This window comes from Lepisosteus oculatus, chromosome 15, assembly GCF_040954835.1.
Source record: "Lepisosteus oculatus isolate fLepOcu1 chromosome 15, fLepOcu1.hap2, whole genome shotgun sequence".
NCBI lineage: Eukaryota > Metazoa > Chordata > Actinopteri > Semionotiformes > Lepisosteidae > Lepisosteus > Lepisosteus oculatus.
In genome coordinates, this window is record NC_090710.1 from 14,046,631 (window position 1) to 14,113,763 (window position 67,133).

Here is a 67,133-nt window from a genome sequence, read left to right on the forward strand (position 1 = left end):
CGTTGAGTCCTTTTGCAATAAGCCCCACTTCATTTTGATTGCCATAATTTATGCCCCCACTGACATCCACAAGATGGACAGAACAGCAAGGCCTTGCAGATATGAGCCTTGTTGAATATTTGGAATGTTAACTTATGCATTATTTTTTGCATTGTGAAACACAGAGCTCCAGAGTTCATGAGCTCCAGATTTATCTTGAATAGGCTTGGTTTCTTTATGAACTGGAAGGAAATCAGCAGCATGAGAAGATAAAGCCAGAGTGTCATTGATGCTAAAGGTCACTAAACAAAATACTGACATTCATTTAATTCTAACATCTCTCTGTCATACTGTAGCTCACATTTTACAGGCAAAGGATGAGACTATATAGTTGTGCATGACATTATGGCTTTTCCCATCAATTCCTAACAGTGATTACATCTGAATAATATATATGTTCGCGCCTACAAAATCAATGTCTAGTTTAGTATGTTTGTTTAAAATACTTAATGTTTTACAATTTTAATTTTAGTGCAATCATATTTTGTGTACACATATAGATTTATCTAAGCCTTTATAGCAAATGTGAGATTGACTAGATATTTTCATTATGCCTGGAAACCACAAATGAAATATTTTCAGAATGCTCAAGCTAGATTACTACAAGATAATAACAGTGCACTATATGTTTTGATCATATGAAATATGTTTCTATTATCTTGATACCTCTAAACCTCTGCTAAAGATTACAACATCTGCTATTACTGTTGGGATGCGAGATGAATGTAGAAATAATCAATATTTTGCTTTTGTGAAAGTCTTTAACTCAACACATTATTCATACTTTATTGCTTTGGTTTTTCAAAGCTCATCTCTGTAAATGTTTTCTCCTCTGTTCTGTTGAGTTGATATTAAACCTAATCTCTAGGTAAAAACTCACATTTGTGGACAAAATTGTACAAAAAAAGTCTCCTCTTAAAATTTGAAAATACATCTAAAACTAAGTGGTGAGCCTATTTTTTGAATTATGAAATTTTAAGTTACGTTTTTCATTGATTTATGGTGTGAATCAGAACATCTGGATAAATTAATGCATATATTTTCACACTGAGTTTAAATTAAGAATTTTTAGAATTATTTATTTATTTGATGTCTAAGAATTTAAAGACAAAAGTCTTGAGAATACAGTAGATACAATTGTCAAATAGTTCACAAAGGTTGTAAGATAATTTATTTGTATCTGTGTGTCTGTATAAAAACACTTATTATTTAAAATAATGATTGGCTTTTGTTTCATACCCTTTTTTCTTTTGGTCTTCTTTTTCTTTTTTTCGAGACTAAAATGTCCCTATCTACGGTTCAATATATTTTACAGTGCATTCATTTAAGAATGTACGTTTTCTTTAAATATGAGGTTTCTGTATTAATTATAGAAGTTCAAATTTTTGATATAAAATGTATTAAATTTATAATAGATATGACTTTATTAAAAGCTTTTAGTTCTCAAGTTGTTTATGATACATATTTTCAGCTTTTAACTTGTCTAGTCTTGGCCATGGAAGAAACCTTTTCCAGAAATGTTTACAGTACAGTATCAATGAGTGCTAAGAAGTTCTATTATATTTACAGAATATACAGTATCTACTGTAGGTCATATCAAGGCCTGTGGCCAACTCTGTGTGGTCTTGGGTATTGCATCCAATTTCTGACAAAGGTACCTTCTGTGTGGAGTCGGCAAATTCTCTCTATTCAGCCTCTCGGTGCTCTACTTTCCTGTGACCTTCAACAGATATGCTAGCTAGAATGTTTGGAATCTAAATTGTTCCTATTAATCTGCCCTGCAAAGGACTGGCATCCTATCCAGGATACTGCTTTATGCCATGTGCTTCTGGCACAGGCTCTGGATTACCATGATTCTTATCAGAAAGGCTTGGGTTTTTCATAAGGGACAGAGGGCTAGGAGTCATGGTTATCACCCTTTTCAAACCTGCACTTTATTTATAAAAATAAACTTATTCCTATCTCTATTATGACCTGACTATGGAATCTTTTAAATTTCTGTTTCATATTTACTTTTTGTAGCTAAATTTTCAGTAAAGAATTTTCCTCTTAAATATATAAGTTCCCAATTATACCATGTGATGGCGCTATATACTCACAATACAACGCACAAATCGAATGATTCTGATAGAAAAAATGGTTTACTATCTTACACCTTCAAGTAGAAATTACCAATGTAATTAATACTTTTCACCTTATGCCCCCCAAAATAAGGTTCCTTATCTAATTTAAAATATTTTTTCTTCAATGATTTTTTGGTCATAGTAAAAAAACATTTTACATGTTTCTATCAGGGGCTTTATTAGTTATTTTTAAAAGGCTTAAAAATGTAGAAGAAAGCTTTTTTCATGGTGCCTTCAATTAGTTATTTAAAATAAACTTACTAAAAGGTTTTTCATTTAGTGACCATGATTTCACATAATCAGATTTTAGTATTTTATTTGTCTCAAGACATAATTTTTTTCCAATATTTTTTTTAATGTATTTTTGTCAATATATCACCACCTCAACATGTCTATAAATAACTGTATAATCTTAAAACATGATTTTAGGCTAAATATTATATATGTTCTGTATATCATATACTGTATGTGTGTGTTGTGTTGCATCCTCTCAAATATGTGTCATCTGTGTCATGTTCTGAATGATGGTAGTGGTAGTCTTAGGCTTGGTCCAATATCACTAGCTGTGTCTGCAGCAGGTGCAGCACAGACGACCTTAAGTCACACAGTTCCTTTTGAAACCCCTCATCTCGCTTTTACTGTCCCATCAAAAAGTCTTGGAATAAAGATATCAGTTTTGTTTCCTCAGTCTGCTCCGATATTTCTGGTCACGTTTTAGGGCATGTGCCTGCCTCCTTACTTGGGTTATCCTCCAATACATGTGATTCAACTGTTTCCCAGGCTTCCATCTCTGGCTTTGTTGATCGGGCTTTCTGAGAGTACAGTCCAGGCCTCCCTCTTTAGGAACGTAGTACTCTCTGGCTTGCCATCCCACTCTCACACCAATAAACATCTCATCCTTCAAAAGTTTTAGAGGCGTAGATGGAATAGTGTTTATTGTGAGGCACAGTGTTCCCGAAGTCCACACCCAAAAACAAAGTGAAAAATACAAACCAACCACAGAGGAAAAAATAACAAATCTATAGTACAAGCACATATACATTAATTGATTTAAAAAATAGATTGTTGGAGCTCCTATTCTACACTATTACCAACTTCCTCCTATCTATTCTCCTATCTTGAGGAGCTCCTTTTCTAGGTTAAACTCCTCCCCTAGAATATTCCACTATAAAGCAAAAAAGAATTCTACAAAATAATAATCAGAATTATGATATACACCTTTCTCCAGTGAGTACACAATTAAACAATGAACATATCATTAATAAAAATAAAACATCATTACTCCTTTTATGTACATAAATATTTTTGAGAAAATACTACCTCCTCTTAATGGTTTCTTCTTACAAATCAATCCACGCATGCGCAACCCTGAAAGAGGCACTACTAAACCAACTGTCACGACCACCAGGCAGTCAAGACCAAATCGTAAGCGAGCTAATCAGCCCAAGCAGCGGGTGATTATTAACAAATGCCGCCGCACGAGTTAAACCACCTGTGCACACTCACTGTGCGGTGCGTACTGCTATTTATAATATCTTCACCTGCTTCCCACTGCTCGGTATTGAGTCTACTCCTTGAGAGCTCTACCTGGCATTTTTTCCCGTACCTCGTTTATTCTGGATTTTGGATTCCCCTTCTGCCTTTTCGACTTTGCACCTCGCCTCTCGCCTCGGACTGTTCAGAAATCCAGAAATTCCTGGATTACGATTTGCCTTTCGCCTTTTGACTACGACCTTGCCTCTCGTTTTGGTTTGTTCGCCTGCCTCATCTATTACCCGTGCCTGCGTCTGTACAGGATCCTTGTATCTTCCCACCAGGGATTCGTAACAGAATACCGAGCCACAAGATGGATCCCGAGGACGCACAAGCTTTTTGCTCACTTTTCAATCGCCATTCCCAAGCTCTCACCCAGCTTCAATCTTCGCTCCACATTCTCTCCAATCACGTCGCTAGCCTTCCGCCCTCCCCTGTCCCTTCGCCTCCAGCACAGACCACTGCTCCAACCCCTGTAACCCCGCCCACCTCTCCCGTAGCCTCACCGTTTGTTCTCCTGGAAAGATATGACGGCAACACCGCGGGCTGTAGGGGTTTTATTGCGCAATGCTCCTTGGCTTTCCAGTTGCATCCTGAGCATTTTTTTTCTCACCGGGAGCAGATCGGTTTCGCCCTTTCCTTGCTCACTGGCAAGGCTCTGGACTGGGCAGCTGTGTTGCTTGCTAGGGGAGATTTTCAGTTTGCTGATTTCCAGCTTTTTGCTGACCAGCTCCAGGCATGTTTTTCTCCAGTCAACCCGGACCTGACTCATCTCCGGCTCGCCTCGCTTCGTCAGGGTGATGGATCTCTGAATGATTATGTGGCTGTCTTCCAAGCCCTCGCCACGGAGTTTGACTGGAACCCTGAAGCCCTGATTTGCCTTTTTTATAAGGGTCTCTCTGAGGATCTAAAGGACCACCTGGTGCTCTCGCCACTTCACAACCGCTCTCTCGAATCGGCAATCGCTCAGGTGGTTGAACTGGACACCCGCATTCGGCATCATGCACCCCTTTCCTCGGAGGAAAAGGAAAGGCACCGTCGGGAGGGACTGTGTCTCTATTGCTCTGCACCTGATCACCTTCTCTCTGCTTTTCCCTTGAGACCCCCTTATCCCTCTCAAACCCTTCTGCAGCCTACTGCTAGAGTCAGTAGTACTGTTTTTTCTCAAACCTCGTCAGGCCCTTTATTCCCAGCTGAAATTTCTTGGACTGATGCACAACTTCCCCTTTTGGTTTTTGTTGACTCGGGTGCAGCGGGGAACTTTATAGACGTCACTTTTGCTAAGAAGTGGGATATTCCCCTGGCTCCGGTCTCACCCCCGATCTGTATTCAAGCTCTGGATGGATCCCCCATTGCACCTGGACGGATTACATGGCAGACCGTCCCTCTCTCTCTAACAGTTGGTGCTACTCATGTTGAGGAAATTTCACTCCTTCTCCTGGACTCACCTGCCTACCTGGTAATCCTGGGTCTTCCCTGGCTCAAGAAGCACGATCCCCACATCTCCTGGGACAAGAACGAGCTCATTGCCTGGAGCCACTCCTGTCATGTCAACTGTTGTCGTCAGCCGGTTAAGGTTGCTGCTGCAGTAACCTCTATGGAGGAGCACTCTACCATCCCGCCCCAATATAGGCATCTGAAACAAGACTTTGATAAGCAGAAGGCTCTTTCGCTTCCACCTCACCGTACCTGTGACTGTGCTATAGAGTTGCTCACTGGAACCCTTCCACCCAAAGGACGGATCTACCCTCTCACTCAGGCAGAAAATCAGGCTTTGCAAGATTATATTAAGGAGGCTCTGGAGTCAGGATTCATTCGTCCCTCCTCTTCTCCAGCCTGTGCGGGTTTTTTCTTTATTGGGAAGAAGGATGGCTCCTTGCGGCCATGTATTGATTACAGAGGACTGAACTCCATTACGGTTAAACATCGTTACCCCCTGCCTTTAATTCCAGCCGCTTTGGAGTCCGTACAGGGAGCCTCCATCTTCTCGAAATTAGATCTACGGGGGGCTTACAACCTAATCAGGATACGTGAAGGGGATGAGTGGAAGACGGCCTTTATGACCACCCATGGACATTATGAATATCAGGTGATGCCTTTTGGTCTTGTTAATGCCCCGGCTGTCTTCCAGTCATTCATGAATGACATCTTTAGGGACATTATTGGGAATTTTGTTTTGGTTTACCTGGATGATATCCTCATCTTTTCTGCCAACCCTAGGGATCATGTCCACCACGTCCAGGAGGTCCTGACTAGACTCATTAACAACAAACTCTACGCCAAGCTTGAGAAGTGCGTTTTCCACGCCTCTAAAATTCACTTTCTGGGTTACATCATTTCCTCATTTGGTGTAGAGATGGACTCTGCTAAGGTGGCGGCCATCAATGACTGACCAGCCCCTCGTAACTTAAAGCAAATTCAACGTTTTCTAGGGTTTGCCAACTTCTATAGACGTTTTATCCGGAACTTTAGCTCCGTCATGGCGCCTATCACCGCGCTAACCCGCAATCGACCAGGCTTGGGTAAATGGAACCCGGAGGCTAACCAGGCATTTTTACACTTAAAACAACTCTTCAGTTCGGCACCACTTCTATGACACCCGGATCCCTCTCAGCCATTCATTGTGGAGGTTGACGCCTCAGCCTATGGGGTTGGGGCAGTCCTCTCCCAGCGCCACGGGGATAAGCTCATTCCACATCCCTATGCCTTCTTTTCGAGGAAACTCTCCCCTGCCGAGGTTAATTATGATGTCGGTCATCCTGAACTCTTAGCTATCAAGCTGGCCCTGGAAGAATGGAGACACTGGTTGGAGGGGGCTCTTCACCCCTTTGTCATTATCACGGACCATAAGAACCTGGCCTACATTCAGTCGGCCAAACATCTCAATTCCCGTCAGGCCCGTTGGTCTCTTTTCTTTTCTCGATTTAATTTTGTGATCACCTATACGCCTGGCTCAAAGAATGGGAGGGCTGATACTCTCTCTCGGCTCCATGATCCCCCGGATCTGGACTACACACCGGAACCAATCATTTCATCTAACAGAATCCTCGGGGCGATCCACTGCTCTATTGAAGATCAGATCAGACGTGCCCTCAAGGGAGCTATAGTTCCTTTGTGCTGCCCCCCGGATAAGCTTTTTGTACCGGACAACTTGCGTTCTGCTGTCCTGCAATGGGGGCATGACTCTTGGTTTGCAGGCCATCCCGGGTGCAGACGCACTCTGGACCTACTCACCAGAGATTTCTGGTGGCCTTCCATGCGATCAGATGCTGCAGAGTACGTCCGAGCTCGCCCGGTCTGTGCCAGGATCAAGACTCCCCGTGCCAAGAAGACCGGTCTCCTTCACCCTCTTCCGATCCCACACCGCCCTTGGTCCCACATAGCTGTGGACTTCATTACAGACCTTCCTAGCAGTCAAGGACATACGGTAATCTTGGTGATATCTGATCGTTTTTCCAAGGCAGCCCATTTCGTCCCCCTCCCAGCATTGCCCACAGCCCAGGAAATGGCATCACTGTTTGTGCAACAGGTCGTTAGGATACATGGGTTGCCCAACGATGTGGTCTCAGACAGGGGAGCTCAATTTGTCTCAGCCTTTTGGAAGGCGTTCTGCCAAGCTTTAGGGACCCATGTATCTCTGACTTCGGGTTATCATCCTGAGGCCAATGGTCAGGTGGAACGGACCAACCAAAGCCTCCTTACCTTTTTGAGAGCCTTCACCTCCAACTCACAGGATGACTGGTCATCGCTACTTCCCTGGGCAGAGTATGCCCATAATTCTCTTACCTCCTCCTCCACAGGTCTCTCTCCCTTCCTCTGTTCACTAGGTTATCAACCCATTCTCATTCCTGCCACTCCTCCGGACACGGCTGTGCCGTCGGTGCGTCAATATATTTCCAAGCTGCGCAGGACCTGGAGAATGGCAAGGACAGCTCTCACCAAGTCAACCCAGCGCCAGGCCAAATTCGCAAACCGACACCGCAGACCAGCGCCCCGTTTTCGCAGAGGACAGTTTGTTTGGCTATCAACAAGGAACCTACCTCTACACCTGCCTTCCAAGAAGCTCGGGCCTAGGTATATTGGCCCCTTCAGGATACTCTCCCGGATCACCCCAGTTACCTTCCGTCTTGCACTTCCCCCCACCCTTAAAATCCACCCGTCTTTCCACGTCTCCCTCCTGAAACCCTTCTACCGCTCACCTCTTGCGGCTCCCCAACGTCGCCCCCGCCACCACCGCGTCGCATTCTGGGGCACCAGGCATATACAGTCCACAAGATCCTCGACTCTAGATGGAACCGCAGTACCCTTCAGTATCTGGTTGACTGGGAGGGTTATGGTCCTGAAGAAAGATCGTGGGTTCCGGAGAGGGATATTTTGGACCCTACGCTAATCGGAGACTTCCACAGGGACTAGAAACGGAGTCTCCAGTCACACTGCTCCTATGTAATTGGTCATCAATATTGCAATTAAAATCCCTAGCTAAAACTACTATATTCCAAGGTGGAATCAGTGTCACAATGTTATTCAGTCTCTGAATAAATGTAAGCCTTTCCATCCCATCATTTGGTGCTGACAGATCAATGCATACAATATCCCTCTTCTTTGCACGGATCTGTAGTTTCAAAAGGGGGTTCTTTATTATTTTGTCAACTATAAAAGAATTGGGTTTAAGAGATTTAACATAACACTGGCAGAAGAACACTAAAATTGATTCCATGACTGAATAAAACTTCCCCTTACATATTCTTCATCATATCCCTCCACCACTGAGTGATATTTAAGGTGTCTACAATAAAAGACTGCATTTTAATAATGAGGATGAAAAAACAAAAGACAAACGAGACTTTTAGACTACCTTAAACATAATCCATTGTTACTGTTTAAGACAAAGAAATGAAAGTTCTCTTTTAGTAACCCCCATTCATTTTCACTATGAATAACGCGCCGTATGGGATTATTAACAATTGTAAGTCGGGAAAGCGTTCTATATCACTTATCTCACGTGTTTTTAAAAATAATTTTCAGAACTGTGACTTTCTAATTCAGTTGTAACACCAAGTTTCACTGTGAAAGCTGTGTCATTTTTATATGAGTGTCTTTGTCATCTTGCTTTGTGCTTGATGTTTCAGTTTCAAGAATGAGACTGAGACTGAGAATATGAAAGTTTTTACTGGGGAAGTATGATATTAAATAGAGGGATCTCCAACTTTAAATGCTTGCTGTCTTTAACCACTGCCCATATCAATTAGACTGCAGGTTCATCCTGTTCAGTTCGCAATGACATGTTTCTAATATCTTTTGTAAAATCAGCAAGTGTTTCCTCAATGTCACAAAAAGGTGAAGAAGAACAGAACAACCAACTTTAGTTTCATGCATATTCTAATTTTTGGAGTTCCAGAATTTGTTTTTCAATCATTGTTAGATGCAGGGCCAGAATACTCTTTCACCACCCATATTGTTTGTATTACTAGCCGGGATGTCAAATACCTGTACCTGGCCTGCTGTCTTGAGCAGAAGAAAGTTCTCCATATCATTCTTACTATTTTCATCAGGCCTCATAGAATTTTTAGCAATATGTCCCACTCAGCCACAGATAAAAACATTTCATCACCTCCAAAGACCATGTAGTTACAACCTTAATTCTGAAAGGGATGTTCGATTAAAAAATAATATAAATGAGTAAAGTATACTTTGGAGACAAAATACTTCAACTCTGGAGCTACACAGAGAGGAAGCACAGAGACAACTGGCATAATTTGGTAGTGATTGCTCAATTCCTGTACAAGATATCCATTCTTTAAAAAAGGAGCCACATTTGGGATAGCAGCTTTTTTGTATTTCCTCACACCATCTTCAGAACACCACCTTGGCCTTATTCATTAATGAGCTGGAACTGACAGTTGCCCATTGACTGCATTTCTAATTCCATGCCTAATGTGTGATCCTCTACAAGAGAATCCCCCTAGTCTGGACAGCCTGGTGTAGTATCCAATTCAGTACCATTCACCTAGAAATCTGTTTTCTGTTCCAAAATGTGCATGCAGTTTGCAAATTTTTCCTCCTTCCACTTGATTTGTTTGTTAGTCATGAATGCCATGGTGGGGTTTTTTGTTTACATACAGTACAGTAGGTAACAAGAGACAGATGCACACATCCTTTAAGGGGCTTGCAATAAGCTTTAATTGACTAGATTGCAGTAACATATTTAACATTAGCCTAATCCTTAGCAAATGCATTAAATACTATATATTTGGAGAATGATCTTACAACGCACAATGTGCTCCTTTTTTATTCATTTATTTTCAGCAAAAGCAGAAACAAGCACATAGTCCATACCTATATGATCTGGTATCTCTATTATTGTTCAGTGAGAACAGATGTGTTAAACTGTCGTAGTATATAAATCATTTGATTTGCTAAGCTCATGCACATTTAGGAAGGAGATGCAGATTTCCATGAGGTACTGAATTGGTATGGCACCATCCAAAAGAAGCTGACTAACTCAGCTTAGGTAATAAAATTTCCTAGTTAGGTAAACTTAACTGAAAGTCTAAGGAGAAAGAAAAAGGGAAAATGCACTTACATGCACTTGCACACTACACACACACATTGCTGAAATTAACATTGACAGGCCATACTAACCGATAGATTTGCATGATAAATATGTATCCTTGTTATGTTTTGTGTGCAATTTTAACAAATGCAAATGCAGTGTAAGTTGATAATTGATGGTTTTTATAACACATGAAAAGCAATACAACCAACTTTCTGTGTTTTGTCATGCAAATCAACAGTGAATGCCAAATTAGAGACACCTGATGGCCTTACTTCTGGCATTTATTTATTAATATCATATTAGGAAACAAATGTTAATTAATATGAGACAATATTCTGGAATTACACATTAAGAAAACATTTAAGTGTGTGATAATAAACAACAGACTGCGAATCTTGGGATGATACTGTATAATGCCATGCCAAATCTAAAGGAAAGTTCTAATCTTTTGTAAAAATATTAAAAGAAAATTCATATAAATGTCTGTTGCAAAAAAACATGTACTGTAAAACACCTTCTGCAATTATAAAGAGAAAATAAACTTTCCACTATATTAAGGTGTGCCATGGAGATACATCTCTTACTATCACATTGAGTAAGGATTGATTTCATTGTCATTTTAAATACTTTGTGTTTACTTCTAAACATAAATTTGATTTTGATTTGTGAAAGTGGATTTCCCCGACTGCCGTGCACTGCCAACACAGCCATCTTCCAAGAGTACCTGCAGACCATCTGTGAAAACTGTATCATGGGTATATAAAATTAACCTAAGCATTTAAAGCAGAGATCACTAGACACCGTATCTGTAGCAAAAGATGAACTTTTATTTTTAGCTGCATCCCAGATGGCAGTGTAATATGCCTGGGGAGGGGTGGGAAGGCAACACTTTGGAATACTAATGAACTTTGTGAGGGGAACCACCAGGGAATAAGCACCTGTTCATTTCATTCAGCCTTTTTCAGATGTATCACAGCGGGAATTGAACTGACTTGTTGCATAGATTGTAATAGGAAGGCTGGTTCTTTAGTCTCTGTGGGATTTAGCTGTAGGCAGTGTAAACCAAAATGTCAAAAACTGTGACCGTGCTGTCAAAGGAGAAGAATCCGCAGGCATTACCTTGAACAAATGACGAAACAATTAGAAATCAGGGCTTGTTCAGAACTGTTGAGTCGAGACAGACTGCACAAAGAGAACTCTTAATATCCACAATTCCTTCAGAATTATTCATTGACCAGCAATGAATGTGAGCTACTTAATATTGTGCAAGTATACAGTATAAAGACGTATACTGCCTCATCTTTAGCTACTGTTACTAGTATTATAAGTAACAAACATTCCTTTGATGTATTTTTAATTATGTGTTTTGCACAAACTTTAAATAAGAGCATATGCCAAACTGGATACATATGAGTGGGACTGCTGATCATTCCTTGGTACTGAATCTGTACTTTAATATACATGATACAGAATAATAGGAACGGTTTTACAGTATTCAGTTAAGAATATTTCTCATGCGTTTTGTGGAATGCCCTGGCCTTATGTATTCCTTGCACCAAGTGATTGCTGTAAATGAGAGATTCAGAGACACCTTCTCTGTAGCTTTTATTTTACTACCTTTCATTTTTCATTCATTTATGTTTGTATTTACCGTATAAAAATATTGCAGGACCTTAAAGGTCTTATTTCAACATGTTTTCAGTATTCTAGTGACAAAGAGAAGTAAGTAACATCTGGAAACAGAAAAAGTAAATATTCTATCATTCGTAAACTAGAATTGCAAGCATGTATAATACTACTAATAACAGAAATGTAAATAAAGGGAGAAGTGGGGCATCATGGGCTTTGCTAAGAATCTCATAGTGCTTAATTCCACAATGATTGTGAAAAGAAAACAGAAAAAGAACACAAGGTTTTGGCTATGGTGTTTCTTTAGCAGTATTTATGTATGCGTTATGTAATTGTAGAATGGTCACTGAAACACTTTTCTAAAATTGAGACATTTGTTCCAAAACATTTAACTATATTGTTTATAGAATGGACATTTGTGTTGCGGCAGAAGTCCCACTACACAGCACAACAGGTGGAAATCTGCATCATCTGAATTAATAGGGAAAATTATCTTGCTTGCAGCAATGCAAGCTAAAAGTGTAATAGACCAAGATAAACACCCTTACTCTAAAAACCAGTGCCATGTGATCTTGAATTGCCAAGTCAGAAGCTTTGCTTGACCAGACCTTACCATCCTGAGACCTTCCTGTCCTGAGAGGTCGCATCCCACTACTGTTGACTCCAAGAAGAAAAAAAATATACAGGTATATTATTAAAACCTTCAGTTATCGTGGAGTCCATCTAGAAACCATATTGAGAGCACAATTTTCATCAGTCTCCATGAAGACAATCCAAAAACAGTTTTGACTTACTGACAACAGCAAATTACTATGACATTCAGTATTTATAAAATAGTTCATTATGTTTATTTTCTTCAATAAAGAAAAAAAGCATTCAGATTTTTACATTTTGAATAGACCTTTAACTAATTTTTCATACTTAATTCCTATTGCTATACAGGCTATTGGGTTCTTTTGGCTGGTATTTTATTTCACACCTGTTCACATTTCACATTTGCAAAAATCTGAAAAAGCTGGACACAAAATTTTAAAAACATTTCCCTTGTCTTTCCTTAAGAATTTACTCATGTATTTGTGGATGTCTAAGAACTCTAAAGTCCTGTTCCTGTGGCATACCATCCAAAAACAGTGATATAACTTTGTGGGACTTTAATTAAAACCAAAGCATAAAGTAATGTGACATCTGGATGGATATCTGGAGATTATTCTAGCAACACTCAAAGCAGTGACTAGTGAAATTACTTCTAATGCAAAGTGCCATCTGATTCCCGGCAGTATGTAACACCAGAAGGGATGAAGTTAATGAAGTGTGTTTTGTCTGATCAGTTGCTTAAGAGTCATATAATACTAAGGCCAATGTATCTTATTATGGATGCCATCATTTCCTGTTTTGTAATATATTAATTAAACGAAATAATATTCACATTAGATTTATAGTGTATAAGTTAGAGTGTTTAACAGGCTTCTGATTACTCAGGTCATTTTCTATGACTGCTCTGTTTTATGTGAAACAGTTTGTACAGTTTGAAAAAACAAAATCAGTCTTTACCAGGAACGCACAATACAAAAATGCATTACTAGAATATTAACTTACTATCTCACCTAACCTTTACTTTATTCTACTTTTATTCTATTCTTAAGTAACTGAACCTTGCAAATTCATCTACTATAATTAAAAACCTTCTAGTTGTATGCAAATGTCCACAGATCCTGTAGTGTGTGTAAACTAGCTATGTTGTACAGTTAGGGTTAAGGAAAGAGTTGGGGTTACAATTATGGTTTGGTTATTGTTACGTTTAGGCTAAATTTTGGCTTTTGATATGGGGGCATACTAATAAAAAACATGAATACTGATGGGAAGTGTTAAGTAAAAGAAACAATAGAAGGTAATACAAGATGTTTTAATCTTTATGCTAATCTACCACTGCCTATAAAGTGAGTGGAGAACTTTGGAAGATGTTTTATTTTTTGGAAAGTAAAACAACATTTCTGATTTTGTACTTAAAAAGTGATTTTATTATTTTTATAAAATGTCTTAATGTTGTGGTGTACAATAATGGAAAATGGCCCTTAATGAATAAATATACAACACCAAAACACCAATGCATGAAAAAATAAACAACACCAAAGCTTAATTAACATGTTACATGTTTCCCAAGCATACAATACATTATGGAAATCATTTAAGCTCTTGGTGTATTACATAGAAACATAACTTTGAAGCTAACACAGCAAATGTGCAGAAATACTGTCCCCTCCTTAAAATAATTATCTGTGGTATGTTGATTTTAATCTGTTCAAACACAAGTCACTGAGGAAAAGTAAGGTATGTATAAATGCCTCAAGCAACCCAGTAAGCTAAAAGGTGTGGCAAAATAACAGCTAGTTCACAAGCTCAGCTTCCTTTGCCCTTTTTTACTCACATTCAGGTATGCATTTCATTCAAGGCATACATATTAACTAGAGTAACAGTGTTTCAATATTTTAAGACACTGTTTTGTAGCTTTTTAAATATTTGAATTGCATTTATTATTGTCCACAAAGGATTTAATACACCTTGTATATAAATTTGCACAATTCACACCATTTTCATCAGCTATTTTAACTATAGTTGTAAACAGTATATACTGTGGGAAACAGTACCAATATAGGCTTGTTGCTGCAGGACAATAGTGATTCATGTCTTTTTGTGAATATTACTTTTCAAACTTTATTTTGAAATAAAGGATGATCAATGAGGTATTTGTTGGGAAGTTTGTCATCACTATTAATCTTGCAAAATCCCAGCACAATTAATTTCTAGTGGTTTGCAGAATTCGAACCTGACTCTGGCAGGATTTGTTAGACCTTCATGTACTGTATAGGTAGTTCCATATGTTTTTGAAAGCATTGATGTTCAAACTGACAGGTGTGAAGTGTATTTAAGAATACTGATAGCCAATGTAATTTTTAATCTCAAATTGCTACTAATCAAAGAGAGAGATCTTCAGAATACAAAAGAACTCTGAACTTCTGAGGCTCCCTTTATCTGGTCTTCAAATGGTGCCTGTGAGCCTCCCAGTGATTGTGATGTTCTCAGATCCCACTTATGGAATAGCCTCCATTAGCCCAAATATTGTTTACTATGGAGGTATAACTAGCAAAAAGCACAAAGATTTTCATTACCAACTTCAAATCATGCATTCAACAAAGTCTTAGGACAGTAATAACAAGTTGATAAACTAATAAATATTACAAATACAAATATGACTAAAATAAGTAACCTAATATAAAACTGTACTGTCATTGTTTACATTTCTCATTATTAGCTCATTTTAGACACTGAACTCTAATGCTCACTTTATCTGCCACAATTTATTCAATATTTATACTGTTACCAATATACTGCTAGCTGTGTTGTTCTGTAAGAATTTCAACTAGATGCAAAAGACAGAACTGACAAACGAGAATATTTTAAACTGAACTGGCTAGCTAGATCATATAAAGGTTTTATAGTAACTCTTGGCACTGTTAGCCTTGTGCAGAATGGTTTCATTCATAATGTCACTCTTCTTGTTTATGGTGCTCACATTACTGAAATGTTCAGTAACCAAGTGTCTATGTTAACCTTGCCTTACAAAAATCTGTGTTAATTTCTGTATTGTGTAGGCCTATATACAGTACATTCCCACAGTGATCTCTCAAATATGTGTAAGGTAAAAATGCATTTTCCTCGCACTGATACCTCATCTGATGAACAAAAAAAAATGTATCATCTTCAGTCTTCATAGATTTCTAAAGGATAGACATTTTGAGAGATGTGATCTTATCTAAATGTGATCTTATCTTATTTAAATGTGATCTTGTGAAAATTCTTTGAATGATCAACAGCAGTAATGGATAAAGACAGAGCATATACAGTAATGTGATATTTTAAGAGTTTTAGAAGGCTGTTTGTAATGTTCTTCATACAAGATTAATTCTGAAATTCAGGCAGTAGATAAAAATAAGGCAATATATATGAAAGGAAAGAGAACTGGTTAATGAAAAAAACATTACCAGAGGACATAAGCACAAACTAAAAGGACACAAAATATTGAAGGAATGTAGAACAAACTACCCACCCATCCTGTTGAAGCTGATACCCTTTCCTTCTTTAAAGTAAATGCTGGATCAGGTCATTGGATCAAATAGTTACTGAAAAGCCAAGTTAGCTAGAGGAGCTGAATGGCCCATTCTCATTTCTATTCTTAAAATGTGTAGGTGCTCGAGCTGGTGCCTATGAATATTTATTTGTAAACAGTATACTGCATATCAAATGAAGCCATAGCCAATAGAGCTTACGGTCACAGACCTAATGTAAAAACCCCACAGGGTGTATTTGTTTTCTTACAAAAAAGTGAGAAAAAATTATTTTACAGCAGAAAGCAACCAGACTTCCAAATGGAAGAGGGCCAGCTGTCTTTATCTGCAATGATAAAGATTTAGGTGATTCCATTGCAGAGAAAGCTTACAAACAGTTGCTGAAGGTTCATCAGTTCACCAGAGATCCTCTTCACTCACATCCTCCATCTCCCCAATGGATGCTACTTGACAGCTGCATGCCCACAGTTCCTGGGTAGTGATGTGCAGCACCAACACCCATCAGCACACGTGTCATTAAAGAAATATGTATTGCAATGTATTTAGACTTTTGCGTGGTTTGTATATTTTGTTGCTTTAAAACATGCAGTCATGACATTTTGAAGAAGCAATACATACCTATTATATACATAATCTAATTCACAAATTCAAAGGAAAAAAAGTAATAATTAGATAAATTAGATTATTAATATGAAATTAAAAACCATGATTAAGGAAGTATAAAAAAACATTTCCTGCATGGAGATGGCAAAAAAAGCATTAATATGTTACTGCAATATGCAGCAAAAGGTTTTGTGGTGAGAAGAGACCAATTTTGAACTTTCTGAATTAAATGAAGTACTGTATGTTTGGCGTGGTACATCACGTAGTCAACACCATCCCAACAATCAAGACAGTGGTGGCAGCATCATGTTATCAGGATGCTTCTCCTGAGCAGGGACTAAAACATTGAAAAGACTGAAGGAAAATGGACAGAGTAAAATATAGGCTAATACTGGAGGAAAACATGTTTCTGTCGGCTGAAAACTTAAAACTGGGATGAAAATTGGCCTTCAGCAGGACAATAAAAGCCAAAGCTATATTAAAGTAGAATATGAATAAGAAAGTTAATATCCTTGAGTGGTATATCAAAGCCTTGACTTGAATCCTAATGTGAATCTGTGGGAAGACTTTATAATTGCTGTCCTTATGTGATCCCAGAGCAACCTGAGACAGCTTGAGCAAATCTTCAAAGAAGAATGGACAAACAAAGAAGAATGGACAAAGCTGGTGTGCTAAATTGGTAAAGAATCCCTCAAAAATATTTGCAGATGTAATTAAGATGTAATTTCACAAAATGGAATACTATAGAAAGGGTCTGATACTTTTGCAAGCCACACTTACAGACAGGAACAAGAGTACAACAAGTAAAAACAATGCAACAGGCATGAAACAAATAGATAACTATGAAAGATTAAAAGTCCTTTTATGTCTACAGGGCTTCATTTTTGTGATAAATTACTCATGGAATTGCAAGTTATATCTTTCACTTTAGAGAAAATTAATTTACGGTGTCCACATTTTCTCCCTGGAGAAAGGAAAGTCCGATCTGCCTTGTTCAGCCTGTTACCACCACAATCCTCATGAGGAGTAAGTGGTAAGAAAATGGATGGATGGATGGACCAAACTGTATTTTAAACGTATATAAGTTGTGTACTCAAATAAAATTATAGCTGAAGGCATAAAACTGGCTGTGGTGAAGATCAACTACAGTTGAGACTTCAGTTCTGCATATTAAACAGAACTCTAACCAACCAAGAACAGTAACGAGACCCATTTGAGAAAACAGTGAGCCTTTGCATATGAAAGGCCTGGTATCTGTTATGATTTCTAAAGAAAGGCTTTAAGATGTGGACTAAATGTATTTACATTCCTTATTTCTTTCAAATTGCTGATATGGGCCAATGTTTTGAAGTTATCTTATGCTTGAAATGATTATTTTGAAATTGAACATACTTTTGTACAAGTAACAATGCAAAATGTTGACTCTGAAATGTATTTACTTTTCTGCTGTTGTTCGGGGGTTGATAAGATTTGAACCTGCATATGTTTCTCTTATAGTCTTAACTGATTACCTTTGTTATGCTTAGGAGCGCTAAATATATGAATTGTTGTCTTTATCTGTAAAGAATTATAACCAGATGATACATAGTGTAAGAATGTTGTTGTAAATACAGTACCTACCTTCTAGAGATATATACACTCAAAACAAAAATGGCAATTATTTGAATGCCTTTAAAAAATATAATAACATAGTACATATTTAAATGAAAATGCAGAAGGTATTGAGGGAATATCCTTTTAAGGATTAACAAAAATTATGTAAACCATTCTCCTTTAACTTTAAGAGTCAAGTTGCATTTACCATTGCTGGGTAAATTAATGTTTTCCAAACACAGGACTCTAGTGTGAAAAACATATATTGTATATATACATGTAAGCTATTAGTTTTAAAGATTAAGTATACATTAATGTTCCTTATTTCCTGTCTAAAAATAAAATATTTATTAGTACAACATTTGTTTTCCATCAAATTGAATTTCAGAGGAAGCTGTAATTCATTGTAGAATAAATAAAAATGCCTAAAGCGTTTAACTCTCAATATAGGGTCAACTTCACCTGGACCTGGTTATATACTGTTCTTTAAGGTCTTAGGTTATGTGAAGGACTTAATTCAATTAATAGGCAACAATTTAAAGATTTCTGAGTCTTCCCTTTATCCCATAAAAAGATTTAGACTTAAAACATAAGAATGGGTCCAAATGACATACTATTTGGCCACCCTAGCACTTTTGGTAGTTAGAAACATCTTTGACTAGACATCTTTGACGTGATTACCATCCACCCAGAGTCTTGATTCAGCTGTGGCAGTTTTTAACTCGAGAAAATTGAAGCTTAATAAATAAAATGGTGCAACAGAGTAGAAACCAAATCTCAGCAAGAATAGAAATAAAATTATAACACCCCTAAATAGTTTCTTTAGGCTAAGGAGAGTAACTGAAACAATGTGCCAACCAATTACTGTATGTACTCCAGCAGTGATTTTCCAGTCTTATATTCCCCACAGAATTGTAATGTTATCAAAAATCATAATTCTTTTAAACATATAGTATATTACGTGAATGTATTTGGTTTCCATTAACGTTACATAATCTTTAAATTATTTTTAAAAAAATAATTTAAACTCTGCCGTTCAAGTGATATTTCATTCTTTAGAAAAAAAAACTTGCCTCTGGTTAACTTCATTGAGGTAAATTATATGGTGCTATGATCTGTCACCTTCGTCAGTTTCACCTGCTCTTTTCTTAAATAGATTGAGTAGGGCAATAAAGGTTGCAGTTCTCCCACAGTAATGTCTAAGACAAATTCCCTTCTACTGCTTACCTTAGGACTGGATTCAATCAAACTAATTAACTCCTGTAGGTATTGCCTCTGTAGCACTGCAAACTTTAATTGTAGGGCTTGTATTTAGTGAACTTAAAATTATACTAAAATATTAAATCATATATACAGTAGTATCTGATAGCAAAATACATAATACAAATAAGTGCAACAGCCCTGTTATGTATTATGAATTATGTGTAATAGCTTTCTGAATTTAACATGATGTACCATAATTTGTATCCAATAATAATGAAACTCACAAATATTTAAGCTATGCCTTGATTTATTCATTATTAATTTGCTAATTCAAACGCATATTAGTTCAACTTATGATACAAAAGGCTTGATATTACATCAGAAAATTTTAAACTATTTAATTTGATTCAAGTTTGTTTCTACACTTGGTCACACAAGTACTGCCTGCTGTTTTCTATACTTTTTAGATTTGTTTTACAAACTTACATGCACAGCCCATTGGAAACTAAAAGCTATATAAAACTGATTACCGTGTCTACATGAGTGAGGCAGAAGACAATAAAAAACAATTAAAAATGCTAACAGGCAATATTTTTTACTCCTGCTAGAGAAGCAGCAGTAAATAGTTTATTAAAAGTGAATTAAATTATTAAATTATTAAAATGATTTAATATATTAAAAGCAAACATTTTCAAATATAATTAATAGGGGAAAGAATTCCATCTTCATCCTCATATTAAAGACATTGCTGATTATTGCAGCCTTCTGATTTTACAGTAGCCTTTGGCATTACACGGGAGCTTATTCATGTGGAGGTGCAGCCCTGGATTAAGTGCAACGCATTGACTTCGCAACCATAGCTGTTCTAGCTAATTAACGACAAGCTGCAGCTGTGGGGGCTCTTTAAGAGCACACTTAACATATCCTGCAGGGATGAGCAGACCCTCATAAGTAGAGGACCTTGAAGGAGAAAGTCAGATTCTAATCTTGCACTTCTGCTTCCCTATCTATATACGCTCACTGGTTGTACATGGGACTGCATATAACCTTTCTAGCATTCATTATTTAATATCATTTCAGATAGATAAGGTTCACACTCTTTGCTCGGAACCTACCTTGATTGTGTTTGTCCCCTCCGTCCTCTAGCATTTTTTTTATGCTCAGAGTAAATTGTTTTCCACTTGCATGCGTGAGTGAAGCATAAACCCCATAGAGATCCATTCAAATCACACAAAATTCACACTTTCTATACCCTGTGAACTATATAAGCACAAGGACATATACAGGACACAATAACATACAGGGGAAAAAACTTGAGCAGTGCCAAAGGAAATAAAATAGAACCAAATAGATCTAGCTAATACGGTGAGGTCTGACATACTGTAACTAACCCAAACAAAAATCAAAAGGTCTTCGGCGTCCTCACGCACCCTAACTTCCCTACACTGACTAACAGAACCAAAATACACAAGTGGCACATGCCCCTAACCTAGTGGGTCAATTGCAACGAACTTCCCGAGTTAGTATTCAGCTGCGTAAAAAGTTGCGGTTTAGTTAGTGCGGTACTTTCTGGAGATCATCTCCAGCTCTGAGTTTAATTGCAGCGAAAACATGCGGAACAAAGTTGGAGTTCACTTGAACTTGTGCTTAATCCGGTTCCCAGGGCTCAGTGTTGTTGTACTAATTAGCCTGAACTGCAGGGGACTGTGCATCGGAACATTTCAATTCATCTGATTAGTAGGTTAATACGTAGGCCACGTCAAAATACAATTATAACTTTGTCTGTTTCTTGTTTAGATTTAAACTAAATTTCCTGACAAATTAGTTAGTTTTTAATTTAAATTGCATCTAGGCTACAATTCACCAGATGAGGGTGCGTAGTCATTAGATACTCAATTGCTATCAGTCACAAAATAAATGAGAACCGCAGCTGGGCGTTTGAACAGAACTCTACCGTATTGTTGCGGCTTTAATTTCATTTAATGACACACTCCGGACGAACAAGCGAACACATACTGTAGTTATTGCTAAATCGTTACAAAAGACACCATCTAATGACGAGTAAAGGTAAGTTTTATTTTCAACAGAACTGGAAATTAAACTGATAAAATTACTTGAGCAAAAAAAAACCTTCTAACCTTCTAAGTGTAACAGTTCTTGGGGTTTCAGCCCTTGCCGCTCCTGCCATGCCAGTTCGTCACTCAGTGCCTGGGCACAAACCCGGGTCTCCGGCGTCATGCAACAGGGAACTTGCCAGCTGAGCTAAAGGTGAACTCGCCTAGCCCGGGCGGCTGAGATCTCTGTTATACACAGGGGTATATTCGTTACATAAGCATTTCTATTTTTTAAGGTAATGCATTTCTTTAGTACGGTGTGCCTTTTGCTTACTTTCCAGAACTTTCATTTTCTCTTGAAATAAACCTTTGTCTCTCCTCTTGTGTCAGTAGGAGCTTACATTTCAAATTAAGTCGTGGTTATCCTTTACGACGGTATCTTCTGACACCTGTGCATAATCCTACAACATTACAAGAGCAGCGCTATAACAGGAGTCATAAAAATGCAAGAAGCCTTATATAACTATTTGCTTAAGTTCTCTTCACTCCCTAGGATCTTAAAATTCACAGGTAGTAATAATGATTGACATTAAACGTAATTAATAGTAAATGACACTTTTGTTAATACACATGTATTAATAAACTTCATTATTAATAAATGTGGTATGAGTGTTAAGCAATTTGAGTTAAACATTGTAATATATTCCAAGCAAGGGATGCATAAATTCAGTATGTAGTGATGATATTATTTCCATTCATTCGAGAGCCTTCTAATGCGATCTAGAGTTACACCAAGTACGGTACTAAGTTGCTTAAACCATATGAAGAGGTGGTTTAAGTTAGTCCCCTACTTTAGTCACCTCTAGAGAACAGCAGCTGTTACTTTGTGTTTGTTGCAATTGAGAACAGGTTTAGTACGGTGCTGCAGACTAAGCACAATGGCAAAAGTCGTTGCAATTGGTCTTAAGGTGGAGGACAAGCTTAAACTTAAGCTGCGTACTAAGCACAGGTTGAACTCCTGTAAGTACACTACTTTCAGTTCGTTGCAATTGACCCAGTGTGCCTAGACAGAAAACAACCTTAAGAGTGAAATGTACAGTATACCCAACGATCTTACGTATTACCTTTTCCCAAAGTGTACAACAAGTTCACAGTTAAACACAAACGCAAGTGAGCAAATTGCACAATGTTGGAAAACAGGTAAAATGAGAATATACAATACACAAGCTAGGAACAGCGTATAATGAGAACAAATAAGGAGTAACAAACAAGGTAATACCAGGACAAACGACAAACAAAAACCAAATCCAAAGCTAGCAGCACGAGCAATTAGCATTCTAAGTTGAGCCGGAGCTCTCGAGGTTGGAACTTCTTAGTTATTTAAACTTGAGGTCTGGTTGCTGATTGGCGGGGAGTTGATTGATGATGATGTCACAACTGCAGTAATGGTGTAGTGATGGACCAATGGAGGGGTGACCTGAATACAGGAAGCGGGAAAAAAATCAAAAACATGGCCACGCATGGGGACGTAACACAACTTCTTAACAATCAATACAGACTCAAAATGAAAATAAAATTGTCAGTATGTTCACTTACCCATAACTGATAATCGATCATTGAGAAATTACCACAAAATATCGTTTTCCAGAAAACAAACAATTGTTCTTCTATTCCTGCCTATAGCGTTTGAATACGGAACACAACTGTCAGAGTTGGTGTGGATTGGACGGATGGTCACTTATGCTATGCGTTCGCTGCGCTGACTTGTCACTTCTGGTGTGAATTCAGGGTCACTTATAAGATCAGATCAGAAGAAGAAAAAAACAGGGAAAAAGAAGGTGAGACCACAAGAGACAGAGGAGAAGAGGAGCTGGAAGTTGGAGCATGTGCCAGGCAATAGTCCCTACTTTATGATCCTCCGAAAAATCCGATTGGAGCTAAGTATTTGAACCTTGCTAGAGAGAGCTTGGAATTCCTGAGTAGGGAAAACCTCAGTTAAAATGGCCTTTCCTGCATGAGGGTGCATTTTTATATATAGGAAGATAGGTTCCCATTTATTTTGTGGCATCCAGGTGTAGCGGCGAGGCTTATTAATAAGACAGAATTAAATGTTGCTGTGCTTTCCCAAATGAGGCCTCATCTCTCTCTTCATCTCTGTGGTGCAGCCACGGAGAAGCTATTCATGCAGGCTGATTTAAAGATGTTTTCTTTTGATAAGGGACAGCTCCCAAAGGGGGATGCACTTAGCTAAGCCTGGCTATCATGATCAATGGTCATCCATTGGCGCCTATCTGTCTAGGGAGTGCCAGATGGACATCTGCACTGCATTCCTAAGTGTCAGGAGTAAGTGACTCATATCTCACCTTGATCAACCAATCAGGGACTGGTAGGGCCGAGTAACCCACGTGGGACTCTGATGCCCATGGAAGTTTCAGCCAATCAACGAGCTGAAGTTCCTCCAGGTAAAAACAGGCAACACAGAGAGCCTGTAAGAGAATTCTGTGGACTTTTCTAAAGGGAATTCAAAGGAGAATTCCAGGGCAGGACAGCCCAGGAGCAGAAGGCTCCCAAGGGCAGGACATTCTCGCAGCGCGCCTCCTGACCATCCTGAGACTCAGCCCGGACAACCACGGAACGGCCAGTGTGTCCGAGTGCCAGAACTTTCCTTTGTTCTAAGAGTCTAGAGCGGAGGTTGCCAGAGAGTAACCAGAGGATCCACCCGAGGTTAGCACCAGCAGCAGGCCGCGTGAACAGGTCAGAACTGTTGAGAGCTGAATCACTATTCAAATCTAGCACTTCATCAGGAACGAACCGGTCCTCTTCCTGACTTGCTGGGACCCACAGTCATCTTTTCTCCTGTGTGCAAACTTTGCTAGTTAAAGCCAACACTAACTAGCCAGTCAGTGAGCATCAGCAGGGCACCGTCGCAAGCCGCACAGCACAGCCTGGCACCGAGCCAGAGAGCGAGGATTGGACAGCAACAGCCTGCAACTGTTTCTTTGAGTCCGCAGGAGATCTGAATCCCCAGAGATTGGTTGAGTATTCAACTTCAATGCATTACAGCTCGAGAATTCAATTGTTATCCCAACCAGTTGATATCAATTTAATGCCTAAGAGTCATGTACTTGTTTTGAGTATCTAATGTAAAAGTTATAACCAAGTGCATTTACGAAACGGTCTAAATGAATGATATACTGAACGTATGTCCTCTTGATATACAGTATGTAACTCTTCGTAACTGACTGAATATATACCTTTTGTATTCTGATAACCCTCTCGATAAGACCTGTTTATATACATATATACATATGTTTATATACATATTCTATGTATTAATAAATGTATCCTCGTGTATTAGTACCTGTGTGTGTGCGTTGTTTGAGTTATATCGCATGGTTGGATTCTAAAGCCATCAAAAGAATCATTTTGTGATTTACTGCTATAATTAATAATTGTCCCAGTTAATGCTCAAACCCTATAGAACTGGTGCCTTCAGAGAGCACACTACACAGGTTTGCAAAGAGAGATTTAACTGTGGGTTGTATTGCATTTAATTTAGAAGGCAGCTTATCTCTTTTTTTTGGCCTCTATTATCTCTACAGACATTAGGACTCTGTAACTCTGTGTAAACTATTAAACACAGAAACGTTTTTGTTCTATGTTTATAATGTGTGCAATATAGTGTTTGCATTAACATTTTAATACACATTTGTTTAACTAATTGTGCCTTGTTTATTATTCTTTATCACCAAAAACTGTGCCAGAAAACAAAGAATTCACATGCCTCTAACTATTCCAACAGCCTGGGTATATTCTTGGATATAAGTTGCTGGGGGTCATGACTATTTTAGTTATTCACTAAATCACTCAGTTAGTTCCTGATTTTCTCTATTTTTGTAACCCCCCATTTATAGCAATATTTAATGATAACTTAAAATATGTAACTTTTTTTTTTACTAACAGAATTTTATTTTCTGAGGAAATGGGCTAATGCTTTTTTTGAATGAAGAAAAAAATACCCTCATAACAGCTTTGAAAATGCAATATAATGTGATGAACATATTTAATTTTGCAGAAAGTCTTTTTCTAGTTAACCAGCATATCTTTAATGGTGTGTGAACACACCTGAAGAAGGCTTCACAGCTGAAATGTTGTGTTTCTCTCTTCTCTTTTCAGCATGTAATAAACCTCTTACTTGTTCCTTTGCAGACTATGCATGCTGATGCAGCTACCAACCTGAAAATCTTTAATGGTGTCTTCTATGATTTTCAACTTACTTCTCAATTCTTAGCATTCTGTGCTTAGCTTTTGTCTGAAAGTGTCTAAACTAAATGGATGAGACAGAATCACAAGGCATGGCACAATCACTTATCAAGACTCAAATGCCTATGTTCCAACATTTTAGAGAACATAAGAACATGAAAGGAGAGGAATCCTTTCCGTTTGTAGTAGTTTACTGATCCAAGGATCTCATCCAGATTCTTTCTTGAAAGAAGCAAGAGTATACACTTTAAAAACATGGCTGGTTAGCTGGTGTCTTCTGAATGCTGTTGACTGCATTTCAGGATTTTGAGTACTTGAATCAAGCCCCTTAATAAGCATTACCTAAGCTTAACATTACCACCCAGTAACTTGATCTCATCAGCTCTTGGAAGGCAACCTTTGAAATAAAATAAAAACGATTCTTCCACCCATCATCTATTTTCTGTCACCTATGAATGTGAAAATTAGAATTTCGGAAGTTATTTCATAGAAAATCATAAAGGAATGCAAAATTACCCAGATTTCTTTTTTTTATTTTATTTAGATGACACTGATGATTCAAATCACAACTACTGAAAAGTGAAGAATTGCATAATGAAAGTTTACAAACTATAAATCAGTCTGACAAAATGTCAATTCAAAATGAATTTAATTATGTAATAGAAAAAACAATACAAGATTCAGAATGTATACCAAATCATGCCAAAATGTTGAACAAAAAAGAAGCAAGCTGATTTCACCAGTGTAGTGGCAAAATGTAATCACGACCTGATTCACTTTGCATCAGCCTTAACACTATCTAAACCCCTATTCAACAGCTGAGTGAAACTGTAATACAGTTTAATTCCTCCAATTAAGCAATATGCTTCAGTGTCAAAGTACTGTTTACAGTCTTTGCTTTAAAAAAATACATTAAATTTACCCATCTTTGATCTGATGATTAAAAACAATTCTCAAGACAGGAATTCTGTATAGATGGGTATACAACATAGTTTTGTACTTTTTTATTAAACAGTATTCTCTAAGCTGAGAGTCATATAAGTCAAGGATTAAAAATGAATTGTAGAATCATTTTATGAGGTCAATAGTTTGACATCAGAAATGTTTTCTTAATATTCTGTGCCTTTTAAATCCTCGTGTCCATCATGCATCTCCTAGCCACTAGTGGCAAATGTGAAAAACCGTTTTCTGGCAGTAAAGATATTTAATTTGTCATATTCTACAAGGTTTTAAATAGTTAACAGTATGTTTCTGAAAACGTAAACCCACTTTAATGTCTAAATTATTACGCCTCAATTTTTTTGTGTATACATGACAAGTTGTTAGCTGCATGTGAAACTATCAAACTCTCTTAAAATTTCCTTTAATAATTGACTTAGCAAGCTTATATTATAACCTTCATTTTTTGCTGTTATTTTTTTATTCCACAAGACCTGTTAATTACAGTAAGCAATGCAGAGGATTGATAATATGGGTTTAAAATTGTAACATTAATTTCACTTAGACTGAGCTAAATGTTCTGAGGTGATTATGGAATTACTTTAATGCATCACCTATAGCAGGATTTGGTTTTGGTACATGATGGGCCAGATTGACTAACATTTGAAGAACACATGGGGCAGCACACCAACATGGCAGTTTGCACTGCTGCCACTCAGTTCTTGGGTTGTGGATTTTATCCCATCTTCTTAAGACATACTGTTTGATTGGCATCTAAGAATTTTTTGCAGACTGTACTGTATGTTCAACTATGTGAGGCATTGATTCTTGTAAATAGGAATACACAGAATTTTGCAGTGTGATGACAGAGTAATTGAGACAGTCATGGCACAATACCGGCAAACAGGAGACACACCTGAATCTAGAATTCCTTGTCTCATTAATCTTTACCACAGAATTAGCAATTAGCAGTAAACTTCTAAAAAACTGATATACTGTAGCTTTAACACAAACACAATTCCCTGTTAACATTATTTTATATAATATTTCATATTAATAATAATATGTAATACAATAATTTTAACTAAATACATTTGATTACATGATTATTTATATTAATATTGTAACATATCATATGAATGTATTTAGACTTATTTGTTTTGTCTTCTCACTTGTAGTATCCCGATCATTAATGTATGTGAATATAATGTTAGCTTTACAGACATCCTCTTCTTTTTAAATAGCTTCTTCAGGTTTAAATAGCGATACCTGATTAATAATGTTGCAGATTAGAGAATCAATAACTGAAGTGTCATATGAACTGAAGTATTCCAACGAATTGGATTGTAAGGTCAGTAGCCTTATAAGGGGAAGGTAAGGGGAACTTACTTTCCCTTACTGTAAGGGGAAGCTTCTGAAATTTCATACACATATCCTTACAAAATTCAAATGTTAAATTAAGAGCCTAGGCATGTGACAAAAACATTATATTTCATACAAATTTAAAGCAACTGTCTAAATTCACTGTATAATATATACGAATCACATGATAAAAAATACAATTACAAATAAAGCTGATACAAAAGACAAAAACAATCATCAAAAATCAAAAAGAGTTTTAAGCTAGGCATTAAAAGCATCTTATGTGACCTGTACCAGATTTAATGTGGGATAGTTCTCTAAAGATATGGGTCACCTATGGAGTGCAGAGGAAGAGTGGGAACACATAATAAACCAAAATCAGATGAGCAAAGGGATGCACTGAATGTAGACAGGACTACACAAAAACTGTAAAACTGTAAAAAGTGTCCAAGAACTCTGAGACAGGAGTGATGTGATCAATCCCATAAAACCTAGTCAGAGCTGCCAAATTCTGAACATACTTTAATATGTTAACTGTTGTATTAGAGACACCTGCAGGTAGGGTGTTATAAGAACCAACCCTTGAAATGACAAACGCATGAAGCAATTTTTTAGCTAAAGACACAGACAGCATAGGAAGCACCATGGCAATATTGCTTCAGAATACTCTTCGAATGAGGTTAAAAAGTCAATCCAGGATCAAAGATTTCTTTCATTCGGATTAAAACGTAGCACAACGTCATCAATTGATGAGGTTAAGGCACTGGTTTTATGTAACTGATGGGATGATCCCAATAATATAACATCAGTTCTGGCACAATTTAGCTACTGTATAAAATGTGTTAACCAAACTTTTTTAAGAAATGCTATCAGAGAGTACTGAAAGAGCTACCTCAGTGTCAGGTTTATTTAAGTAGTTTAACATATGCAAGCATTTTGTTAATTTCACAAACTGTCAAGTAAATTTCCACAAAATCTTCAATAAATAGTTTTATCAATTCAATTTTCTATGATAGCATACATTATGAAGAAATGTGAATACAATAGGTACATTGCCCTGCAAAAGTATTCGCCTCCTTACAAAGTTGTCACATTCTGTTAGAATTACAAATAATGTATGCCATTTTTTTAAGTGATTGTCTTTGGAAAGGTGTAAATGCTTTTGCAAGGCATTGCCTCTTTAATTGTTTCTTTTTATAAAATCATAAATATATTGCATAATGTATAGAAAGTCATGACTCAGTTACTTTTTGAAAACTACAGCTTGGTCTTTGGAAATATATTAACTTTGTGGCCTCTGGTTATATTATCTTGGGATTCTTCAAGGAGAATATTGTACAAATACTGACTTATCCCAAGCTAATGTGAAACATATGCTCGTTATAATAGACTTATTGTGTTTTGGCGTTTGGTTCGCCTGTCTGACTTCTTTTTCCACACAAAGACCTACTGCATCAAACAAAGTACTAACATCAGATTGAGGAGTCCCCTCTAACAACACAATCCACAGTCTCCTGGATAATTTCAGGAGACACTATTGCACAGGAGTGCAAGTATCCTGGTATCATGTGCACCAAAACGGAACAACATTTGGCAATGTGTGCACCATGGCTAATGAAATAGTTAAGAATCTCTGAAATCTGCAGGACTCAACCTGCACATTGTGCCACTAAAGTGCCCCCACCTTCAATCCATGACAGTTATCATTCCTGCACTGACATGACACCATGAAAGGTATCTGATTGTTTGGGTAAGGATTACAAACTACAACAGACAGAAACAAATCTTATAAGTACAGTAGAATTCTAAGGTGTGGAAGTTTTACTTCTCTTCCCTTTTTTCAATATCTATCTTGACACTAAAGATCACACAGGTAGAAGTGATGTACAAAAAAGTTCAATAGCAAACCACTTTGTGGGAAAACTTTGCGTCCCTTTCAAATTATATAAATGAACTATGCAACTATTGTAACTATGCAATTACAATTAAACTAGTCTTAAGATATGATTTAACGAGGCTTTTGGAAAAAAAAGGTGTGTTTCACCTCTGAAATCCCAGATCCACCTTTAACTTTTTAAATCATTTAAAATTGCCTTTGAGAAAATCACCAAATAAAATTAACTCATTTGGTGAGTCTTATAAGGAATTGAATATCATACTAATTTGTTTTTAGAAATATTATATTACTAATTTAGGATTAGTAAAGCAGAAGGAACAAGACTGAAACCTTTCTCCATATCCTGCATCTCATCCTGTAGTAGTAGTAAGCTTCACACACAAATCAATAGATAAAACAATCAAAAGAATATGACAAGCATCTTGCCGCATTAGTGACTATGTACTTATAAGCTGGATTTAAGATTATCCTTCTTATAAATAGAATGTGCATTTATAACTGAGAACAGGATGTACTTATTTACCTAGAAAGGGTTGTGGCAGTATGAGAAGAGGTACCCCACCATGTGGTTGCAGTTAATAGCTTGGCTTCCTTCAAGAAATGACTGGATGAAATCCTTGGATCAATTAGTTACCAAAAGTGCCAGGCAAACCAACTTCCTCCTGTTGCTTGTGACCTTTCCTACATTCTTGTGTTCTTAACTATTTGAAGAATATGCAATATATGTATTCTGTATACCACTACATTAATATACTCAGTATACAATATACTATATATGATATGCTGATTATTTCTTTTTGCATAAAACTGTTCAGCAAATATAGGGTAAAAGAACCAACAGTTTGAGCTTTAGGGTGTTCTAGCCAATTGGTTGCTTTTCTGAACTAATTTGCATAGTGGAGGAGTGTCTAGAATTGTGCAGCAGATGAATGACTAAAGTCAGCACGCAAAGAAATCAGAAGAAGTCTGACCACACCGACAAATAAAATGCATAAGTGGTGGTAGTTTGTTTCTTAATTTTTATTATCCTGGGGAATCTGAGATAAGAAGAAATGTTCAGCAAAATCACCTTCAGCCTTACTATAATATTGCAGGTAAGTGTTTAAAGGTTAAAATGGGAATTCAAGAGACTGCTTAAATTTTAAAACCATCACAAAAAAAAATGTTTTTAAAGATCTGTATTTTTTAGAATTTGTCCTAAAGTGTTGTGTAATACAACAACATTGTAACAATTGTTTCATTGTTTACAGCAACATAATCTAATGATACAAACATGTTATGAATGTGTATCTGTACACATGTAATAGGTAAAAGATGTTGAATTCTATGTATCTCATGCATTCTTTGCATAATTAAAAATTGCATTGGATTAAAACTGTTTATTTAAAAGATTAAATTCTAAATCTAAACTAACACACACTTTTTAACTTTGTTGTAACTTTTAATCATTTACTAGTAGATTTAGCTCACTGAGAGTGTTTACTTAATGCAGTTCTCATCCTGACATTAATGTCCTTATCCTACTTATTACACCACTATAAGCTTATTACATAATATAAGGAAATGAAACCTGCATATCTGAATACATTTTAACCTTTTCTGTTATTCCTATGATTCATTTGCAGGGATTTTGCATTCTTCTGCTTTTCCTCAGACCTCTCCCCTGCTTTTCAACTTACAGCAAAGCAAAAGAAATCATCTATAAAATAAATGAAGGATTACCAAGAGGAACACTAATAGGGGCCATTGGAGCAGATTTAAAGTTGGATTTCTCCGTTGATCCCCCTCTTTCATTCAGTCTGGGGTTAAAGAAGATCAGTGGTCAGTATGTGAACCTGAATAACACCACAGGAGAACTGCACACATCTGCCAACAAAATTGACAGGGAGGCTCTCTGTCCTGAAAAGTTTGGAAACCACGATTGCACTATATCTCTAGATATTATCATTTTGCCCCAGCAATATTTCCAGCTAGTGAAAGTTAAAATTGTCATTAAGGATATCAATGACAATGCTCCAAGATTCCCTTCTGATGAAATCCACGTTTTTGTTCCAGAAAATGCACAGATCAACTCAAGATTTGCAATTGAGCACTCTGCTGTTGACCCTGACATTGGAGTTCATGGAGTACAGACATACTGGTTAGTTAATGATTATGGAGTTTTTACATTAGATGTGGAAGAAAATGAAAATGGTGAACTGACACCCTTCTTGATTATAACTGGCTTCCTTGACAGAGAAACCAAGAATGAATATGTCACCAATATCATAGCTGAGGATGGAGGTATTCCACAGCTTTTAGGCACAGCTACCCTCAAAATAATTATAACAGATGTCAATGATAATTGCCCAATATTTACTGAATCTCATATTAATGTCACTTTGCATGGAAATTCCACCAAAGGAGCACATGTAACACAAGTTCATGCCTTTGATCCAGATTTGGATTCAAATGCCCAGATAACATATGTCTATAGTGAAAGAGTCCCAAGAGACACAACAGCATTATTTAGTCTTGATAAAAGTACAGGAGCTATTAAACTAGCAGGTAAAATTGATGGAAACACAGGTATTTTTCATAAACTAACTATACTTGCAAATGGGCCAGGTTGTATACCAACAGTGGCAGTAGTGATAGTGCACATCATTAAAGTGTTCTTCAGTCCACCAGCTGTTATACCACGTTATATCGCTACTGAAAAAGATGGAACTGTATACCTAAAGGAATCAGAGCCTCCTTCCACCCCAATTGCATTTTTCACTTTACAAAATCCAGATCAAAAGCAAAAGGCACACTGCTATTTGGAGGCTGATGGCCCTTTCAGATTATCACCTTACAAATTGTTCACAAATGAGTATCTGCTAGAGACTACAGAGCCCTTGGACTATGAGGAAAAACAAGAATATCAACTGACTGTAGCTGCCAATAATTCACAAGATGTTGTTCTAAAAATCCTGATTAAAGTACAAGTTATAGATGAGAATGACAACTCCCCTGTTTTTCAGCTGCATCTAGTTGATTTGACAATTGAAGAAAACAATGCCCCCAACACTTTCCTGACAAAACTGCATGCAACAGATGAGGACAGTGGAAGCAGAGGAGATGTCTTTTATCTACTAGGATCCGACGCCCCTTCCATCTTCACTCTGGATAAAGTTACTGGAGTTCTCATGGTCTCCACATCACTTGACCGAGAAGAAAAAGAAAAGTACCGGTTTACAGTTAAAGCAGTGGATTGTGGTTCACCACAGAAGGAAGCAACAGCTAATGTCATCATCACAGTGCTCGATAAAAATGACAACAGTCCTCGGTTCATCAACAAAGATTTCAGTTTCTTTGTCCCTGAAAATTTTCCAGGATATGGAGAAATTGGAGTAATCTCTGTCACTGATGCTGATTCAGGAAAGAATGGTTGGGTTGCATTATCTATTGTCAATGGCAGTGACATTTTTGTTATAGACACTGGGAAAGGAGCTCTGAGAGCTAAAGTACCATTGGACAGAGAACAGAAGAGTTCGTACTTTTTATGGATAGAGGCAGTAGACGGAGGGGACCCAGCCCTTTCTTGCGTCACCATGGTCACCATTTTACTTCTGGATGTCAATGACAATCCCCCTTTGGTTTTGTTTCCTCAGTCTAATGTATCCTATATGCTTGTGCTGCCCACAACCCTTCCAGGAACATCCATAACTGAAGTCTATGCAGTGGACAGAGACACTGGAATGAATGCCGTGATAGCCTACAGCATCATTGGCCGACGGGGCCCACGACCTGAATCATTTAGGATTGATCCAAGCACAGGTAACATTACTTTGCAGGAAGCATTGATGAAGAATGATTATGGCCTTTACAGGCTGCTTGTCAAAGTCAGCGATCAAGGCCTGCCAGAGCCTCTTCACTCCACCGTAATGGTTAATTTGTTTGTTAATGAGACAGTAAGCAATGAGACCTACATACAGAGTTTATTGACTAAAGAACCTGAAATCAAAATAGAGGAAAGGCCTCCAGAAAAACTGACAGAGCTTGGAGAAAAGGAGATAGAACATTTCCGCTGTCTGCCTGTCGTAATTGCTCTATCAGCAGCATGTCTGGTACTGCTATCTGTAGTAATTGTATTGGTTGCAAGTATGTGCTTAAAGAAACGGAAAAGGCATAAAAAGAAAGAAAAGACAACAGTAAAAATGAATGCAAAAGCTAATTCTTTCTTGGACATGACAGAAAGGAAGCTAATGGAGGCATCTAATATATGACATTGAAATCTGTTTACAGACATATGGACAATATTTGTGGGTAATATTAATTTAATTTGTGAAGAATACTTAATTTATAATGACAAATAATATATAAATATTTTGTAAATACTATTTTATAATTTTGTAACATGGACAGTGTTTTATAAGTATGTACAAAGCCGAAGAATAAAGACATCCACAGGCATTGCTTAAAACCATGGTTTCTTTAAGATGTCTGTGTGGATGGTCAGATCCTTACTTGGAAATTTGATAGAAAATGATTAAATAAAATATAAGACTTTCATTTTGCCATAAAAAGAGACAGAACAATGTTGTTCTACATAGTTGTCACTGAAATTATTTTTTTACAAAAAACAATGAACATTTTTCCTAATAAAACTACTCAGGATTTTTTTCTACTTTATTGGAAGGAAGGCAGCTGTCATTTAGTAATGTTTTACTTGTCAAGGAATCAATGCAGTTTGTTGAGATAATGCTAAAAATGTCCCTCCATTTGTTTCTGTATGTTGTTCCTTTATTCTTATAACAGCCTATTAAAAATGTTTTGTTTTTTTTAGCCAGATGAATAGTGTATTGAATATTCCATGTCAATGGATTCAATGGTAATTGATTATGCAATGCTGTTTTTAAATTTAAGTGTAGGTCTTTCGTTGATAAACTATTTATGAATTATATATAAATTGTACGTATAATGCACTGTTCAACTTTCCCACGGTAATTCTGCATGTAAATATTATTCTTGCATTTTAAATCGTCCATCAGACACTTCTGGCACACAAGATCAGTCTTACTCTTACTGATGTTTTTGTGTCTGTTTTGTACTGTGTTTTATCACAGTCCTATTATACCTACATTAAGTCTTCTTCCTTCTTATGTGTATTGCATCTACAATGCTGTTCTTCAAATGCAAATCACCTTTCTCAGGTATTTTGTATTATTTTCCTACCTTTTTCCAAATGAGATGAGGAATGTACATTTCAAGTGTTTATGAATTCTAGTGGTCATTTTTCTTTTTTCTGCTGAAAATGCTACTGCAGGCAGGAATTCACATGCTTAATTTTCAAGATTAGAGCTACAGTGTATACAACATTTTAATATGATTGAGTGTTATGATAGTTTGTGATAATTGTTTCCTCCACATATATGAATTTTCACCTGAGTCTATAAGGTTAACACATGTAAATAAATTTCACTAATAAAGTGTTTTTTTACACATTTTACAGATCTCTTGTGTTATGCCAAAACTTTTAACAATGTAGTAAAGTGATTTATATTCCTTGAAAATCTTAATAATTATAGTAACTGTTCAATTAAATCAAGAAAGATCAAATCTTTTAGATAAATATTTCAGTACTTTTGTTGCTACAGTAGTGTTCTAGTAGTTATGAATGAGTATTGCAGAATTTAAAGCAGAAGAAACTTTTTACACAAAATGCTTACAAATTGTATGTGTGTAAAATCCAAATTAATAGTCTTCTCAGGACATGAGTCTTAATTTGAAAGCTTATACTGTATGCAACACACTAACAACAGATTACAGAAATACCTCAGTATGCTGATAGAGTTTCTGTTTCTTTCTACTTTATGTTTCAACATTCCTCTGGTCATTTACAGTCCTTCATTTATTCACTGTGAAAGACTTTTTTTTAAAGAAATAAAAAACCCAGAAGTCTAGCAGCCTTTTAAGTTCCAGTGTACTGCACTTGATAGCTGAAACTTCCTGGTCATGCTTTTCCTGAAGCATTCAGAATTATCTAATTTACTTCAAATTCATCTTTCACATATCCAGGTATTCCTATATATCTCAGGATCTCATTAACTGTAACAAAGTGACTACCCTCTTAAACTTTATAGACTATTTTGAGTGAATCAAGTTGTGCCTGGTGTTTGAAAGCTAGAGTACTAGATAAAAATTAGAGTGTTGAATACTGTTAGGGACTTTAATAAATACTTTAACAAATACTTGCACCTCAGCATAAAGGTATATTTTAAAAAATAAGTATTATATTTGTTTTGTACTTACTGTAGATTATGCCATAACTAAATCACATTTAGTCCATGAGATGGACCTCAAAATACCTTAAGACTATGGCATTTCATAACACTGAATTATGAAGAATGAAAACAAAGTAATCAGTACCTTGATCCAAGAGGAATAAAAAAAAAACCTTTTGGCAAATGTAAACATTTCTTTGTCATGTGGATCTACCATAAAGTATGTGGCACATCTGCAAGAGTAGTTAGATTTCGAAAGCAAAATCTTAATGTTCTTAAGGCATTTTCAAATAGCAGTACTGGACTCTTCCCACTCAAAGTTAATTTGTTTAAAAATGGGATACATGCTTTTTATTGTTTTTTTTTTATGAAATAAAGATCAGGCATTTAAATAATTTGATAGCGATCCTCTCAATTTACAGTTAGGGTGGTATAGTAGGTAACTAAAAGCCCATTCAAACTGTGGAACCAGCTTTTTCATCATAACGTGCTGTACACTGAGAAGACTCAGATCAGGTGTCCTTCTGTGTAACTCATATCCTTGTTTCTAACTTGCAAATATTCCTGTGCATCTCCAGAGAATTACAACAATTCCATTACAGGGAGGCTGGTATTGAACTTCTAACCCAACCCACAATTTAAACCTAACACTCTTCCTCCTCCTGTAAACTTTGTTCCAAATCTGTCACACACTAGACCCACCTGTTCAACCAGAATTATTTCACAGTGCTGAAACACTGTCATTGAATTTCTTAAATTCTTTTTCGTTTCAAAATAAATAATTGTATGAGATATTCTACAATCACCTTGTAAATGATCATTAGACTCTTTCAAATTATATCATAATTATATGCTGTCAAAAGAGAAAATGTTTAACATATCCTTCTTGTGTGTTTTGTGTCTTTTTATCTGTTTCAATTTTCGATTGTATCGTATTTTTTTGCCATTTTTCATTTATGCTTTGTCATGGCACTGGGTATTATGATGTGCTGTATACCAATGACCATAGCACATATAAATAGGCCTATCATTTGATAATTTATGAATATATGGTAGAAATGGAGAGAACCTTAAAATGTTATAAGGGTCTACTAGTCACCCAAACTACGATGTCCTCATTTCTTTGTCTACTGTTGTAAGAGAAACATTTGGTTTGAAATGCATATTTCATACTGTATGCATTAAAAGTTATTCATTAAGAAAGGTTTGGAATATCAAATATATTAGTTTAACATTATTATAGTGTTTGATTCCAAGTAGGTTAAGATACATTTATAACATAAACCAAATTCACAAATCTAGGAAAGACCTTTGTTTTGGATATTTCTATATAACGTTTATGTCAACATTAAATGGAATATACTTCTAAAAAAGTCAGTTTGTTAAAATGTTTATTCTTCATTATACTGAATCTCAATTTAAAATTAAATTAAAGGTCTACTTTTTTAAGAAAAAAATTAAAGAGATTAAGGCATTTTTTGCCATTCGTCAACTTAAATTTTGACATTTCTATGGAAAACCCATCACTGTTATGTTTTATTTTATTAAAAAAATTTACTCCACTTTAATATCACATTTAATTAACATGATTACATTTATACACCTGAAGAAGGCTCCACGGCTGAAACATTGTGCTTTCTTTCTTCTTTTTTTCAGCATGGGATAAACCTATTACTTGTTCCTTTGCAGCCTACGTATGCTGACACAGCTACCCACCTTTATTACATTTATACCACTTTAACTTATTTAAAGTGGTATTTATTACTTTTCAACTTAAAGTGGTATTTATTACTGTTATAAAATAAATAACGAATCTAATTGGAAATAAATTAATCAGTTTACTATAAAAATCAATTTAAATTGCACATTTTTTCTTCCACGTATTGTGGAATACTGAGGCAAAATGTAAACTCTTTGTCTTTTGGGGCTCTTGATGGTACAAAATTCTTAAATACACAGAACAAACACTAAAGCGCTGCATTTAAACCTTATAGCAGCTGTGTTTCACCTACCATTTCTGCACTTTTCTTCACTTACCATGGTGTTGATTAATCATTCAGTTTTCACACATGGATTTCAGATTTGGTGATCTGTTCATCTATTACTGGCACTTGCAAAAGTTCATTTAGGCCCAAAATAAACAGTAATACTATCGGTTGGTCATAAGGTTTAATTACATATTTGTTACAGTGATGAAGTGTATCTGTCACAAAGAATAACAAACATTGATTTTGATTTATACAACTAATTTTGTCTTAAACAATGACTTGGTATGTCTAGAGTTCTGAAAATTGTAGAAATGTCCTTGTAAATTTGAATTTTGCATAACTGAGTAAATCTAGGTATATTCACTCACTTGCAGTATTTAAAATATTGGTACTCAAAAACAAACACTGTATTGTAACAAGGTGTTCCTGAAAATACTTCCCAATTAAAACTTGTATTTAAATCATGGTCATATAATTAATCCAAAATCTTTTGTTAACATGATGCACACTACTGACATGCGCTCATTTTCATACTATTTCATACAATTTCATATGGTCATGGTGATGTTAAGTGGCCCAGTGGAAAACAATGCTAAGACAGTATAGTAAGATAGCAAGTACAGTATAACAAAATGCTGAATGTAACTAAAACTACGTTTTTAGCATGAGGGATATATGTTGTGTAGCAAACTTTCAAAATATGACCATGCGTAATGTAAACTACTGACCTGTTCTGACTGACAAATGTTTTTTTCAGGTGGCATTAGTATTACAAATAATACAAAAAAAACATCTGCTTATAGTTTAATCAAATATAATTGTTGTAAAAACACTAAAAACATGTCAATATTCTCTCTTTATGTGAAATGTGAAATTTCAGTAATTAGGTACATTGTACTTGACAGAGCAAATGCAGAAACATAACAGTCATGCAAGTTGTTTTTACATGAACACAACAAGCAGAAATTAGATATTAGGCTCTCTTACTTACTTTTACTCATTGGTTATAATGTCTCTGTCTGCTTTCCCTGTCTCTAACCAAGAATCCTTCTAGCTTACTTTGAAGCTAGAAGTAAGCTAGAAGCAATTTTATTAGAGTATCGTGCACAATATCCCCATGTTCTTAATTGGAGTCTGAACTTTCCATAACCCTTTTCTACTCAAGCACATGACCATAAAAAGAAAATAACCTTCTACACACTTCAATGCCTGAGTCCCTTTGTCACTTGAAAGGTTTCTGAATTAAAAAAATGTAGGTGATGGCATATATAGTTATAAAATAGATTTATTTTCAACAGATTGTTTCTCTCTCAACATTCTTTCCATAGCATCTGCAAACCAAATTTATTTTAAAAAACAACCCAGGACTCTCCTTAAGTAAGCCCATTTTATATTATAAAGACTGCGACTTGGATGCTTATTAGCAGTTTTTGTAGTGAAGTAAATACAATCTGATAGCAGGCCAAAGCTTTCTGGAAAGTAGTGTATCTGAAATTACATTAAATTATTAATAGTGTAGACAGCAAGTAATTACTATCACTCATGGACTGATCACATTTCTAGATTGCCTTTATTGTTCTGCCCATGCCTTGAATACAAACAAATACAAGCCTAATAAAGAAACAGATTGGGTTACATAGGTCTGAAAATGTGATTAGCTCTGTGACCTGGTTATGATACAAATACACTTCATCTCTTTTCTTGTCTCCTTCTTAATAATGCAGTTTTACATTATTTGCTTTACAAAAATCTCAGTCTTTGATCTATTTATTCATTCAAGACTGTGATCTAATAAAAAGAATTGAATCTTATGCTTTGATCCCCCGCAGATTACATTACTGTTTTGTTACCTCCTTCCAACAGTTCTACAATACAGTATGTGCTTTGGTATGGTAATACTACTATGTGTTTGAGAAGATCTTTTTATTTTTAACTTTATATTTGAAAAAATCCAACATCCCTAATGAAATGAAGACAACTCCCTGGTTTAATTTCATTTTTGAAACACCCTTACGCATCCCCATCTATTAATTGGCTTCATTACTCTGCTCTCCTCCCCACTGATAGCTGATGTGTAGTGAGCGTTCTGGCACACTGTGGCTGCCATCATCCAGATGGATGCTGCACATTGGTGGTGGTGGAGGGGGGTCCCCATTACATGTAAAGCGCTTTGAGCGGAGTGTCCAGAAAAGCACTATATAAGTGTAAGCAATTATTAATAGCAATTATAAATTATACATACTGTACTCACCTGTATAACAATAGTCCAAATCGTGTTTTTTTCCCCCGCTACTTTGCGAGGTTACAGTACTTTGACTGAGATATTGTGAAAAGCTCAAACATCAAAGTCCCATCTCTCTGTTTAGCAAGGATTTGCTGCTGGGCAGAGTTGGGTATTCTAACTTTACTAAATAATCTCACTACCTGCTTGGAACCTATTTGAACCATAAGCAAACCCTATGAACTTAGTGATATACTAGTCACAGAAGGAGACTTATAATCTGTCCATGTCATAAGATAGGTCTAGCATTTTATGTGCGTTTAATCTTGTAGAACATCATAGGACAATAAGTCCCTGGCAGTGGCCTGTTCTTCTCCTGTTCTTCAGTGGCCCTTCCTCCTTCTCCTTCACCTCCTTCATGCTTCATCAGCAACATGGCCATGGATGCCGATTCTACCTTCTAGCACCTTGAGGAAAGATAACATGTGTGCCTAACATTTTGCAAAAGCAGGTGACCATGACAGTGATAAAGAGCTGCCTGCCTGTTTTCTTCTGATGCTCGCTGCCAAAAACTCTGGTCCTAGGGAGCCAGAGAGGTGGCAGAGAGACTGGTCCAATCCTTGCCAACTCACTCCAAGCTAGTGGGGGAAATCTGCTTTAGTGGATTCAACTTATACTGGGAGGTGTTGTACTTTGGGAAGGTGGCAGGGGTCCATTGATGGGATCCAGAGACTGTGGCTGGACAACAGGGTTAGATGCAACAGAGTCAATACAGTATTCAAGTAGAAGGAAAAAAGCACATGGCCATTTGAATCTCCACACCACACCCAAGAGCAACTTTAGATATTTATAGCTTTTAATGTGGTGGCTGGCCTCCTCACCAGTGGCTGGCCAAGATAAAGAGTTGAGAGTCTGAGAATATGGGATCTGCAGTATAATTGAGGTACTGAAACAACAAGGCAATTTCAAAATGGCAGCAAAAAACGAGAAACATTAGTACTCTGAAAATGGGCACATTAACATGCAAAAAATGGGAAATTCCTTAGGGACTTACAGTACGCCTTTTGAGCAAGTTGCTGCATAAGGGCTCGTCAGCCTAGATTAGTTGGAGAAACACATCCAAGTGAATTGTAAAAATGATTTTTATAGTCTTATAGTTATATATTTTATAGTTTATTTAATAATTTTAGTTTCAATTTTATGTGCTAAAATGTTCTTTTAAGATCTGTATATCAATAAGATATATAACTGAAATACAGCAGTAGGGCATCTGCTAAATTATACTAAAATAATCATGCATAACATATTTTATCTTAACTTATAGTATCTTTTTAATTTATGTTTTCTGAATGTTTTAATATTTTGTCTAAAAATTCAGTTTTATGTATAATATTTTCAATATTTGATTAGAATATTCCCTTGGGATATTAAAGGTAAGTTAAATATACATTTAAGCAATGCCTGTTATTTATTGTAACAAAAACCAAAATTAAACAGGAAATACTCTAAATTAAAAAAAATGTTTTGCCTCTAAACTGACAAGAATATATCGTAGCATTGATATTTTAACTACTTGTGAGCTTCTCAGCAGGATTTGTAAGAACATAAGAAATCAGTTTAATTATTTCTTTCTTGAACTCAAGGTGAATACGGATATAATGCATTAACATGCTTCAATAAAAAAAGTCATTTTCCTCAATTTAATTTCCAGCCACATGGGTGCAAGTGGCTTTCTGTATGATGAAATCACCATTGTATGTAGCCAAGGTCATGTTCTATTACTGGGAGATTTCAGCTTTCCACATACAATTTAGGATATTGTGACAGGAAATATAGAAGCTGGAATTGCTATGGTTGAAATGATTAATAACTGCTTCTTAGCCTAGTTTGACAAGGCACTCACTGGGGAAGATGTTTTTATTGACCTAATCTGTTCAACCAAACAGGATATAATCAAGGAAATAGACATAAAAAATCCATTGGGGAAAATGTGACCATAATATGATCGTCATTGCTACCGTATATACTTTACTTCTTTACAACTGGAGACCTCTATAGCTTTGTAACTATAGAAAAGCAAACTATTAAAGCAGTGAAATGGGAATATGTGGATATGAAATCAATGGCAGAAGGTGATACTTAAAAAACACAATGTTAAAGGCTTAAAAAAAAGAATTCATCCTTAAAACAATAAGTTAAGTCCGAGTCTAGCGAATATTGACCTAGATGGTTCAATAAAGAAGTTATGAAAAAATCATAAGGAAGAAAGCACTCATGATTGTCTCGTGATTCAAAGACAGAAAAAGAGCTGCAAAGGAATTACTAAAAGACTTAAACAAAATAAAAGAGTGCATGAATGCAGTACGTGTCAATAAAATTAGATGAGTGCAATTCACTACTTAGCACATGGGTGATTTGAAGAAGCAAGAAGTTACACGTTTAAGGGAACTGATCAAGGGATTACAATGAGAAACTGAAAGGTAATTTATTTAGGATGGAGAATAAAAACACTTCTTCACAAAGAGTTGTGAGTAACAAAACATATACGTAGGAACAAGTAATAGGTTTCTTCCATGATGAAAAGAGAAGAAAGAAAACACAAACATATACATACTGTATATACAGTATGTTATAGTTAGAACCTAACATACAAAAATGATTCAAACCCTAGGCAAGACCACAGTGCAAGGCATTTCAAATCTAAATTATACATTGAATCTGAAGGTGAAGTTTCCAAAGTTACAAAAATAAAAACACATTAATTCCATTTTTTAATATTGAAAATTATCGACTGCAAAACCGATATTTCATATTTACTTGGTATGTAATACAAAAACGTACAAAGGCAAATTCTTTAGGTTCCATAAAAATGAGTCATGCACATTGCAAAACAATAGTATGCAATGTTTTGCAAAACTACATGGCATGAGCGATAGTCCAAACTGCACTAAAAACTTGTAAAATTATATTATACTGATTGTCAGATACACCATATATATGTATCATCATCATCATCACTGTTTTTCATTCTTCAACTCCGTTGGTGTCCAATGCAGTGTCACTGTGACATTGCATAAGATTTCAGTCATGTTTTAGTTTTTACAATTAGCAGCATCAGCACTCTGTCAGTCACCCCTCTCCTTTTTCCACACTAGGGACCAGCACAGAGTTCCACTGAACTGCAGTCCCCATGGCGGAGTTGCCCTGACGTGGGACACAAACCCACTACTCTGAGATTGAGACTTATGCTCTACCAACTGAGCTAGCCAGTTTCTCTCAACAACAACCTCATTTTCTTCTAAATTCTCTCTATTCATTGTTGGTTTCATTTCACACCTCTTTTCACCGATCCTGACTTCACACTACTTGATTGGCCACTCTGTCTGTCCCCTGCTCCCACCTCCCGCCCCTCCTCTCTCACAGCTTTCATTCTCCCGCTACATTACCTTTGCTTACTGCCCTTTCTTTCTCACACCTGAAGAAGGCTCCACCGCTGTAACATTGTTTTCTTTCTTCTCTTTTCAGCATGGAATAAACCTATTACTTGTTCCTTTTCAACACACTATGCGTATTTCAAACAAACTCACTAATATGGGAAAGTTAATCTGAAATACAAGTGACATGTAGAATTATCCCATTGAACTGCGAAGGTAATAGCGCTCCAAATGTCAGTTGCGGTCTAGTTATTTTAAATGAATATTTTCATTGTAAATTATTACTAATTGCTTCCTCTGATTGGCCAAAGGTGGAAACACCTTTGGTCAAAATATAGCTGAGACAGAAACTAAACAAGGTATTTAAGGCACAAGACATTTCAAAGTGACATATTCAAAATGGTTGAATGTTGAAAACTGTTGAAAACATGCATAGGAATTAATCTCAAAATTATTTATAATATACCTAAAGAAATATTTAATTATTCTTGAGGCACTGATAATTGCATCATTTGTTGCCTGTGTTGTTTCACATATGGACCTGACATCTTTTTCGCTGAAATTCTGCATCAAATGTGCTTTTTCCCCAATTAATGTTACCTCACATGAATCTCAAAGTGTCACTAGAACTAATAATATTTCACAAACAAGGTTCAACAGCCATTTATTGTATTCTGTGAGTGGGCATGCGGTTGATTTTCTCTAAAGAGCTTTCAAGCAATGGGATTTAAATAAACAGTTATTTACCAGCAAAGCGAATTCAAAGTATTAATTTATTTTACAAAATGTCCTCTGACAATTTACAAATCATGCAATAGCATTTAATAAAGGTAAGCAATTAGCAAACTAAACACCATTAATGGTGAGAAAGTTTTATTTAAATAACAGCCATAAGTTTAAAAAGAGATAAAATACTGCAACAAAACTCCTCTGACACCAATAAAATTGTGGGTAGCTTTTCCCCTTCAAAACGGTGGAGTATGAGATCCTTTAAAACTTAAAATCCAGCAACCAAACATGAGGACCAAAATGATGAGAATCAACATGATGATACAGTAATATGCATTAATGAGCTGAAAATAAACAGGTGCACACACAAGGCAACAAAGAAGGCTTCAGATGGTGTACAGGTGGCATGTTAGTAATAGTCTTGAGTAGGTTACAAACACTATCCCTTTAACAGCTGCTGATCTGAGAACAGGGTGAAACGCCTTTTGTCATGTGTTATTTATTTTCTAATTCTCTTAAAAATCAGTGTAATCTGAACTGCTTGAAGCATGAAAACAAGCCAAAACAAGTTCATAATGCAGCTGTCAAAGAAGTGAAACGTAGAAGCACACTGCTACACTGGTTGAAGATCAACTTCTGCAAAGAATATTTCAGCTAACAACACTAATTCCCTTGCCCCCTTGCCTGTTCACTATCTGCATGCAGAGCTCAGGCAATAAATGCTACCATTTATTATTGCATTTATTACTTCATACTGTGTGTTCTTTAATTACTATGGTGAAAATTAAGTTGTTAAGTTTGGGAAATTTACTCAGTCAATGAATAAACATCACACTTTAAACTTTTTTAATGGTAAGGGACTATATTGGTACAGTGATTTTAAAATCATGGTTTGGTTTTGGAAAGCTAAGAGAAGACAGTTCTTGCTTTAATAGTCTGTGTGACAAATAGAAACAATATCAAAATAAACAAGGTTGCTAAAAATGTTGATTTGAATGTAACATTTTAAACTTTTAATACCATAATTTGTTTATGCCACACATATGACATAAAAACAGTACGCAATATTTGTTGGCATATTTCTAGTACAACCAAAAGAGTAAGAAAATACAACTTTTTGACATTAAAACAAACTTTTAAAATCAATATTTATTCTCTGGCATCCCTTCAAAAACATGGACTTTAAATAAATGTAATGGCTATATTCTCAAAGCATTAAGTTCTCATTGTTATTATTCAATGAATCCTTTAAGCACCCTTATGAGGTCACTCTCTGCTTAGATATTGAGCAGAGGGAAAGGACAATCAGTAAGCCTGCAGACAATTTAATATTGCTGAAAAGAGGACTCTTGCAATTAAAGCTTGGTATTGGCATGACTTTGCTCTTTTATATGAGCCATTTCAGAGGACGTAAATAGTTGTAGTAAATATAATGTCATTCTTGTTCCATAAGTATAGGGATGTGTTTGTTTTTAAACAATTTCTTAATGATAATGGCTAGTCGTCTGTTAAGAACTCCCTTGCATTTTTAATTATCTTTTAGTATAATGAAATGTGGTGGCTGCTAAAAGCCGAAGAAAAAAACAGCTCAGCAAAATTACACATAAATGATAACTATATTTCATGGAAATAATAAATATAGTTATTGCTTTGTTGTTTAGGGGACCATCATTATACCCTGAACATGATTATAGAAACAACTGAGTGATCATTTCATGTACAGTATCTCACAATAATTTACATTGGTTAAATATTTTGGCTTTTAACCACTTTTGCAGAAGTGGATTTGGAAATCTTTCATGAAACATGATATTTGAGAAGTTTAAATAATAAAGGAACAACATAGAGCAGTGTAGCCTTTTTAATGTAGGCCATGAATTGGTTTGCTCAAAATAGGTTAGGATTAAATCAAATATGTAACATATCCACCAACAGGAAATTAATAATCTGATACATATGAGTTTTATCAAGGTAGAAGGAAAATTCAAAAATACAAATATTGGGTTTGTATTGGGTTATGACTATGTTAATTGAGTCTGGGTCTTAGTCATTAAACGTGCCAATGATAACTTATACAGAATAATCATAATGTAGCTGTGCTTTTGTAATATACTGTATCAACCTGGAAAGTTATATTATTTTGCAGTGTTCTTTATGTCACCAAAATTATCAATATATTCCACACACAAAGGAGAAACATATCAATATATCTTATATATACATTATATATACATATATATACATATATAGAAGATATACAGTATACATGTCTGCGACATAAGTGAATAATGTGTTTATTTATAATGATATACAGAGATCGTCTAGCCTTGCAGAAGATAAAGTTATTAATTTTTATTTCTTCAATTAATTTTGTCTCCTTTTTTTAAGAGGAATGTACAGTATATATTCTAATCAGCACATACATAAACACCAACTCATACTAGACATCCCTGAGACAGTTAAGGGATTTTGAAACTGAAACCATGCTGTGAACCAGCTACACCGTGAGTGGGAATAGTCTATTTAAAACCAAAGTAATAGTTTAATTTAGGAGTACTTTCTGGTGAGAAAGTTGTCTTCACTGTGCATAATATTGCCTTTTATAGACATGTAGTAGCATGTATTCTCCTTGTTAACTCCAGGCACTGATGCATTTCAAAACCTTCTCACATTTCAGGAAAAAATATTTTGTAGTGCTTAAGAATCTTGAACAGCAACCTATTTCATTTTCAGTTACAAGTAATTTGTGCTTACCATGAAACTGCTTTACACACCTATAAAGCCAAATTAGATGTCACTTAGTATAAAAAGAGTATTGTTTGTTCTGAAACAAATTTTTTTCACTTTTTTGCTATATTATGGTTATAGAATTGCATAACTACAAAACATTTAAATTATTTAGCATTTTAGTTCTATATAATTTTATTAAAATATAATATGCTTCTGTGCAAACAATAGTGTGACTCTATGCTCCTTTCAATTAACAAAAAAAATCAAGATGAAAGAAAACGTAATATTCTACAATATATTTGATAAAACTGTAATTTATCATATAACATAAGCTATGCTGTAGAATCAGTTTGCTTTTTAATTTAAAATTTCCTTTTATTCTACTAAGTCTTATTATTATGTTCCCCAGAGAGGAATAAACTAGCAAAAGACTAACACATTAAATTAACTTTATTTAGTGTCTATTAAAAATACAAATTACATCCTTCTGTATCGTTTTATTGTGAAAATATGTGTGAACCTAGCTGATGAACGTTTACATGTTAGTATCTTACCTCATCCCCTGAGGTTAAATCCTTTGAAATATATCTGTGAATCATCTGTGAAACAGTTACGGTTTCATAAAAAAACATTATAAGTCAACAGAACCTGTGAGGCATAAGGGAACAAACCTCTGCCATTCCTGGCAAGCAGAGCAGGATGACATATAGTAGGAATGATGAAGCCCAGCAAATACTGAGGTCGTTACTGTAAAAATGCAGGAGACATAACGCTTAGCTCCTGTGCTCAAAGCTAGGATTACTGGCCGTTGTTTTATTTTAAGGTCTTGTCTAGTTTAATGAATTTTACAAATGTGCTTTTGAGAACTTCACTATGTTGAGTTAGACAAATTAGCACAGCAGTGTGTAGTTACGAATGTGAGAATGTGTCACAATGTAGAGTGATGGAAGAAATATAGGGTGAATGCGAATGAAGATCTAGTGATTGGTGTAGAATGAGAGTTATGTTGTAATGCTTATTAAAGTAAATATGTAGAACTGGGTATTAAGGATTAAGTTGCATTCAATGTTCCAGTATCTTGTTGTGTAAAGTGAATAGTGATTAGTAAACTGAAGATTGATACCTGGGTGCTAACAGTTAAACCAAGTTTAAATCATCAGTGTCTCTCAGCTAAAGTGAATAGAATATCGTAAGTGGATGACATGGAGTAAATGAATGGAATTCTCTTGAGCCCTCTGATTTAAGTGACAGATTATTGAATTGTAAACGGAAGAGTTTGAAAAACTTGGTGTTACAGAGCAAATACAAATGCTCTAGTACTTGGTAATTAATGGACAAACAGTAAAGAGTTGATGAGAAAATGAAATTGAAGTGCAACTAAAAAGGAAGAGGACCATGCAGTTTTTGTTTATCCAAATGGAATCACTTACAGATCTTGGATTCCAGAAGGAGTATAAAAATGAATGATACCACACAACATTAAATCAAGGGTTGGCATTTTCTTGGTGATCAAGCCAGAAGTAATAATTCTTTGGGAACAGAGATCAGTGTGATCATGGCCGTCTGAGGTGAAATGAGAAACTATGGGCTTGGAGAAATCTTTCATCTTCACAGCCCTAACATGTTCTCTGAAGCGGTCTCTTAGTCTCCTTCCAGTTTCCGCAATGTAGATAGCTGGGCATTTTTTGAAGAAGATACAGTAAATGACTTTGCTGGAGGTACAGGATGTTGTCTGTGTGATCCAGAATTGACCTGAGGGGCCCTGAATGAGTGTGTTGTTAGATATGTATTTGCAGGTGATGAAGCGAGTTCTGTTGCAGGGGAAGGTGCCTGGTGACACCTAGTACATTACCCAGCCCACTTTGCACCTAAAGCCCAAACTGACCTGGCACTTCTAATAAGTGATTACCCCTGAAATATTTCTGCAAAAGTAATATACATGTAGGTGGTGGGGGTGTTGATGGTCTGTTTCTGTAGAAGATTATTTTTTTATCCTGCTCTGAAGTGAGGAACTGGTAGAGTTGGGAGTTGAGGGATCTGATGAGATCCCACCTGAACTTCTCCACATAAATAAAATTCTAATAAATCTAAAGATACAAATAAAACAAAGCAATCTCCATCCCTGATCATCAAAAACACAAATTTTACTGTAAACATAAACCCAGTTCAGATCTAACCTTAAATCTATCCATAACCCAAATTGTAACTTCCAGCTAGCCAGAAGTCTTACCCTAGCTAACTTTTAAATTAAACTTTATATTTTATTTGTTATTCCATGGGCTTTTTAATAATGACCAATGAAATATAACCAAAACTAGAACTGGATAGACCTTTCCCAGCTTTCATTTATGCCATTAGTCATTCCTTAAGGATAATATTTATTGTAAGAATTTTTATATTACACAATAGTATTTATTTGCATTTTGGAATTCACCAAGAATAAATTCGCAATAGGTGAGATCATGTTCAGTTTCACAAAATGAAGAAAATTACTATTACGCATACAGATCTTTAAAAGTTTTTATACTCCACAATGCTTAGTGGTGGCTTGTAATTAGGCAACATTTAATACTATAGAGAAAATATTTAACTATTTAAAAGGTGTAAATGTTAAGGATGCCTTTTTGTGAAATAAAAACAAATTAATTTTAAAAACACTCTAAACGTGAAACAATTTGATAATAACCATTGTCCAGTTATATTAATCTATACCTTACCTTTTTTACATAAAATACAAAAAAATCAATAAATAATGTAGTTCCTAAAGTCCAAAATAATCCCCTGAAAAGCAAAAGCCTCTTACACATTTTACTGGGTCTATATGCACTTACTATGCTGTATGAGTTCCAGCCAACCTGTTATAACTTGCACAGATGTGGCTTTAAAAGATTAAATGCTTTTAGTCGTTTCATTTTTCAGTTCTGCCTTTTAAATTGCATTATTTCTCACTTCAGTTATATTAATAAGCAGCTGAAATATACTATATACTGTACATTCAGAGGAATAAACATATTTGAACCACTTGGAAATAGGAGAAATCTTAAAACCCATGAAAGTGTAAAAATACCACTAAAGGTTGTGCATACTGTACATGTAGATTATATGCAATGGAACAAGTAAAGGTTTTTTCCATGCTGAAAAGAGAAGAAAAGAAACACAACACAACACAAAATCAATAAACATCCCAATGTACAGTTTTCTCATGCCTATAAGCTCTGATCGTTCTGCCATTGTCACATATACAACTGCATATAACGAAGTTCAAGTAGCTAGCTGCGTTATCATGCATAGGCTGGAAAGGAACAAGTAAAGGTTTATTCCATGAAAGAGAAGAAAAGAAACACAACATTTCGGCTGTGGTGCCTTCTTCTTCAGAAACATGAGACATGACAAACTTGACTTTCTCCCACTTATGTGCTGTTGTCATTGCTAATTACAGAAGACACACCTGTTGTTCATTTACAACCTGATCTTAGGGCATTTAACCTGGTACTTACAATGTAGCATGCTAAGCATGTCTTAGTCTTTGTGAAGTGTCCTTATCTGTGTATTCTTGCATGGCCTGTGTGATTATAGGCCTGATTTTTTAAAACTACTACAAATACATTCCTTGGAGAAATCGCAGTTTTTAATGTGTTTTTTTTTACTTTTGTAAATATTTTTCTTTTACTAGAGAACTTTTTAAGCAAAGAGTCACTTCTTCCACTTGTGTGATCACACCTGGACTTAGTGCCAGATGTTATTGTCACACATGTCATACAGTATACATCACTTCCAAAAATGTCTTAAATGAGTGGCTTGTGTATTATGGAAATAAGTGTATATATGTATATGTTCAAGTGTCTAACGTAAAGAAACTATGTGTTGCAAAAATTCATAATGGAATCGTTGGACAATTTCAATTCTTGTCCTCCACAATTTTTGAAAACCTGTCAAGAAAATGATGCAACCACCCAGTTCTCAAGCATATGTTTTTCATCACAGCCAGAAAGCCCAAAGGCAGAAAAGAAGGAGCATTCGTTCATTATTATGTTCAATAAAAATGCTCTGGAGACACTTTATTTTAAGATAGATTAGCATCAAAGGTCTTAACAGGTGACAGTTTTATACTGGATTTCAAACAGCTGTTTATGATATAGAATTTACATATATAACTCTGATATCTTTTTCTTACCTCTGGTAGTTTCTGACATGCTCTGTTTGAACTACATCGTGTGTAAACAAAACACTTTCCTTGTTCAGTCCCTATTCCATTATATTTAATTTCTAAATTCACCAAGATCGATATAATCCAACTGGAATTTTTGTAAATTGAGAAGACTTTTATGGAATAAATTACTTATTCTAAAGACATTGTTATTTCTTTGTCTGGTTTTCTCAATTTAGTAGTTCAAGATTCAGAACACTGTAACATCTGAATCAATACAAAAGAGAATAAACTTGTGATCTCCCAATTGCTATTGATTGCTATGCTAATGTCTTGTATGTTAATGTTTTATCTATAATCTATTAATTGATTGCACTGATTAATAAAGTTGTTATGGTTGGGTATTATTATCACATAAACATTCAAAGTAAATTAAATTATTTTAATATTTTCTGCAGTAACCGGCTGTGTTTCACCTTGACTTGATTTAAAGCATTTTAATGATTTGAAATCCTAACATAAATAGAGAGCACTTCCCTGGTTAAGCATGATTTATGACATTGTCAGATAAGTGCAGTATTCAACTGTTCAGACGTGTGAGAAAACCTAATACATATTAATAATGTAATACTATTCTATTATGCTACTGACATTATACAAACCTATCTAAGTGTCCTATACCCAGTTCCTATTAAAAGCCATTGTTATATTTCTGAAAATGTTAAAGCACTTAACTTATTTTTAATTAGAAGCAGCTAGGGAGTGACAAATAAACCAGAACAATGTGTGCAATTTAAGCCCTTAAGCCCCAGAATTTATGCAGTTGCTCTAATGTGTTATATGGTTTTAACACTGCACCCTTTCATTTAAATTTGACAATATATCAAAATACATCCTAGCTTTGTGCTTGTCTATTTAATTGCTTCCCTACATTGTCTAGAAGATGTAAATGATGTGTCAACATGAATACCTATGTATTTTTCATAAGTAGCCTCTTCTTTCTCAGCGTTCTCTGATTTGTGTCATTATTTATGTTTTACTACTTGCATGCAGTAATCTGCACTGGTCTACAATGAACATAGTTGTGAATATCTTTTTTAGCTTTTACAGACATGTGCATACAGTACTTGACCAGTTTACTAGCTAATCCAGCATCTACATCATTGATATCGATTATGAAGAGCAGTGGTTCTTGTAGGGATCCACTAATAAAGTCACCTCAAATGAAATTGGTCACAAGATGGGGGAATGTCAAAGCCAGCTGCATGCAGTACTTTATGTGATTAGATAAGGGTACTCATTCTTAATGAAGACATCTTGTAAATGTGCACAAAATCAACTAAAGTCAGTATCACAGCCAAGAAACATAATTTCACATCACATGCATAAGATGTAAAAATCTGAATTGTGAAATATAAGTTGGCAAATTAGTTTTAAAAATATTATAAAATTCCTAAATAAAACGTTTTTAAAATGAACAAAATGTTTTAAAAGTTGGGACACTTATACACATTGTAGCTACAAACAATATTTTAGCATGTCAATTTTTCAGGTCTTGAGTCCATTCCTAGTGTTCCAAGTTCATGGTTGTCAAGATCAGATAAAAAGAAATTATGTGCATCTGTTTTGTGTACAGTGCTAAGGTCTCATTGACACAATTGCTCTATTAAAATGGCTAAGGGACTTTATGGAAAGGATGCTGGATAATTTAATCAGCATGAGTCATTGGCTGGCAAGTAAAAGCATTTATGTGACTGTGAATGACTTTATATACATGTATCAAACAGAGTTATGCCATTTACATTTCAAAGAGCCATTCACAACCCTGATTCATTTTCTTGAAAAAGAGATTAAAAGAGAAAAAATCAAAGCATACCAATTAAATTTACATACCAGAAAAAAACTCAGCCAGACTCTGGGAGACTTTTGGTTTCTAACTTGGAGTCCACTGCATGCTAAAAACATAAATTAATTCTAATAAGTGTGCATTTACTTTTAACAGAGTATCAAGAATAAGGCTTCTTCATTTAAGAGGCAAATCGTGAACAAATGCTAATTTTATCTTATGTGCTATCATGCCCATTTTATCTGCATTGCAAATTGACATGTATAAGATATGCAGCCAGTAGTTTAAACTATAAACTATATAAACTATATTATAATTTTAAAGATCAAGATATTTAATTACAGATTTTATTTAGAAGCATGAATTACAGAAAAAAATTATCACTTTCCAGCAACATCAGCAGCCATGATGGGGTTTTCTGCACATTTAATGTATACTTTCATTTACCTATGTTGTCCAGTTCTAAGAATTACAATGATCTAGGTTCCTTATTTACCTTTGTTTCCTAGAGTAGTCAACTAATCAACTAATAATGTGAAACAGCCGGAGTGCCTTTAGTAGGAGGGATTACGATCATGACACCTTGCACTTTTTTGCACTTGCCAACAGAAAGCCTCTTATTATCTATAAGTGTATAGTGTTATATATCTATAAGTGACATTCTTGGGGGGGGAGAGGGAGCTTGCTCACTGTATTTTGCTATGTTTTTATCTAAAATGTAATTTCTTTCATACAACAACTGAAACAGATAATTAAACAGCACATGACATTCATGCTTTTGTTTCATGGATTTATGGAGAGTGATAAAATTGGATCTACTTTATAGAATGTCTACAAATTCATAAATTTATGGACAGCTAAACCCTGTGAGAGGCAGAAAGGTGGAAGACACTAGAAGTTTGAGATTCATAGAAATTCTTTGTGAAGCTAGACACAGAATACAAACAGTGCAGAGGCATGCAATGAGTAGTTGTTGTGAAAGCTAGTGTAGCTACAGTAGTAGCTCATGCTAGTGAGATACTAAGAGAAGAATACTGCATGGTGGCATTAGGACACTAGGTGAGGAATTCCTTCACCTTGAGCAAAGAATACAGAAGTCACAAGAACCTTTGCTAAGGAACAATTTCAGTATTTGGGCTCCCAAGCCAGTTCTGTCTTTCAGCATTATTTATTCCATGCTATTTATTTTTCCATCATTATGTATTTTTGGCAGGGCGGCATGGTGGCACATTGGTTGGCATTGCTTCCCTTGGGTTCAATTCTGGACTTGGGATGCTGTCTGTGTGGAATTTGTATGTTCTCCTTTTGTTCACGTGGGTTTCTTTCGAGTGCTCCCCAGTCCAAAGACATAATACTGATAAATTTACTGGCTTCTGGGAAAACTGTCCCTTGTGCGAGTGTGTGTGCCTTTTGATGGACTGACGTCCCATCCAGGGTGTACCCTGCCTTACGCCCATTGCTCTCCCCATGACCTTGTGCTAGATAAAACAGGTAGAACAACTGTTATTTTGACTGTCTGGTCAGTTTTGTTTAAATCTACATACAAATCTTGTAAAACTGTCTGGAATTCTTCATTGTACAAATCAGCAGCTTCTGCTAAACATTACCTTTTAATAGGCTGAAGGCTGCATAAACATGTGACAGGCTCCTGGAAATTGGCCAGGTCTTGTATTTGTACAATCCAGTTCTGTCTCATTTGTCTAGCAGTGCATGTGTACACAACAGAGACTATCAAAGCTTGTCTGAGCCTGGAGTAAGAGGAAATAATTTTTTGTGATAGATTAATGGTTTTGATAATAATTTATGTGACCTTTAAACTTCTTGTTGTCAATGGAAATCTTACTACATATAACAGCTTCAGATGCTCAACCCACACATATAGAACCACATCATTGTGATCACTTAATTATTCAGCATGATAATTTTCATTCCCACTTGGAAAGGAAATCTCACAAATTCATGAAATGGCCAAGGATGAAAGTGGCCTTCCTCATACCTAGACTTTAACATATAAAAAAACTGTGCAATGAGTTGGTTAGATGCATAAGGTAACTCAGAGTGAATCGAGGACATCAAATTTGACCATCCAGAAGTTTTCTGCCAAGATATGCCATACTGGGTTTGCAATAACTAAATGATACCAAAACCAAATGTTACTGAATTACTCTAAATTAACCCTATCTAATGATAATCTGGAGCAGTTTTTCTAACGTTTCCATATATTGCAGGATTGCACAGCCTCAGAAACAGTAACTACAAATACATTTAGTATACAGTAAACTATAGTGATGGCATACATTGAACATTGGCCTATACATTCACTGTACACTATACAGTACAACATTTTTACCAAACCACAGAAAAAATATCTATGGTATTTATAAATCTGTTAACAGATGTATGACTAACAGACTCCAGGTAATATACAGCTTTACTCAATTAAACAGATCATCTGACAATGATGGGAAAAAACAGGACCAGCTGCATTCTGTACCATTCAGCAGATCATGCAATTAAAAATGTATAAATGAAAGGATATAACATTTCCTTAAGGTTCAACTTTAATCTAATTAGTCCAGCAATTACCGACTTCATTTCCTGATCTGTCATGTAGTGGAGCTGCTGACGCTCAGTAGGAACCATGCAGCACCTGTGCATCTACTCCTGTATAATATTTACATACAGTACACACCATTCTGACAGTCTGTCATATATTTGGTTTCGTTCACTTTTTTTGGTCCTAGTTTACAGAATTACAGTACCTATTGAACTATAAATTTTCATAGGATTAAACCAACTGGCAGTAAGTCCAGGGTTGGTCACAAAAGTCAGATAAAATAAGCAGGAAACAAAAATAAAGGACAAAACCAGTGTTTCTTTACAGTGTCCATGTACTGTAAGTGCTCTTAGTCTCCATGGAGATACTCATTCATAAATTAGCTTCATAAAACATTTTTGAAGCTGTTTGTAGTGAAGTGAAGTATCTTTGCACTCTAAGCCTTATATCACTAAACCTAATTTATTCATCTTCATATCTTTTAAATGTATTGCTATTTCAATGTACAGTAACAACGAAGGAGCCTCAGTATGTACTCAGTAGTGCTATATTTACATGAATGAAAAATCCGTTGACTCTGCTGCAGCTGTTCACATGGCAACAAGAAGAAAAACTAAGAATCTAGGGAAAGCTCAGCAGTTGGTTCACAGAACAAGCATTCAGTGTTTACTTCAGAAGATTTCAGAAAAGGAAGAGGCAAGAATATTCAGTTAATTAATGAGTCCTGTAGCTAAGCAAAAACACTACCCTGAATATTATTGATAACAGGAAACTCAAATTGCCTTTTGAACCACAGTAATAAATTCAGTTTATTGAAACAACCACAGAACCACAGACTTAAAAGGTTATCAAAAACTAAGTGATAATTGAATTTTCAAATATACACATTCTCCTACAAAACTATGAAGAACAAAGAAGTATAATTTTCATTAAAAATAACAAAACATTGGTCTTGAAATCTCCATCCTTACATTCTAATAACAGAACAACAGAATAGTAGGACACTTGAGGAAACACAAATAAAAGAGTCAGAGTCACAGGATATTCAGGATAAAAGTTTTAATTTGATAAATGGCTTTTCAAAGTACTTTAAAGAACAACAACAAAAAAGAAAAAACATTGAGTGGAGATAGAAGATGGGAGTGTAGCATACAGTATGAAAGATTCTGTGTCTAGATCTGAAAGAGCTCAGTATAGATGGGCTTGGGGGACAGACAGGATACCAGAATTACATGAGCCAAGGTTACAAGGTGGGGAGTAGGATGATATTAACTCAGACAAGTATTGAGGAGCCAAGCCATGCAGAACCTAATAGGTGAGCATCAAGAATTTGAAATCGACACAAAACAATGACAGGAAGCCAGTGCAAGGACTCCAAGATAGGAGTAATGTAATCACTTGCACTAGACCTGGTCACGATTCTGGCTGCCGAATTCTGGACATACTGTAGTTTGTTCAATGTGGATTTAGATACCCCAGCAAGTAAGGCATTATGGTATTCAATACAAGAAAAAACAAATGTGTTGACCAGCTGTTCAGCAACGACATAGGATGTAGTCTGGCAATATTTTGACAATATGTTGCACATGTGGGTCAAACATCAAGCCTTGATCAATATCACTCCCAAGTTCTTCAATTTTGATTGATACACAAATACAGTACCATCTACACATAGAGTTGGAAAAACATTATTTTTACATAGTTGATGGGTTGTGGCAAAAAGCATGACTTCGGTGTTGTTATACTTCGGATTTAAGAAATTTTGAGTCATTCAAGTTTTTACATCAGAGATGCAAGTAGAGAGACAGCCACATCAGTGTCAGGTTTGGTATCAAATCAAAAAGATTTGAGTATCATAATTTAGACCATGTGGTCTTAATAGCTGACTGTGGGAACATGTAAATGCTGAACAGTAAGGGGCCCAGTATCAAGCCCTGAGGAACACCAGACTTAACGAGTCCAATTTCAGAGCTAAAGCCATCAAGACAGACAAAGTGACAGCAATCAGAGAGATTAGACGAACTTCAAGAAGAATAAGGATATCTTATTTAACAGAATCAGAAGCCAGAAGAAGATCGTAAATGACTTTAGTTTCTGTGCTGTGAATTTGGAAACCATATTGGATGGGTTTGAAGAGGTTATTTGTAAAGAGATGGTTATTTTAATTAATTTTACCAGCATGTTTTAAAATTTTTGCAAGGATAAGTTGGATATAGGGTGAACATTGTTTTGGTTGTCCAGAGCCGTATTGTTTTTTTTGTTCGGCAAAGGGTGGACAGAAGCAGTTCTGACGGCTGTTGTTACCACACCAGTGCTCATTCATTATATTCAGGACAAGGACTCTAGGACTCATGTATTATATTGAGGACAATGGGGAAAAGAGTAGTGAAACAGGACTGAAATAAAGTGGTGGAGGCAGGAGCATTCCAAAACCCAGTTTACTGAAACCAGTTTACTGAGGGATGCAGATTTAAGCAGAGAGCAACTAAAGAGAAAGGAACCAGGTTAGGCAAGCATGGAGGAGGTAACATGCATTGTGATCATTAACATTTAGACAGAATTCTGTCTGTCTAAAGGTTAATGTTCAGTTATGTGATGGTAACCTCCATGATCTCTAAACTCAGGAATTCCCACAAACTGCTCCGCTGTTCTGATCAATGATTTTAATAGTCTTATGGTGACAGATTTTCAACTTCTTTCAATGTGGAAAATATTTGCAATATGATCCTGAAAGAATATTTTTTAAAGCAGTCACAATCTGAGAATCGGATATGGTAGGACAACAGAAGGTGGCTTAACAGAGAAAACAACTTCTTTTTTATTTTCAACATGAAATTAATCTTCATTTGTTCTTTTGAAGCAACCAATTGATAACGCAGCTCCCTACTCAAACCATTTTAAAAACATTTCCAACATTACGTATGTACTGTACAGCAGATACATACAAGTGCAGACTGCAGCAAGGGGAGTCTTTGTCTTCCTGTCATGGTAAGCACAGAAAGCTAAACATTTATTTGTATGTATGTACAGAATGAATCCCATATACTGTATCTCTACAACAAAGACAGACACATTAGTAGGATGCAGGGCTGGCCCCTGGTGTAGGCGAACAAGACACCTGTCCAGGACCCTGAGGCCACAATATGCTATGCAACATATTTTTATTTAATTGGCATGTTCAACATGTGTAACAAAAAATCACTCCAAAGGCTCTATCTGTTTCTGCTGTGCTAATTTAGGCTGTTAAAGTTTGATAGTTATAAACTATAATATATTAGTTGTGAATGTAAGTGTAGTAGTTTAACTGTCAATGTAGTAAATGACTTTCATTTTATCACAGCTGAACAATATAACTTTGAAGTTTTTTTGTGTTTAATATTCAGGTAATGTTACAGTTTCATTGAGGAAATACAGTACCAACACTTTTTGCACTGCTTCATATTGCAGCAACAATAAAATAAACTTGGTTAATATAATTATCTGGGTCTCCCAAGTGACTAAAGGTGCTTGCCCAAGAACAGGCTGAGCTATTTGATCATGAGTTCAAGCCTAGTTCACCTCACTAGATGACTGTAACCAGGATTCCCCAAACAGCACCTTTTTACAGTATTGTGTCCGCATCACTAGACTGGGGCATTAGGACCCACACAGACTGCAGGGTAAGTTGAATTAATTAAATGAAATGTTGTTTGGAAAAGAAAAAAACAAACCTTTCCAACCTAAGGTAACTCAACACTAATGTAGAGAGTGAAAGTATTTGCTAAACATTCCATGCTCCACTTTTTCACTTTCAATGCAGTTTGTTCCTTGGTTGCTTCTATAAGCAATAGATAAAAAGATTTAGGGAAGCTGCAAATGTAAAAATTGAGAGATATGTTGATAAAACAGGGTATGCACACAGTAGGCATTGCCTTAACGTCATAGTTTAATCCTCTACCACACTTTTCAATCTGAAATGTGATGGTACGTGCACCAAGCAAAAAGGTATGTACGATTCTCCAAATGCATCTCTCTCCATTTCCCTAACTATTTTTGGCTTTTGATGCCAGTTTGTGTTTGATGCTCATTATTGTGGCTTGCCTGCAAAGATAAACCAACAGTTAATGAAAGAGAAATGTGTGATAACTCTTTCATTCTGCAGTAAACAGCGTCCTGGTTCAGAGACTACATGAAGAACACAGAGTGATTCATGCATTCAGAAGACAGCTGCTGCAGCAAAGCAGGCTGAGGGAGCAACAAGAGAACAGCAGGAGGGGGTTCACCTCACCACACCACTGTAACCTCCTGACACCAGGCCCCCCAGTGAAGGCAAAGCAGAAACCACTCAAGCAAAATCTCCCGTCTTCTTGGTTCAGGAAATCTCTAGCATCCATAGCTTCTCCTTCCCTGACATAATGCAAAGGAACTCCAATATGTTAGCAGGGCTAAAACAACTTCAGCTTACATCAATGCATCATGTATATCCGGCATTATACAGACCATAATGAGTAATTAAAAATATTTTTTTCTAAATATTAGATTCAACCCAGAGTCAATACAGGACACCATTGATTTAGAACATGCTCAGATTTGCTTTCTGGATGCCACTGTGTTGTAAATCACAAATTTAGAATAGAAAGAAATCAAAATCCTCAGTCATTAAACTATTGCTACACTATTAATGGTTCAATAACTGTTCATCATTTACAATCAGGGCAACTGATAGAATTAAAAATGCATATAGACAAATGCTTGCTTTACCTACTGAAACAATGTGAAACAATAAGAAAGGGGCATATTGAAAAAAAAATCTAAATCAGACTTCCTCCTCGATCCTGAATGAAGGACTGTAATATCCCTCAAACTAGCATATTTTTCATTCCAGGATGCCATCACACCTAAGCAACATAAAAAGTTTAGACTTGATTCACTATCACAATGAGAGTAGCATATTTTAAATATATTTTTAATCATAATCTGAGGATTGTATAAGACACTTTATATGTGCACACATTCATTACACACAACTCAGCAAATCTATATTGGAATTCATCCCAATTCTTAATGTTAACATTTTGGAATATTCTGATGCATTGTCCTAAAAATCGTAGACTTTTTAGGGCCAAAGATTTTGGGCATGATTCCCGCTGAAGCATTTTTATTTTTCCTCTAAACCGATTAAAAAGAAATCTGAATCTCATTATGAACACTAAGCCTATATAAAAACCACTGGCTACAAAAAATCCAATCCATCAAAACAGTATCAATGTCACTCCATGTGGAATTGACCCTGTTAAGTAAACTTCCTTTCTATGACTGCTTCTCTGAAAAAATTAACACACTAGGGTGACTTGTAGTGTAGAACACCTGTGGGGAACATCCCATTCTCTGGAAAATGAAGTGTTATTTATATTCTCTGAATCCCAGCACTGCATGGAATGAAACAATTCAGCTTTTATGCTCTGGCTCAGTATAATGTTTACTGCCTGAGTAATTTGCTCACTAATGCCCATCCCCAGGGAAAGACAAAAAGCTTCTTATAACCAGATCAGAGGCTTTGAATATCCCTCTGGTCGCATGGTTTTGTACAGCAGACTTCTGCTGATGAAACACTGCTTTATATGGAGGAAATTTTGGTCACCAAAAAACATTTCTTAAGTTACAAAAGCTTATCATGTTCTAAAGGGACTGTGTGAGAGGGATTGTGATTCCCCCATGGGAAAGTCAACTGAAATTAAAGGGTTCTTTAGTCAGTTACTAAAAGAACTTATGAAGACAGTGAACAGTCACAAAATACCAAAACCATCAATGAAACAAATGGAGCATTAAAAATAAATGCTGGAGTGCATCCACAGGATACGCTTCTTTTTCTTTCCTTATTTCCATTTCATCTGAAGGGTAACTCCACTGCAATTTTGCCCAAAAGTAAAAATAATTGTATTCCCTACCAACACACAACACTCACACTAGTTTATATGTAAACAAAATTAACCAAGTGAGATCTAAAGCATGCTAGTTAAAAAGACCATAAAATCTCTGCTCTGAAGGAAAATCTGTGAACGAAGGACATTTTCCAGAAGGAAATATTATAAACTTAAATCACAGCCATTATTCTGGATGTCAGGCTCTATGGTAAAGGCAGCACTGGTTTAAACCACTAGCCTTTAGCTGACTCACGGTAGTAGTGCATAATCAGCCAAGCACTAACAGGATTGGGCGAGCTTGATTTGGCAGTGGTAATGTCACCTTGGCACGTGACAGTGACCCCTGCAGCTTGGCAGGAACCTGTACTCATGAAATGCTATTCATGAGAGCTTAATCAGTCCTTTGTCCAACGACTATAGCTCCATCATTGCAGCTGTTGACATTTAGAGTGAATACATGGGAGACAAAAAGATTCCTGCATCAGCACAACAGAGATGATACATACAGATGATAAGCACAGTCTACAGCAGTTAGTTGAATTGATTAAAAAACAGAGATTCCATAATGTGATTATAAAATAAGTTTTTATTTGAGTATGTGATGGAAAACAGAAACAAATACTTCTCACTCCTCACTCAATTACTGTCTGTTCAAGTAAAGATTTTTCTTAAAGAGTCTCAAGCATAAATCACAATTCTGTAAAGCAGCAAGACAACAACTTGACAATCCATGTGAAGGAAGATGGGTCTGGCAGTTCATTAACACAATTATTAATATTGCTACAGCTTTAGGTGAGAAGGGGGAGCTTAGATCAAGTTTGTGACACCTGGCAGAGTAAATGTTTCTACCTTCAAAGCAGAGGGGATGTTTGCTGAGATGTGGGGGATCCCCTGATAAAAAAAACAATTGTAAAGTTGACCTTGGTATACCTAGGTAATTAAGTTGTAGGTTAATCCCTGTCAATGAGCAGTCTAGAAACACACCATATAAGATCACATTAAGACCACAAAGGGAGAAAGGAAAGACAGAATAAGAAGAGGACTAAGAGAGAAGGGAGAAAGAAGAACAGATCACAATATAGGTGTTGGAACTTGAAGCTTGAGCCAGGTGAGAGCCCCTACTTCATGGACAACAAAACCTGACTTGAGCTAAGTATTTGAACCTTCCTAGAGAGAGCTTGCTACTGTGTGTTTTAGGGAACTTGAATTGAGGCAATACCTTGGTTAGAAATGGCTTTCCTACGTGTGAGTGCAATTTTAGAATAGGGAGATAGGCTCCTATTTTATTTTATGGCATCCGCAGTGTGGAGAGAGTTTTAACTGCAGGTTGTATTGCATTTATTTTAAAAAGGCAGTTTATCTTTTCTTTGGCCTCTGTGGAGTTTAATACTTAGACACTTGTATTTTCCTGATTTGTTGAAGAGGCAGACTAAATCAGATAATACTACGGTGGTTTCTAACATTATAGACCGGCCATATGATATTAAGATATGAAAGCAACTGAACTTTCTAAAGTTAAACTATGATATGACTGAAATTAAGCTGATCGGTCCTGAGTAACATCTATACAAAATTGGTATCAATGATGCCATGACAAACCGATAGCAGAAGTTAATCTTGATGTTGTTTTTGACTGCGTTGATGTTTGAAAGCAATGTTAGTAAACTCACAAGAGTATCGTACTTTTATCTGCGTAATACTGCCAGGTTAAGTTTCCTTAGTCTACTATACAGTATCTGATGCTAAAAATTTATATATGCCTTTATTTCATAAGATTAGACTACTATCATTTCTTATTTATGGGCATGTCTCATATACGTGCTTAAACAGCAAGCATGCAAATCCAATCTTTAAAATTTAAAATGCTTTAGCTTCCTGTGAAATTAACAATGGATTTTAAAGTCCTTCTAAATATAGTATTAAGAAACTAAATGGTCCATCTCCAAGGTATCTTAATGTCCTACAGTATACATATCACATAATGTGCCAATTCCGTTTCTTTTCATTAGACCCAGGCTCACAATGTACAACTGAGTCCCCTCTTGTGTAGCATGCATTTCAGCTCAAATTCATAAGTGATTCTATGCATCTAGATAAGTCAGTTAAAGACTTCTTTTATTGCTATTGCTTTTAAGGCATAGTGGCTATAGAAAGTCTATACTCTAGAATATCATGTATTTAAATGAGGATTATTTCTTCTGATACACAAACTACATTCCACCCTTCTAAGGAAAAAATATTTTTATTGGGGGGAAAAATTATATTAATAATGCATACAATAATATAAGCCTCCACTCTTCTGAGTTAATAGCGGAAGCACCTTTGGCAGTAATTACAGCAGTGAGTCTGTTGGGAAAGGTCTCTATCGACTTTGTAAACTTGATTTGGCAGTATTTTACCATTTGTCTTTCCAAAACTGTTCAAGCTCTGTGAAATTCCTTGGGGAGCGTAGACAGACAGTAATCTTCCACAGGCCACAAATTTTCAAATGGATTTAGGTTGAGACTCTAGCTGGGACACTCAATGACATTTACATTTTTGTTCTTTATCTACTCAAATGTAGTTTTGGCTGTGTGCTCTGTGCCACTGTCATACTGAAAGATGAACATCAATCACGGTTTTAGCGTTGGGTAGTCTGCTGTGTTTGTTCCACCAAATGTTTTGTTTTAGGCCAAAAAGTTGTGTTTTGAGATAAAATTATTTTGGAACTATTTTCCACATGTTTGCAATATCACGTAAATGCTTTTATGCTGTTTTAAGTAATAGCTTTCTTCTTGCCATGCTGCATTACAGGCCAAACCTGTGGAGTGCCTGGGATATTGTCATAACCACACTTTTGCCAAAAGTTGCATCAAAGTTGCCATTTGCCTCTAAGTAGCCTTTTTGTCTCCTTCTTCTTCTTCAGTCATGCAGTTTGGAGGAATAGTCTCCAGGTAGGGTCTAGGCATGAGTGGTGGTGGTGTCATACACCTTCCAATTTTTGTAGTCTAGACTCTAGACAATGCTCCAAGGGAAATTCAAGGCACCTGATCTGTGCCTTTCCACAACTTTGTGCTGGAGTTCTTTTGAAAGCTCCCTGATGCTCATTGTTGAATCTTGGGCTTGAAATGCACTACTATCCATGAAGGGGAACCTAAAGGAACTGCCGATTTTGTCCTGAAATCAAGTGAATTACAAAATATCTAACACAGACTATAGATCCAGCATCAAAGGAACACAATTACCCATGTAAAGAAGGGGTGAGATAACATTCTGGAAGATAATTCTAACAAATACTAGTGACAACAATATATTAAATAAAGCATAACATATAAAATAGAAAAGTCAGTGTTTTTTAACCTTTTTGAATATTACTATAAAGTGTTTAACATGGAAAAAAACATCTTATAGCCAAGAACCTCACTAAACCACGACAGGTAAGCCTATAGGGCTGTCTTAAAGTAATTCCTTTGGGAAAGCCCTATAGGTTTACCTGTCAAATTGGAAGCTTTTGAGTGACACATTTAAAAGCTAAAATATATTTAAAATTCTAATCTTACAATCATAACAGCTTATATTTTAAAGACATTTAAACCAAGGACTAGACAAATGATACTTGAGTTACTCTTAATAGATATAATGGGGGCTATCATGCATTTTTCTCTGATCCTTCATTAAAATATTGAGACAAGACTAATTCAACTGTAGTAGACCAATTAACATTATTAACATACTGCACTTAGTTATGTTCCACTTCTAAAAAAATATTTAAGAAAAAGAAAAAGCTATGTGGAAGCAATGTTTTACAGCCTTCCAAATTCTAATTTTATTTGTAAAACCAAGGAATTTATAATTCCCCTAAAGGATACAACAGTAATTGTTGTATGTAAATGTTTGCAAATGTTACGTAATGCAAAATGCAAACTCTCAGTAAATTACCTTGTGATGAGTGGTGTGATACCTCAATGATTCTCCTCATAAAATCAATTGCAGTAACAATCCACTTCAGAAGCTTAATAGCCATTTACTTCACTTTGAAATGTCTGAATTGTTCATTTTTAAACAATCTAATGTAATTACCTATTAATTGCAGTTACCAACAAACCTTGATGCTAGACTGTAACATTTAACGCAGCTAATGCCTCTAATAAGGCAATTATAATGTAATGGACAAAGGATAACGTGTATTGGGAGATCACTTCAATGCTAGAATATAAAACTGTATAATGCTTCACTATATATTTATGGAAAGAAAAAAATTAAATCTACAAAAACTGAAGAGTAATAGTACATACTGTATTATTGCATTACCATGATAATGAAAAACCATTATATCTTAAAAAGCTACAGTGATCAAAATGTGAAGAACAATTAGACAGATTTCAAGGTTAAAATGTTAGCAATGATCACTGTTTAAAATGTTGATGTGGATTAATCCAATTCCATTCAGTCTTCATGGGGTATTTCCATATCAGTTTAATTTCATCAAAAGCAAAAAATATAGAGTGAACTGAAAAGTCAGTTACTTTAACAAATGGTCACAATTTCCCTCAACTGTTTTAAATTAATTTGCAGTAACTTATACATCTCCAAGGAATGAGCATTCATTAAAAAGAATTGAGAAATTTACAAAGGGTGAATACCATCTTATATAGTTCTCCACACAATTTATTTCATTGTAACTTGTCACTGTAAACCCCAAAGACAAATTTTTGAAACCATCCACTAGACATTACTGCAAATACATCTCAAGAGTATTGCAGTTATATTCACTATGACCTATGTACAATGTTTTTGATTTTAAAAATAATGTAATGCTGATAGGTTCTGCACTAAGCTTGTACATTTCATTTTACTCTGTTTATGAACAGTCTTTATGATACAAACAGCATATTTATTGCACTGGCTGACAAGTCTGTTAAAGAAAAGAAAGGCATTCAAAATCTGTACAATAATAATAGAGTTGCTACATCTTCAGCACTTGGACGTTTTTAGTTTAATGAGGAAATATATTTAGCAAAACAGTCCTCAAGTTTCATCTGAATAATTTACAAATTTAATACAGTCAGATTCAGAACTGATTTTACTCAGTAATGCTGTAATACTGCAGGCAATTCACTGTTGTTTGTTTTCAGCTATTATAGAAGGAAATGCAGTCACACAGGTTCAGTTACATTTTATCCATAATTGTCACCTCAAGTCATACAGTTGTATTCAATAATTATTTATATAATAATTATTTACTTGTCAGCAACTGGCCATGTTCAGGTTTTCCTTCCGAAGCTGAATTATATGACTTGTATCCCGTTGAATTGTTGCATGAAATAAACTTCTAAATTTTCTAGCACTTTACAATATACATTTTCCTGGTCTTACCACCCTGTACAAAATATTAAATGATGCAAAAAAACAGTGTTATATAACAATGCTTTG

The 67,133-nt window shown here is 35.8% G+C and overlaps 1 protein-coding gene across 1 annotated transcript; it reads left to right on the plus strand.

Annotated features, from left to right (window-relative positions):
• Window positions 1-30,882: 30,882 nt before the first annotated feature.
• On the plus strand, window positions 30,883-37,285 carry pcdh20 (protocadherin 20). Its single transcript, XM_015363619.2, has 2 exons — window positions 30,883-31,012; window positions 31,544-37,285. The coding sequence occupies exons 1-2, from the start codon at window positions 30,971-30,973 to the stop codon at window positions 34,166-34,168; spliced, it is 2,667 nt and encodes an 888-aa protein (XP_015219105.1). The 5' UTR covers window positions 30,883-30,970; the 3' UTR covers window positions 34,169-37,285.
• The last annotated feature ends 29,848 nt before the right edge of the window (window positions 37,286-67,133 follow it).

Bases quoted from the DNA above. Each gene is read 5' to 3' on its own strand.
- pcdh20 (XM_015363619.2), top strand. From the start codon at position 30,971: ATGTTCAGCAAAATCACCTTCAGCCTTACTATAATATTGCAG. The intron at 31,013-31,543 runs GTAAGTGTTTAA...ATTCATTTGCAG, and splicing joins GCCTTACTATAATATTGCAG to GGATTTTGCATTCTTCTGCT.